The sequence below is a fragment of the Scleropages formosus genome, chromosome 5, assembly GCF_900964775.1.
Source record: "Scleropages formosus chromosome 5, fSclFor1.1, whole genome shotgun sequence".
Taxonomy (NCBI): domain Eukaryota; kingdom Metazoa; phylum Chordata; class Actinopteri; order Osteoglossiformes; family Osteoglossidae; genus Scleropages; species Scleropages formosus.
The window spans coordinates 13,955,052-14,013,479 of NC_041810.1; the positions used below are offsets into that span (position 1 = coordinate 13,955,052).

The window sequence follows — 58,428 nt, forward strand, 5'->3', positions numbered from 1 at the left end:
TGCCACACATCAGGCAGCCCTGCGTTAAGAGTTCGACGAGACCTGCATTCGAGTTCCACCTCTTTCTGAACTGCCCTTGGGCTGCTGGAAGTTGGTTTGGAGAAATTATCACGTAGCTGAATAAATAATAAAATGATGATAATCATAATAATGATTAAGCGGGATGGGAAGATGAAGCCCAAAGAAGAGCGGCTCGCAGGCGGACCTCAGGTTTTCTGCCATGATGCATGTGGTTCAGCGTTTGCCGTCCGCACGGGCGGCCCTCTGGGACCTGTTCCAGTGTGAGTTGCACCGCATCGGGACCCAGAACAGCTGGAGAACAATGTGGGCCTCAAAACGGTGGAATCAGCGGCTAGCCAGCGCTCGGGTGGGAGGTGTCATGGGGTGGGGGGGGTGATGGGAGGGGAGGGCCATGGTGAGTTGTTCCCTGCTGCTTTTGTTCTAGACGGATTTGAGACAAAAATCCTGCAGCAGGTCACCCTTTTCATGTGGGATGTGAGCCCAGAGCTGTGACTCATTGTGAGAAAGAGCTGATGGCACAGAGTTTGGGCCCACGCCACTGTCACGCGCAGCACGGGCAGCTCGAGTGACCGCCGGTGGAGTGCCAGCCTGCTGGGGGTGGAGTGCCAGCCTGCTGGGGATGGAGTGCCAGCCCACTGGGGATCTCGCCCTGATTTTCTCTTGTCTTCTGTGATCACAAGGATGTGACTTCAGATCCCAGATGGACCACTGCTCATTTTAAGCTGAACAAATTCCTTTCGTTTGCTGAACTCATATATAAATAATGTTATGAGTGGGAAAAGCTAAAATAATTTGGTGCTACAAATCAGGAAAAGCAGAGTGTGATTGAAATGTTAAATACAGTCGTGGAAAAAATAGATCCATTACTACATTTATTTATTTATTTAGCTGACACTTCTCGCCTAAGCAACATACAGTGTTTTACCCATTTAGCTAGCAGGGTAGTTTTTATTCTGTCATTTCAGGGTAAGTATCAAGGTCAAGATCAAGGGCGCTACCGCATGAGTGTGGATCTGAACCTGAGGCCACCAAGTCCAGAGGTGATGCTTCTAAGGATCGATAAATCTGGCTTTTAGTACAATATAAGGATTTCTGTACTGTAAAATCAGTTTGTTTGGATGTTGGTCATTATTTTTTTAAAATTGCTATTTACATTAATTTATTTAGCAGACACTTTTCTCCAAAGCAACGTCCAATTAACTCTATGCAGTGTTATGAGCCCACACACCTTATTCACTGCAGTGACTTACACTACATCACTCATCAATACACCAGTGGAACACACTCTCTCTGTTACTCACACACTGTGGGGGAATTTGAACAGCATGTCTTTGGATTGTGGGAGGAAACCAGAGCACCCAGAGGAAACCCACACAAACAGAGGGAGAACATGCAAACTCCACACAGACTGAGCGGGGATTGAACCTATGTCCTCCGACACCACCCAGGTGCTGTGAGACAGCAGCGCTACTTGCTGTGCCACCATGCTGCCCATTATACAAATGAGAAGTAGTGAAGAAGGTATATGACAAAATGAAAGAAAAAACTCAACGCTCAGCGTGAGGAAATAGCAGGCAGACGCTAGAGGACAGTGTGCAGGCTGAGCACAGGGCTTCTCAGAGGGACTTGGCGGTGTCAGTGGGATGGGACCAGCGCCATGCGCTCCGGTGGCCCGAGTCTGTGCTCCCGAAATAACACCTGCAAATTGCTTCGCTTTGAGGGAGAATGTTCCGGAAAACAACACCTTCTCCGTGCCTCCCTCCTCCTTCACCTGTCCTCGCCTCCTGATGGCCTCACGGCAGGTTTGAGCCCTAGGGAGCGTTTCAGATAAAATGTGCTGTGAATTCAAATTCTCACCAAACATGAGTGGAATATATCTATTATATATATATTTATTTTGATGTCCATGGGGGTACCCATGTCAGCCTTGCACCCAGTGATTCTGGGATAGGCTCCAGACTACTACAGCTCTGCTTAGGACAAGTGGCTATTGAAGATGGATGGATGGATGGATGGATGAATAGATGAATGAATGAATGAATGAATGAATGAATGAATGAATGAATGAACGAATAGATAGATGGACGGATGGACGGATATTTATTTAATTCATCCAGAGCTATTTAAATGCCAGCAATCCAGGAACCAGGAAGTGCAACGTAAAGGTAATTAAGGTAGAATTCTGTTTAATAACTGTGTTATTCGCTCTATAATAAACATGCATTTGAAAGTGTAATACTGTTCACTGGGGTGAAGAACTAGTTATGACAGAAATGTCCACATTTTCAGAATAATCACTCTGACACCTCTTACATTTTGCAGTTTAGAGCGTTGATGCGATGAACACCTTGCTAGCGGTCACTGCGCCTTTGGGGATGAGAGCAAGGCTGGTGCCAGGAGCTGAATCCTCACGTGGAGGCAGATTTGCAGGAACGGAGCGGCGTGACCAGGATTCCCCTCTCGTTTCCTGAGCCTGGTGAGTAGAACGTGATGAGCACTTCCGCACCGCACACCTGGGCCAAACACCTTGGTGCTGCAACCACCACACACAACAGCTGAGGGTCCCTATTCAGGCAACAGCTGGGAGGCCACTGGTTTGAGCACAAGGTGCCATGAATGTGTTTTAATTTGCGGTTCATGTTTTCTCAACCATATTGAGAAGAGCTTCTAGTCTGAAGAATAAATTTGCTTTTCAGGGACCGGTCTTGTGTTCATGGCCTGGGGGCGTGCTATAAAATGACCTGCAAAATCAGTTTTCAGGAAGCACACGATTCATTATGCTCCCATCAGTGCTCAGTTCGATTTCTCTGGATCCTCTTAGCCGTTGGTTGGGCACAAGTGCTGAAAAAAATCAGGCTGAATATAATAAATGTGGTGCAGGAGGCAGAGTCCACCAGGAGAGGTAGTTCATACAGTGCAAACACACACGCACACAAACAGACAGAATTTAACAGACTCTCAGCACCTTCGGTACATCAGTGAACTGATCAAATAAGTAGAACATGTGCTCACATCCCAACGTTTCCTTAACAGCTGTGTTTGGATTCGTTTCCTCCCTGTAAGAATGTGCTACCCATAGACACGACCCATGTGCACAGACGCCTTAAACTCACTACAATAGAGTGTCTATATTCACACACACACACACACAGTCTGAAACGCTTGTCGCGAGCGGGGTTGCAGCAAGCCAGAACCTAACCCAGCCACACAGGTCGTAAGGCCGGAGGGGGAGGGGACACACCCAGGACGGGACGCCAGTCCGTCGCAAGGCACCCCAAGCGAGACTCGAACCCCAGACCCACCAGAGAGCAGGACCCGGTCCAACCCACTGCGCCACCGCACCCCCTTGTCTATATTCAATATTTCATAAATAATTAGGTGTGATGTATTTTCATCGCGGAGGGGGTGCGGTTCCCCGTGACCCCGTATGGGACAAGCGGTTCTGAAAATGTGTGTGTGTGTGTGTGTGTGTGTGTGTGTGTGTGTGTGTGTGTGTGTGTGTGTGTGTGTGTTCATCACCCCGTGTTCTGCCAGCTTGACGTGAAAGGGTTAAAAAAGTTAGTGATGGCCAAGCAAACTCCTGAAGATGGGTGATGAGCCCACATATGGCTCCATGTAGTGTTACTAGCATCCTGCACCTTCATGGAGGTCCCTGATTTGGAGGTTCTGAGTGGCCCCTCACCTTTGACCAGTTTGCCAGCGCTGACCCCCACCAGGAGCATGAGGCGCCACGTGACACAGCTCATCGGGATGTGTGGGGCACGCAAGCCCCTTCACGGTGGATGTTGAAAATTATGGTGTAATAATAATTTTGTATTGTATCACCTCTCAGAAGCTTCCATTACACATTAAATCACTTGTACTCTTACAAAATGCATTTAATCATAAAAGTTTGTGATTGCGATGCTGCGTTAACTAACTGAAATGAGTAAGGAGGAAATTTACACGTGACGCATCTCAGGAATCAGTAATTTTTCCACAGATTAAAATGTTAATTCTTATGTACCAATGATTGTCTGTTTACACATTTCAGTGTTTGTTCTCACTTTGTGTTGATAATGTGTTCCAGTTCTGTCATGTTCAGCAAATGTAAGTCCTTATAAAATTTTGATAGTCGCACCTCAAAGGTATTCAGCACCGTCCTCCTCCACCGATATTCACGTGCTGTACATATGTGGAGTAAATACCTCAGAAAGCATGTAAAACCCTGTAGTAACATGTATAAGTGGCTGAAACAGCATAAGCCACATCTGTATTCTTGTCATCATCATCATCATCATTATACTGTGGCCAGAACTACTGCCCCCCTCTGCATCATCATCATCATCATCATCGTTGTTGTCAGCATCATCATCATTGTCATCAATCATCGATCGTCATCACAATCATAAGTCATTGTTATCAATCACCTGTCATCATCATCACCATAATCATCACCATCATCATCATCGTACAGTAACAAGAGTGTCTGTCTCTGGCTGATTAGTATTATCATACAGCAAAAAGAGTCTCTCTCTGGTTTGTCATCATTATCATCATAGAGTAACAAGAGTAACTGACTTTCCTTGGTTGATCGTCAGTGTGATCACCACCACGGTCATCACCGTCACTAATTATGTAGGAATGAATGAAGGTCAGAGAGAGGGGCGGAGAGTCTGAGCCCACCTGTTTAGATAAGCCCCGCCTTCTCTCCCCCCCCCTCCCTCCCTCCCGCCCTTTACTCAGATTAGCGGGATATTTCCGACCGGGCGAAGGGGGTGGCTGTGGGGAGGGAAGGAGGGGAGCGAGGGATGAGCTTTCTGCGTGCGGTGAGCACTCAGTGTGCGCGAGAGGAGCGGGAGCGCGCATCTCCATGATCTTCGCGAGAAGGACCGAATCGGTCTCGAGCGCACGCGGCACATCATCATCCCCATCATCATCATCATCATCCCCATGAGAGAGAGCACCTCGGTCTCCCGCCCGTATCTCTCCTCTGCCAAGGTAAGAGATGCAGGAGCTGCAGCATCACCCGCAGCATCTGCTTCATCACTGTTGTTGTTCACTCACTGTTGTTACTCTTCACCGTCATCGCCGGTGCTCTTCATTCATTCATTCATTCATTCATTCATTGCCACTCAGTTATGTGCGCAAAATGTGCTCGAGTCTTTTCAGTGGAAGGAAGCGCGTTCCTTCTCAAGCGCGCGCGTGCGGCTCACACACACCTGTTTGCTTTTACTGTACATCGCGGGCAGCATCTCATTCTCAGCTGCTCTCCGCACTGCGAGGCTCCTCGTCTTTGCGCTCCACAAGTTTGGCTTCATCATGGAGACGAGAGGGACCCGGGCCGGCGGTACTCTACTGTACAGTACTGTACATGCCATCCATGGCGTGCGCGTGGAACACAGTTTCGTGTATCCTGCCTGGGCTGTGCTGTGCTGTGCTGTGCTGTGCTGTGCTGTGCTGTGCTGTGCACGTCTGAAGCTGCCTTCACTCCAGGGAAAGTACAGCTCATCTCTTTTAATTAAGCCCATCTAAATCTAGTTAAGGACTAAAGGTGCCGGAGAAACGCGGTTTAGACAAATCACAGCTGTCGTCTCAGAAACATTTCTTTGAAAAGAAGAAAAAAAAAAGAAAACCCTCCTAGTATAAATACCTGCAAACTGCCAAGAGTCACTTTCCCTGAGAATTATAACTCCCGTTATTGGGAGAATCATGCAATTCATTTATATTAAATCACATTTGCCTCATTTTGATTTATGTGTCATTTTCCGAACTGCTGGAAAGCTTTCTGTGACTCATCTGCATTTATTTTCTGGGCTAAATAAACAGACCACATTTACACCAATTACAAATTAAAACACAGTGTTTCCCAGTTAAGATGTGAAAATTTTAAATTTCATCTTGCTTTAGATAAAAAGTCTGTTTCTTTTTGTTTTAACTGTCCGCTGTATGTCTCCGTAGTGCAATTATTTTAAAATTCTCTAAAGTGGTGTGTTTTCTGCAGACTGTTGCAGTTTGTTAGTTTCATTTTCCTGTCTGTTCCATAAACATCTAGAGTTATCATGCACAGTTATGATTAATTTCTTCTTGTTAAATAAACAGTGCACATTAGTGCTGAATATTGGATTAATATGTTGTGTCCTCCGTGTTGTCCTCCTTGTATTAACCTTCATACAAATGAAGGCCTTTTATATTTGTTCTGATTTGGTATCGGTCACCATACACTTAGGAAAAAGATTTTTCAGAGACTTTGAACTGTAATTACAGAATTGGAAGTAAAACCGTCTGTGTAAAAACATTAGTGATAGTAAAGAGAATAAAACTCCGACGTGTGTGTGCAGGGGAATTAGTACTGTAACCCTTGGAAAAGATGGGAGGGGTGTAATGATTAGGGAACTGAATGTGAAAACAAGAGGCTGCAATGATAACTGTCACTGCGTGTAACCTGTGGATATTTGGTTTTTCACCGGTGGGTCATTTCTTCATTTTCTTTTCATTTCATTAGTGGAACTGAGAAGTCATTCCTCAATTACAAACAAACACTGCAATTAGAAAAATCTATTCGGTTCTTTTTAACTCTCAATTTACTATCCAATCAAAGTCCACCTACAGCCGGGACTACGGCATCCTTTACCTGCTGTCTGGGTAACACTGTATCTGACCAAAATGCTGAACACACACTGTTTCCCGATACAGCATCCTACCAATTACAACTGGTCTGATTTTGAGCAGATTGTGGCAGACGGTTAGACTTTGTTGCTGGCTCTTTCGTCTGAAGGTCTCACACACACTTCTTCTTTGATGTTTCTCCAGAAGCTATTATGAAGATGCCCTTTGGTGCTGCTGCAGACCCTGGAAGGCACCTGGGATCCTCCAGTCTCATTTAAAAGCGGAAAGCAGCGCGATGCCTCGCGTGCAGTAAACCGATACTGGAAGCTTTTCTGCCTGACGTCTGAAGTGACAACACACGCAGCGATGGGTCTGTGGCTTCCCGACTCCGACACGGCGACGAAGGACCCTTCCCTAGAGATGGGCTGCAAGAAGCGTCGTCATCAGCGCCTCCGGAGGAAGCTGAGACCCACGAGGATCGTGGGCTTCATCCTCAGTCTTTTGGCAATAAGCACGGTCTCCTTCTCTTTCAGTGCCTTGACATGGGTTGCGGGGTTCGAGGCGGAGGCCCCGCCCTCCTCAGATGGCCTGCTGTCAGGACCGGTGCCACGCCGAACTCTGCTGACTGCCACGAACCAGCATGACCACAACATTTCCGCAGAGATTCCAGTTGCCATGAGGTCATCAGCAAATGACAGTGAGGTCCAAGGAGAGTACCCACAGGACCTGTTCACCCTGGAGGAAAGGAGACAGGGTGCCGTGGCACTGCACATGTTTGGCATGCTCTACATGTTCATCGCCTTAGCCATCGTGTGTGATGAGTTCTTCGTCCCTGCCCTGACTGTCATCACTGAGAAGCTCTCCATCTCTGATGATGTGGCTGGCGCCACCTTCATGGCCGCTGGAGGCTCGGCCCCTGAGCTCTTCACCTCCGTGATTGGGGTGTTCATTTCCCACAGCAACGTAGGCATCGGCACCATTGTTGGCTCGGCCGTGTTCAACATCCTGTTCGTCATCGGCATGTGCGCACTCTTCTCCAGAGAGATCCTCAACCTCACCTGGTGGCCACTCTTCCGGGACGTGTCCTTCTACATCGTGGACTTGATCATGCTCATTGTGTTCTTCTTGGATAACTACATCTACTTTTGGGAAAGTCTCACGTTGCTTGGAGGCTACGTATCCTACGTAATATTTATGAAGTACAATGTCAATGTAGAGGTTTTCGTGAAAGGCTTGATTAGCAGGAACCAAGTTGTGGAAGTGGAGGCCCAACCAAAGGTGAGATATTTCTTATTTCTCCTTTTTACTATCCAAGGATGCATTTTTTCCCCATCTTCTTTTTCAGGAATGGTCTCAATTAACCATAAGACACATTAATATGTAGAAGGAATTGGCCAGTGTACTCCAGATATCACTTTATATGGTTGGACAACATCAAAACTGTGTCCGCAGATTGACAGGAGATAGACATCAAGACATGAAAAGACCAGTTACTGATGAAAGTTGCAATTTCCAAGATGTGAGATGACTAATGACCCCCTTGTGGGGTTTGGGGAGTCACAGATTCTAGCTAATGCTGCTGAGAGATATGTGGCAAAGCTGGGCCAGATGGCTGCTGGTGAGGTGGTCATGTGAGCCAGGCAGGCAGATGCTCTTCTTTCCAGCTGCCCAGAAGTTTACACCTCTCAATGGGCACGTGATTCCACAGCCCAGGTTCTTATGATGTTGTAGAGTTTGAGGCCACATGCAGCTCTTGGTCTTCAGGGCCCAGACAAATTCCCCAAAGCGATTTCTGCCACTGGTTGCAGCAGTGACTCAAAGATGCCCCTTTGCTACAGCGATCAAGAGAAAGTCATTAGTGGATATCACCTAGGTCTCCAAGCATTGTTGGGCTTGAACGGTTCTGTCTGTGATCAAACAGAGTGAGGATGTGTGGCAGTCCAGCTATCCCTCATGTTACCGCATTTCACAAAATGACACTGACCATGTTGATTGGATTGACATTGACCTGTGCAGCGCAGCCCAAGCTGCTGTGTTCTCTGCCAGGGGTTCAAAGCAGCAGGTGGTTGTGCTGGGTGGGGAACATGACCTGTGACTAGAGGGTTTCTAGTTCAAGTTCCAAGGGCCACCATCTGCTCTACGACTGTGCTCAGAACTCCACTGCTGCTTTGCTCAGCATATACACTAATGTATTATAGAAGCAAAGTATATATTATAAGAATATGCTTAGTCTAAATGTCTTCATTTTCAAGAGAGAAATTAACACTTTTAGCTGAATATCATAATGCTGGGTGTCTCGGCCACTGGGTTTTCTGCACTATCAGCATGTTAGCGTTTCGGTGTCCAAAATCATTTCTGTCGAGGGATTGAGATTAATCATCAGCCAGTTGGCTTGTTTACTTAGGCTCAAGATACAATCACTTTACGGAAATTATTGAGCTGATGTAGCATGCGGCCCTCGGAGCAGCCATCTGTGTCCAGGCTTCAGGGCCAATAATCCAGATTTTCCCTGCTAACCTGTCATTTTCTTCACCGCCACCGTTATGGAGCACAAATGCTGTACAGTTTTGTGGTGAAAATATTTTGTGTTTATTGAGACCATAAGAAATGTCAATAAGCAAAAAATACACCAACATTCCCGACAACTGGAGGGCCGGCCACACCGACAATATGCTTTGAGCGTCCGAAGCAGAGATGCTCAGTCTTTTGTTATAATTACCTTTGCCTTTAATACTTATCTCATTTCAAAATGAATTAGCCAGAGCTTGTTATGATGATTACTGTTAATCATTCTCAAATGTCAAACAGCTCTAGCTCAGATTACTAACAAGGTAAAAATAATGAATCATGTTTTTCCTCAGATTTAACGTAGACACATTCCTGTTACTCTTACACCTCGCTTTCACGGTTATTTTTACAAAGGATGCCTGGAAGTCAACGTGCAGCAGCCGACGGCCAGAACAAAGCGCAGATTTAAAGCGGACACATAAAAGCATATGTCCTCCGAGTCTAATTGGTTCTGGAACGTCCAGTTTGTACCGCGCACCCACAGTCCTCTGCGATCCCGTATTGAAATTAGTTGCGTGTTCATTGCCGTGTTGCCGAAGCCCCCGTGTTCTTTAGTAGGATTAACGCAACAAAATCAAATATGCATGTCGTTCAAGGTTAAGCTGAGCAAATTGTGCCCCAGTTTGGATGAACGAAATCCCTGGAAATATGAAGATGCCTGCAGCCCTCCACGCGTCTCTCTAGAGCGAAACATGCGTCAAGTTTTGCGAGCTCTTCTGCTGTGTTCTCCTTACGTCTCGTTAATGGCACGTCATATCCCAGAAAACAACGTCACTTTTGTCGTCTGATTCGGTGGAACTAAATGTTATTAACAAAAGGTTGCCAGGCAGTGTGAGAGAATGCCTGTTATAGAGTCATATCCATTATCAAATTAATATGCTCTTTAAAAGACAACCGCTTAGGCAATGAACAGCAAATACAGAATGGAGTATATGGTGTGACACAGTGTTTCTCATGCCAGAGCGGTGACAGGTTGACTGCTGTGCCAGGTGACGGAGAGCGAGACGCTGGCCGGGAACGTGACCTTATCCTCTCAGCGCACTTGAGCGTCTTCACAGGCAGAGCATGTGCCCTGAATCTTGGGAAGGGATCAAACCTGTCTAACCTAGAGCAGCGGCAGCGAGCAGCTTTCTTTTCGTCGTCTTCTTAATTTCAGAACTGAAACCGTGTTGTATGCATTCTTTTAAAACCCTTTGCGTAATATGGGCACCCAAGAAGCACAGTTATGTTTTCATAATGCATAGGTCACTAGCAGCGTGCACATTTACCCGCAGTGCACCTTTAACACTAACGTGAAAAATGATGATCAGCGTAGCCAATCATTACTTCTTATTATTATTATATTATTATTATATTATTACTATGCACAGTCCAGGCTGCTGGCTACTGCACATCAGATTAAATTTAACAAAGTGTTTCCTGCTTTTTACAGGCTTCCAATGGCTTAGTTCAGATTTGACTTTTATAATTGACTTACTAAAAAAAAAATCTGAGATTTTTTTCTGCTTCTGGATTTTCACTCATTTTGTCATCAAGGGGTTTAGCGCTCATTTCCCTTCACATGGAGGATGTGGGAAGTCATTTGATGTTTGATGCTGCATGGCATCTGCTGGACCGGTATTGATCTCCAAACTGTGCAGTTAGGCACTCAGTGACTTTCACACGCTGTACTGTGAAGTATGTTTGACTTGTCTCAATAGGATGAACAGGAGGTATTCCTCCGTGGCATGTTCACACCACCACTTTGAATATGGAGATAAATTGTGTTTCCTTTTCTGAAATCAGACGGAAATGGGCTTTGGCGACATGATAGCGAAGTAGCACCGAAAAGCTTTAACACAATCAGACATCACCCCATGTAATTAGACTTAAATATCAAAAGTTCACTGAAAAATATTAAAATAGCTAATTTTGACTGTGTTTACAGTGCAAAAGTGGCTGTACTTAAAAACTGACAAACATGGTAAGTCCACTCCTAAAAGCACGTTGTGGCTGTCGGTTGGTGTATTTAATGAACACGCTGCAGGTTTCTGGAACGTCCTTCTGATGACATTGCATGTCTGTGCGGCCAGGAATTGCTGGGAGAAAAATAGCGGGAAGAGGCGTGATGCACTGAGCTCGTCGAATCGCCTCCCCTCTAACAACACAAAGGATTGATTTGCTCTTGCTGATGCGCTCGAATATTGCTTCTACAGGGTTAAAGTGCAAAGATCACTGGTGTGCCCTCTTTGGGAGGAATGCACTGCGCTGATTTGTTCGGGGGGAGGTTTGTACAATGTCAAGTTGTGACTGATATACATACATGTGCTCTGGTCGGCCTGCTTGATTTTATGCGTTTCTCCTCTTGTAGTTACACAACCTTCTAAGTGACTCCAGAAATAAGAAGTTCCCGCAAGGATGTATGGAAGCTTACTTGGAATGTTCACTCTCTCAAACCCACAGCCTTTAAAATGGATAGTTAACGATAAATGGCACATCCAAGTATGAATACATAACTATATATACACACACACTATCTGAACCGCTTGTCCCATACGGGGTCGCGGGGAGCCGGAGCCTAACCCGGCAACTCAGGGCATAAGGCTGGAGGGGGAGGGGAACCACCCAGGACGGGACGCCAGTCCGTCGCAAGGCACCCCAAGCGGGACTCGAGCCCCAGACCCACTGGAGAGCAGGACCCGGTCCAACCCACTGCGCCACCGCACCCCCTATAACTATATATAAATTTGTATAATTTCTGAACTAAAGGTAATATGGATTATGCTTTATTTTAGTGGTGTGTGATTCAGGTGGGTCATTGTCAAGGCTATTAGATGACAAATCAGTGGCTGTAGCCCCAGTCTAGCGGTCCTCCTCCTGGTACGCTGCTGTAGCAGTCAGCCCCTCCTTGAAAAGGAGCTGGCTTCCATCTTTGCTCAGATTCGGCCCCCTCCCGCATCAAAAAAGTAATCCGCACGAAAAGCCCTCAATCCAATTAGAGGAATTATACACGGACACGTGTGAAACCTGGGGACGCCACAGGCCATAGTCCCCGGCTCCATTATTAGAGCCGTTGAGTTCAAGGGCTGCTCCATGGGATGAAATAGTGTGCAGGGTTCGAGCCCCCCGCGTTTCCTGTGGAGAATGACTTGGAAACTGAAGGCGAGATGGAGGACGAGCCGATGCACCTGAGGACCCTGCGTCCGCTATGGAGCGCAATCCCTTATTTAAGCGCTTACAGCTGCTGACGAAGCCCTAATACAAAGACTCTTAGGCGTGACGTGACTCTTGCCTAACATATCGCTGATCGTAACCCCTAATCTCACCAGGTGACATCTGACAGGCCCGCATCCGTGGGAAATGAGAAGAGGCCGTCCATTATGTGCATTTAATCCATCGTAGTGGTACGGTGAGCTTATTTTTTGGGTTTTATTCAAAGCGTTGATGTGCAGCAGTGGTACTAGCAAAACACATTCAAGTTAGACACTTTTGGGAAAGGTGTCAACTCTGTTGGGCTCAGCTGCACCGGAGCAGGTGTGCGACACCGGCAGTGAGACACCGGCAGGTCTGCGCGGATGAATGTGCCATTTTGCGGACGCACGTCTTCCTCCGGACTGAGGACGTGTTCCGCTTGCTTTGCTGCTCTTTAAAGTAAAGCATTCCTCTGCGCCGAGTTTCCCAAACGCCACCCGGTGATGTACGGCGAGTTCCTGCATTGAACGCTGAGGATTAAAGTCATAATTGAACATGCTTTTCCACCAGTGCAGCACATGTCAGTTTAGACATAAAAAGTTTGCACATTTTGTTTGGTTTTGGAATATTTTAATGTACTGAAAGAGCTTTGTGGGGGGTGCGGTGGCGCGGTGGCACGGTGGCGCAGTGGGGTGGACCAGATCCTGCTCTCTGGTGGGTCTGGGGTTCGAGTCCTGCTTGGAGTGCCCTGCGATGGACTGGCGTCCCGTCCTCGATGTGTCCCCTCCCACTCCAGCCTTTTGCCCCGCGTTGCCGGGTTAGGCTCCGGCTCACCGCGACCCCATATGGGACAAGCTGTTTCAAATGATGTGTGTGTGTGAAAGACCTTTCAGTCTGTGATATATTTGGCAATAAAAAGCCCATATGGGAGTTTTGAGAAGAGCCCAAGCATTTGCGATCATCCATTGTGACCCATCAGGACTTTGTCTCCGTCCTTTTGCCTCTGGCATTTGTGAGCGCTGCTGCACTTTTTCGCAGAAGAAAATTTCCACATGGGTTGCTATTTTTTCCAACATTTCTCCCCCACATTCTTCAAACGCATTTCTCGGAAATACTAGCAACAAATGTCAAAGTTTTTTTTTACCTTTATCTTTCTGGTGTTTAAAATAAGAAAGCAGTCGTGCTTCATCGCCTTGTTTTTTCAGTGGTATTTCTGTCCTAACCCCGAAAAAACCAAGCAATAGAAACAGGTGTCTTCTCAGCTCTCGTGTGATATAAATAGCACGAAAAAGTGAGTAATTTGTCAATAAAATGTGCTGCGTGGTGGCGGCGGTGGCAGCGGGAGCGGCGGGGTAGGGTGTGGCCTCGTGGCTCGAGGTGGGAATTGTTCTAAATGCGGTTATCTCTTTCAATTAATCCCCTTAGAGTCGGGTAGCTCGGGGAGCTTACGTGGCCCGCGATGACTCCTGCCCTTGCCGGGTCCTGCGAAGGCTTGTCTGCTCATGGACCATCTGTGTTGCGGGTAAACAGAGCAGCAGGGTGATGCTGCAAGCCTGGAGGAAGGGTGGCCTGTCTTGATCAGTATTTTATATATTCATATTATATAACTGAGCGCGGAATGCTGCTTATTCACAAGCTCAGTTTTTGTGGATGTTCCCGTCACTAAGAGGGAATGAAACATCTGTGGCCCCCCGCTTATCGCTTATCGATTGCCTGCTCCTCCTCCGCCGGCCCTGTGCTTGAGCCAACTGCCCCCATCTCGTCACGATGACGTACGCCGCACGTGTTTTGGTTTGAGAATCCAGCAAGCGGGCTGCGTGTACGCGCTCGTCCCAGCCATTAGGGCCCGAGCAGTGATTCGATGGTCTGAGCGGAGATGCTCAGAACGTGACGCGATCCGAGGCTGGGAGGAGCTTTCGGGAGCCTTGACTATTTTCCGCTCCGTCTTAAATAATGAATGGATTATGAATTATAGAAGGATATGTTTCTGCCAGTGAGCCTGTCACTCTTGCGATGAATTATCTATCGCCGAGCTCCCAAACCCGCGTGCTGGACTCGCACTTGGCGTACAAGGTGCACACTTTCATTCAATGATGTCCGCTTCAGAAACCCTTCGAGCAGCTCTTGGAGGTGGATCGCTGTGGATCAATGCCTAAACTGAGGCGTAGATGCCGCTGCCCAACTGACACCCCTGTTCACATTTTACACACATGCAAGATGTTGCGGAGTGGATGAGAACATCCTGGATGGACGTCCATCCTCGCTCATAACCGTTCTCTGCTCCTCTGAGTCTCATTTCTGATCGGTTGCGCGATGAGACTGAGTGAGCCAACGACAGCGCTCACTCAGGACGTGTTCTCTCCTCGATGGGAACGTTCACTTTAATCTCTCCGAGACTCCAAGCTCAAGTCACGCTTTGATTAGTCTTATTATTCGCAGGTTTATAGCGACGTTATTCATCTCAAGGGGTGGCCTTTCAGCTCTATCGCGGTGAGCGCTGGACTCATTTTGCCAATGGCTGTCTTCAGAATTCCCTCCGCTGACCGTTTTCAAAAAACTGCATGTGTGTAATGAAGGAAAAAAAAGCATTTTTCTTCATGGGTAGCAAGTGCTTCTTATACTTCAAGCTTTTCCTTTATTGTTAAAGCCCTTATAAACCACATGCACGCTGTCCAAGTAGTAGCTCTGCATTGTAAAAACTGCTAAATGCTACACACCCAACTGAAATGTTTACCTTTATGCCAATAGTCTGTAGAACATAAAATGGGATTGTTATTTTCACGAAAATACAATGCATTCCAATAGATTACAGCCAGCATCTATATACTCATTGCAGTAACGTGATTCTTTGCGAAAATAAGTGTTTTATGCTTTATTAAATTTTTTCAGAATGATAGAGCGATATTAAAATTCGTAATATTGTCATGTTGCTCTCGAATAAAGAAAGTAGTATTTACCATATTTCGTGAGCACGGAAATGATGGGTCTGCTCAATGAACTCTGCAGTCTGTTTCCTATTAATCCTAGACATCTTCAATTATTTCCTGAAAAGAGCTATTTACATATTTTTACATATTATCACATTTATATTAAAATCCTTCTATTCTTCAGCATTAAAGACAACAGATTTATTCTATCTTCTGTGTTAATCTAACATCGAAATCCAGGTTTTTCATTGTTGAATGTTGTGGTTATCCGATCGTCATCTCCATTTTTATGTTTAAGAGTTATATCTCATCCAATACGTGTTACATAAGAACTTGCTGCGTTATAGAGGTTATGGGAGTCAGGCTGTGCGATCATAGTGTGGGCGCCCTTTTTATTGGACTGTAATACATCCTCAATTCTCTCCCATCTGTCTGTGCTCTGCTGCCATCAGAGCAAATGTGGATGAAACGGGGGGTGTGACCCTTGACACTTGACAGAGCTATAAATACGAGCGCTAAAAACGCAGCTTTTTTCTGATGCATGAGAATGCATCTTGACAGCTAGATGGAGGAGGCAGCGTCGTTCTCAATGTTAACACCGGGCCACATGGCTGTGAATATTTAAATGTGCACGCTTTTAAAAATGCACACGTCGGCAAACCGGAATGAGGTGCGGTCGGAGAGAAGCTACTGGATGACACTGACACTGCGATGAAGCAGCACTTCCTGGCAATCCGGTCAGAGGTGCGGGAACCTGCCGTCGGGCTTGGGAAGAGTCCACACGTGCGTGATTTTTCCAGAGATACTCCTTCTCTGGCTGCAGACCGCTCTTGCTGGTCAGCCTGCGGTTGCGGCATCATCCGAGCGTGTGTGCGCGCGTCTTCAAATATCCTACTTTTGTTTTCCTGCAAGGGTAGCAAATCCTGAAAAATATGTATTGTCGGGCTGTCCTGTGTTGAAGTTTTAATCAACTTTTGAAAAAACTTGAAGTGCAAAAACGTTTTATTATCAGCTTTCATATGTTTTCAGGTTTCACCAGGGTGGATCTTGGAGTAATTTATAACACTAATGTGGGAGACAATGTGAAATCATCACAGGAGAAACTGTGTGTTTGGGGAACCGATGCACCGCATGTTCTCCCCATGCTCATTCTCAGGAGAATCCAACCTCTGTTTGGTGGTTTTAGGAAGGCACCTCTCCAAAGTCCTTAGTTGCAGCCAAGGAGCAGCCCCTGTAGCCATGTGCCTCTCTCTCTCTCTCTCTCTCTCTCTGTCCTACAGCGAGGGTTAGATCCCTGTTAGATCCATGCATATTCCACCTTGTCGGTAAGAGCACTGCAAGAGCGCTGTGCTCCTCTACCCCGACCTCCTGGTGGTCTGACTCACAAAGGGTCCACAATCAAAAGTCTGTCTAGCCTTGATTTTGGCTCTACTTTAGTGGAATGAGCTCCCTCTGTCCTTCAGAGATGCTGAATCCCTGTCAACATCCAAAAAAACTCTCAATGTAACTCTTTCAGACCCTCTTGTCTCCAGTCTGTTCTGCTAAACCCTCCATAAATTTGCATCATGGTAGCTTTTGTATTTTCAATCTAACCCAATTTGTATAAGACATACTGTGGTATTGAACACATTGACTATGCAAACTGACTGTTCACAATCCTGTGTCTATGTGTACTGTATCGTACAGAACTCAAATATCACAGGGAGACTTCGTGCAATTAAAGTATTGAACATCTCAATCATTGCCAGTAGAGATAAAAGTTCAAGAGTCCTTGTGGAAGGGTTCCACAACATCTCATCCTACTGCTGCCTTTTCAAGATGTGACATTTTATAGACACCTGTCAGCCAATTAAATTAAGATGAAATATTAAAGCATATTGATTCCAGCAGACGTCTAAGAGGAAAGCTGCCTGTTCTTTATTGTCTCAGTGTATCATATATTGCTCCTGGTTTTAAGTCTAGTTGTTTTAGGTGTCAGGAGTCTGAAGTAGTAAACGAACTTGCTCCTTTCATGGAGAACATTTGGAGGTATAAGAACAACAATAGGATGATACAAACTTATTACAGCTGCCAGTTCTTGATAAGAAATGAGCCTCACTGGGACACGTTCCCACATGCGGTCACTGTTGAAACATCACATTGTTCTGTTCTCTGGTCTTTGCCTTCTGGCTCTGAGTGTTTGGTCAGCAGGAATGCTGCAGACTCCTTCTAAGATCTTCATCCTAATGGGATTAGAGTGGGACAACTGGTGAGATGTCTCCATGGTCACGTTTTTCAGGAAGCACTGAATGTCACCCAAGTCATTGTCTAGCCTTGTTATGACTCAGGAATCTTGTCATTTTTCTGCGGTCATGCAGTAAGCAGGTTATAAAAAGTCATTGAGGGCTGTTTGAGTCCAGTGACAGCACAGCATCCCATGTTTTGTTTATGCTGTCTAGTGTAGATGCTCCTCTCTTTGTCTTCATCCACAAGCTTGACGACCCAATAGTGGGGTATTATCAGTCTCAAATGATGACATGTGGCAGGCTCTCGGTACACACACTCATTCTAGATGCCTCTTCAGACCCTTGTTCTTTTTCAAGCTGAAATAAGTCCATTTCAGGGTGTCCTACTTGTGTGTAGACCAGAAATATCTTGTCAACCATTGAAACCAGTTTGTTATTATAATAAAATTCTGCTTGGCTGAAATTGATTATGACTGATCATTACAGAAATCTTACAAATGTTTGAGAGTGATAACTGTAAAAATCATGAAGTCAATCTGTCGGAAACTGAGATGCCGCACCAACTGGCAGCACTGTGGCAGAGCGAGTAGCGCTGCTGCTGTCTCACAGAACCTGGGTGATGCAAGAGGATGTGGGTTTGCTCCCCGCTTAGTCTGTGTGGAGTTTGCATGTTCTCCCCGTGTCTGTATGGGTTTCCTCCCACAGTCCAAAGACATACTCTTCAGCTTTACCCATAGTGTGTGAGTGACAGAGAGAGTGTCTTCCACTGATGTATGGATGAGTGATCCATTGTAAGTAGTGTATCTAGCAGTGTAAGTTACCTTGGTGAATAAGGGGGGGTGGGCTGGTAACTCTATATAGAGTTCATTGGAAGTTGCTTTGGATGCAAGTGTCTGCTAAATAAATAAATGTGAATGCAGGAAATCTTAGCACTTCTGAGTACCATTCAGTGTAAACCAGTCACTAAAAGGCCAGGCATTTATTTACTTCACACTTTTGCTCTAAAGAGAATTACAGTGTTTAGGTACTTAAAATTATAAACCCATTTATACATTTGGGTATTTTTTACTGTATAAGTTTGGGGTAAGTACCCTGATAAGGGGTCCTCCAACAGGAGCGGGGATTCAGATCCTGGTCCTTGAATCAAAAGTTAAGTGATTCACCCTGATAACAAAATTCTTCTTAAAGGGAGCACCTCTCTGAGCATGAGAGCTCCGGGTGGGGATCTGTTGTGGCCCTGGAGTGCAGCTGCCAGCATGTCTGTGCTTGCTGGGTGGTTGATGAGTCTCCGGTGGAGATGAAGGCTGGGGGCAGGGTGGTATAGATGTCAGGTCTTCCGCAAGTCATGCACACACGCTGCCATACCACACACATGCATACAAGCACCGTTGAACCTGAAAATGACCTTCAACATTTAGTCTTCGATGGATGTGGTGGTCAAACTTAGCGGTCTAACTTGGCAAACAGAGACAAAGGTGTGATGTTGAAGGTATCCTGCTGCTTCTGAATATCGCATTCTAGGCAGATGTGATTTGGGATGAGACACGTTGCAGCGAACCCTGATGGCCACAGGTGTAGCCGCGCCACTGAATGCATTTATTCAGCTTTCCACCCCACCAGGGCAGAGTCTGCCCACAAGACAGGTCCCTACAGAACGGACAGTTGGACATTACTGGGTTTCATTTAATTACATCAAATAAGAGTAACAGTCTGATTGTGCTGCTTATTTCCATGTTAAGTGACTATTGTGTGTTTTTCTGCCTGTATTGATTTTGCAGAGGGGCCATACATTTACTCGAGAGAACAGAGGGAGAAGCTCCCTGGCCTCTTCAGTGCCATACTCAGCCCTGTCACTGGCCTCACAATGCGGCTTTTATCATTCACATGGCTCTGTGCCACTTCATTATGATATCAAAGGCTGAGCTGCTCCTCCTATGGGGTTTAAGTGAAATTTTGAGTTAAACGCTCTTTAACGATGCTGTTTCATTCATGGATGTTAACCGATTTTATTTATATTCTCAGAATCAGAGTACCAGTGGTGCTCGCGCCCACAGAGGTGACCTGATTGTGATGTTGCTTTAAATGATGTAACTCTGGATTCCGATGCCATTTTTCAATCCACGCCATAGTCAGATTTTTTTGGTGTTGTCAGCACCACGGACAGGGACATCTCACTCATTCGCTCCCTGCAGTGTCCAGAAATCTCTGCTTGGTGGCCTTTTCTATTATCCATGATCCTTTGCTGTAGTCTGTGTTTTACCCCATTCCCTTGTTTTTTCACCTCTACCAATAGTTCCTTTCTTTGTCTTTTTAATTTACCCATGGTCCATTGCTGTGTTTTCTCCCTTTACCCATGATGATTTGCTGTCTTTTTGTCTATTAGCAGTAGCTTCTTGCAGTATTTTTCCACCTTACCCATAGTCCTTTACTATGTTTTTTGTTTTTTTCCCATGGTCCTTTGCTGCATTTTTTACCATTATCCATGAAGATTTTCTATGTTTTTTGTCTTTTACCGATGGTCTATAGCTGTGATTTGTCTTTTGCTCATAGTCCCTGCTGCGTGGTGTTTGTTCTACCCATGGCCCATTGCTGTGGTTACTGCTCTACCTATCAAACCCTTCCTTTGGTCTGTGCCAGGAGTCCACAGTCCGCATTGCTTTGAAAGGAGAATGCTGAGGACCTCTTCCTTTGAAGCTGAACAAGTGAGCTTGCTGGAGTGGCCTGGGATTACGCTTCCTTCCACAAATACAACAGGCAGAAGCTTAAACTGCTCACAATGAATAGAGACCATTTCCACGTGGTGCCATTGTGAGCCCATCGTTAGCCCTTCACTGTGCTGACCGTTTTGCTTTAAAGCCAAAACCAGGCTGTGGAGAAGGGGAGTGCAGGGGCCACAAGACTGTACTTGTCTGGAAACTGGTTCTTACTTTCTTCTCACTTAGGGAACTCCATAGGTCTTACATGTGCCCTGTCAAGGGACGAGATTGTTGCATGCCTTAGCTGTAAACATGCAGAGTTTAATGGTTGCTATAAAGCCAGTCTCTTGTGGCAGATTTGATTACAGTGGCAGAAACTCTGATTTTTGGTGGGTTGGGGTTTGTGGGTATAACTGGTATGAGGGGTGCAGGGGATGCCAGCCTCACATTAATTAAATGGAGTGTCCCCTTGAAGGTCAGTAAGAGCTCCACTTCTCCAGATTTAGTTCCACTCACCCCAGAGGGTGTAAGGCAATCTCGCACACTGGGTAAGGAGGGATGTTATGGAGAGGACCTCAAGGTGAAGGGTTGGTAGCAACACGAAATTCAAGTCACAATCAATCAGGGTCTATTTTAAAGATTTGTTGGTATGAAATGCATGAAGCACCCGGTGTAACATCAAGGACATTGTGCTTCGGCTTGGCAGGCAGGGGGGTTGATATATGGTACCGACAAGCCCTCTTCTTCATCACGGTTTACCAGTCTCAGTGGCTCAATGTGAAAAATGGCTTGTATCATCAGCCACTTGTCTTGTATATCGTTTGACTCCACTTCTTTAACTGCTGCCTGCCACCAACTGTCTGCTATGTGTAACAACTTGAGCTCTGGATATGATCACTTCGAACAAAAGAACGTGATGATCGTGCCTTCCTTTGAGTGAGAAGCTCTTCTTGCTTTGTCCCAGACAGCAACACACTCTACAGATGGATTATTGGATCTGTGTATCTGGATTCACTTTGCTTGCTATAAAATGGTCTCGTAGGCAAATGCAGCTAAGGACTGTAGAGCTGAAAGAGAATACCTTTGTCAGGGATGACAAACGTTTGCTGATGAATAATTTTTTTATGCTGATGAATAATTCTATACCCGTGACACTGGGAGTGATGCCCCGTGCTGATGTCGTGTTTCTGAGGCACACACTTACCCCAGCAGTTTCAAAAGCCATGAGGGAAAAAAATGTTATTCTAATACATTCTCATAAAAAAGCAACAGCACCCAATCTGTTCAGATGTGATTGCAATCAGACCCGTACTCATGAACTCTGAAAGGGCTAATTATGAAAACGTTGGGATTTGCTGGCTCAGTGTACCCTAATCCCAGACAGGCCGCTCATTGCTGGCTTCAGCTCCGTTCTGTGACATTGCAGTCCTAAGGTCACCGCAGTGGAGTCCAGGGTGTGTCCTTCTTATTTAACTGCACCCTCAAAAAATCTTTAACTCCTTCCTCGTGTCCACGTTTTTTTTTTTTTCGGGATGATAAGGTTCATCCTAACACCACATATCTATTACGCCGAAAAAGCAAGGTGGACAGTGAGGAGAGCTGCTGATGAGACGGTATGACAGAATTTTGCTGACATTGTAGTTCCTGCATAAAAAAAGTCATCATTTGCAATCAAACTTGGATCTCAAGGCACAATTTCTATTTATTTTCAATTTATTACATGTATAATATTGCTATTTATAATATACATATTATTACACATTTATTATTTTATATATGTATCTATTTATTTTGATATCTCTCTGTCTCTCTTCTGCACTTTTTTTCCAAGGTGATTTACAGAGATAGGTTACTATTCCTTGTATTTTTAATTCAATTGTAAATAAATTTCCTCTAAAAAGGAGTATCCTTTGTATGCCTTGTACTCCAGACTTTACATTGTGGATTTACATAGCTAATTGCCTTTGTTCAGCTTGACTTACTGCGCCTGCTTTATCCATTTCGACAGATTGATCTTTGCTGAAGCATCTCCAGTTATACACTTTGATCGCAAACGCAGCAGCAGTTGCATCTGCCGAATGTGACCTTGTGACAGTTCTGCACCCTTTTACGTCAACCTCCTCTGACACCATCTGACACCAGACCTGTAAAATTGACCAAAGTCGTCGGTGTTTCGACTCCAGAGCTCAAAGTGTCCGTCACTCTCTGTGCTTCAGGACTCATTCTACATTTCATCCAGATGTTCCGTCACTTCCAGATGAGCGCGGTAGCCTGATGAGTAGTGGCTGGCCTTCGTCTGCGGACCTTGGAGCCATGTCTACTCCATAATGTATCAGTACAAGAGTGCGAAGAGCTCTCTGAAATCCTGGATTTAAAGCAGTCTTGCGGCATCACAGATGTTGCAAAAAATTTCCTTGTACTATGCTATAGTGTAGGGGAGCAGCATTCAATGCTGTGTGTAGAACTGTTGCCTTGCAGTTGGAATATTCCATGTTACAGTCCTTGCTCCTGCTGTAGTGCACTTGATCAGGTTACTTGCCTTGAATTAATACAGTATAAATGACCCTGCTATGTAAATCAGTAAATTGTTGTATGTAGCTGAATGTATGAACTTAACATTGTAAATCCATCCATCGTCAACAACCGCTTGTCCTGAGTAGGGTCGCAGTAAGCCGGCGCTTTACTCAGCAACACAGGGTGCAGGGCTGGAGGAGGAAGGGGACACACCCTGGGTGGGACGCCAGTCTATCACAAGGCACCCCAAGCAGGGTTCGAACCCCAGACCTGCCACTCACCGGGCAGCAGCCACACCACTGCGCACCACATTGTAAATCACCTTAGAGAATTGCACGTACAAGCAATAGTGTTATATGCAGCTGGTATATTAAAAGTGTACACCACAGCGACTTCTCCTCTGTAGTTCAGTGTTTGTGGTGACCCCTGTGTAAGTGTCATGCAGTGAAGTTCATGCTTTATATTTACTGAAGGTCACATCCAACCTGTACTGGACTCTGGGGTGGGGGCACTGTGAGGGGTTGTGGAGGAAAGCATGACTAGAGCACAGCTAGAGACACAAACTTAGGGATGAAAGGACCAACAATATTTTCAGGGCGGAGGCATTGAAAGATGTGATGATTCTACCAGATCATCTACCAGTATGGGGCTGGATTGCTTAAATGGCACTGTAGAAACTATTTTTAGATATTAAAAATGTATGCTCTGTTTAAACATTTACTCAGCCTTTTAGCAGATAATGAATAATAAGATGCCTGGTGAAGAAATCTAACATTGTAAGTGGGCTTGGAGGTAGGCATCGGATAAATGAACGTCCCAGTTGAGTCAGAAGTGTCCCTGAGTGCTGGGACTGGCAGAAAGCACAGGGTCCGGGAGATCTGTGGGCAAGCAGGTGAGCTGGCACGCTACCAAAGATCTGTTCTGTGTCTAAGAGATCTATAAGTGTTTGGTTTCTCAGGATAGACCTGCATCTTCTCAAGAACTGTTGGACTACAAGATCGGTTAAACATCTATAAAAAGACACAGGTGCTGAGTCAAATGAGGACCGATTTAATCTGCAGCTGTTTCGGTCTGATGCTCAGTATTTGCATGCACATAACTGAACAATTGAATAAGTGGATTCTTTAGATAACAGAACCTGGAAGAAGATGTCTTTTGATTGCGGATTACAGAGGCCATGAGCCGTTAAGCTATCAGACAATGCTGGATATTAAATAGGTCCTCAGCATCTCCTTAGGGTGGATTTGACTTTTTGGAAGGAATGCTTGCGGAGATTGCAGATGATGCTTAGCGTTTGCGTTTGCTCACGTACGAGAACAGCTGGAGACTATTTCAAGCCAAGCCAGCACGCTTGTCTCCAGGTGGGTGCCTCTTGGAGATTTCCAGGGGGAAATCAGTGTTTTGGCAGCTCCTGTAATTAGTTCTGCCTCGCTATTAAACGCAGGGGCCCCACTAATTAGCAAGTGGACGACTCGAGTTTGCCTGTCTGCTTGATTCTTTTAAACAAAGGGAAAGTGTCATTATTTCTGGAGGCATACCCGAGGAGCGCACTGACATGCTTGGGCGCATCGCTCATGGGGGTGAAACTGGCGAATGGTACCCACATGTGGGATCAGCATGGATCTGTCATAGCCAGTGCCACGCCTGCTAAGGGAAGCATCCGGAAATGGCGGATAGAAGCACAATGCGATTCCATGAAGATCGGTGCGTTGGCTTTTCGGCTCCGCACTTTCACCTGCCACAGCGAAATCTGTGTTGATGTACCGATGTCAGATTCGATGCCATCGCAGCAAGTGATGGAGTGGGCGGCCTATGAGTCTGAAAATGTCTGCCTGATGTAGATGCAGAGTCTGAAGCAGAACAAGACCAGACCTGTAACTTCACTGAATGTCCAGATGCTTCCCACTGTACCCCCCATGATTTAGTCACAGTGTTCATTTTACCTTTGGGTGCTTATTAGTTTAACTGCGGGAGACCACAGGAAATAACGGTAAATTCATATCTTCAGCTCAGCGATCAAGGCATTGTGAAGGTGTTGGAGAACTGACCAGTGCCATACAGGGACTTGACAAGTCTGATTCAATGGACTGGTGTGAATCACTGGTAAACCAACAAAATCCTATGAGTTTTGCAGGGGAAAAGTCTCATTCAGTGCACAGAAAGTTGAATAAGTAAATGACAGATTTATTATTTTGTTCTATCCTCTTAATAATGGCAGAATGTGACAAGCTGAAGTCTATGACAGTGTTTTTTGCTATTCGTATTCCTTCTGCACTCAATGGGGCCATTCAAGTATTTTCAGGGACGTTACACTAGCAGTACATATTCTGAACAGTTCGGTGCCTATTTTTAACTGAACGGTTCAAACGTTTTTATTTTGTAAAATTTCACCGAAAGATATTCCCAGATATTCACCATGCCAGAGTTTTCTATGTACTTCTGGAAAGGATTCTTTAAATGAATTTTTGGGCAATAAATACCGAGTGCAAGATATGCAAAACACGTCTTAGTTAGCCGACAGTGGGAAATCGCGTTAAAATGGCAGTCGTTTATCTCTACGCTGTCATATTTTCCATTAAATGATGTGTGGATTCGGTTATCTCTTCAATTCCAAGTGCCCGCTTGCCCAGCTCACATCAGATCAATTACAAAATAGCAGCTTTTCCTAATCAGCACAAGGATGTTGAACGAGGGAAGTGTGTAACTGCCTTCGCAACTGCAATTAACGTAAGTACGAGGCAAGTGTGTAATTGTCTTTACGGTTGCCGATAACACATTGGCGAAATCTGCGGACTGGCTTCGGTCGAGCGCTCCCCGGCTCTTGCGGCAAATTTATAAGACCGCAGTGATATAAAAGCGTCACATCTCGCTCTAGGAATCATCTCAGGAACTGGGGAGCTGCTGAAGAGAGCTGACCTTCATGCATCACCCGTTGAGGTGAAAAAAATGACAGGTCTGTTAATGTGCTTGTGTGCAGTACTGGTTTAGGCCAGCAGACAGGGTTACGTTGCCTGGATGTAAATGTAGCGCCAGTCTACCTGCGAACACGACAGTCGCTCCTCCGCTGAAACTGAAAACGGTCTTTTCACCCTGTTCAAAATATGTTTTTGTCTGGTTTGCTTTTTTACTTATTCAAAGCCTCCGTTGGTCCGGACAAACCCTATGAAGCGCTTACAATTAGCTTAGCCGTCGACCATAATAATCTTTTGAATTATTCATGCAGCAGATGCTGAAGCATTAATTACATTAAATAGATTATGGCTCTCTCCTTTGAACAAGGATTTACCCTTCAGCAGGGTGTAATGCATTCAGCTACAAATGGTTGCTATTGTTCATTAAATTTTTTTTTGTACGGCCGAACTGACGCTTCTGCCCGTTTAGAGCGCGACATGATGATGACATAACGGGGATAATTCCAAACTCCAATAACAACAATGGTCATAAACTGTGTTAATGCTGCGGAAGTGCCGAACGGGTCTACAGGTTCCCGAAAATTGCGATAGCGATCAGAGCCAGGTTCGAATTTTGCTGCAGTAGTGCTCACGATCAAGGTACTTAATGCGAAGTATCTTAGTGTACAAACCGAACATTGTAAGTGACCTTATGGAGAAAGGAATCAAGAGTCAACAAATAAGCACGAATAAGCAGACGGTGGTTGCGGCCTGGTTCTACATATTCTCTCCTAAAGCCCGCGTGCTCTTTTTTTGTGGGCCCGTTAAAAAGCAGACCTGCACGTTTGTCCAGCTGCTTGCAGATTCTCTCCAAGCAAACCATTGTGTCAGTCCAAAATACCGATCCAGCAGGTGGACGTTAAGAGAGGTTTTCAAGTGCCAGCATGTATTTAGCTTAATTACTTCAGCAGTCTGTCACGATGTCACATAAGAATTAAGCCAACCTGCCGACAGAATTAAAACCGAGATGATAAGACACAATATGTCAAGCAAATCTGTTGTCAGGCAGCTATTTAAACCACGTGGCTGTCAGCCATCTGCACGCCTGCCTCTTGCCTCTGTTTTTGAGCTCCTAAATCTTATTTTGAAACGATACAGTGTCGGCAAGAGAAAGTAACCGAAGAGAAAAATTAGAAACATTTTTTTTTTTTTTATTGTTTTTTGTTCATTGCACTCTTTATCTGCCTGTAAAGATCAGATATTAGGTTGTTTTTGCTGCAGAGTACACAGGAGATCCCCTTCTCAATATTATGAAAAAAACTGTGTGCGTGTGTATGTAAAAGTGCCCCTTTTCCTCATGAAAGTCCTCTGTTTGATGCGAACATTTTAAAAAAAGCCTGAATGACTAAATGACAGAGATACGGACACCACTGCTGAAATCAGTTGTCTGTGCAGAGTTGGCTCAGTGCCAAAGCGGCCCTGTCGAAACTTCTACTCATGTGGGAAATTCACTTATTGGTGGCAGAGATATTTTTAACAGACCATTCAAATTTCCTCAGCCACGTTTTTCACAGATCATACAATTTGTTTTTCGATGGGAAGAAAGGCAGGGGGTGCGGTGGTGCGGCGGTGCGGCAGGTTTAGCCAGCACCTGCTGTGTGGTGGGTCTGGGGTTCGAGTCCTGCTTGGGGTGCCTTGTGAGAGACTGGCATTCCATCCTGGGTGTGTCCCCTCCCTCCTCATCCTTGCACCCTGCATTGCTGGGCAAGATCCCAGCTCACCCTAGTAGGGGAAGAGGTTGCTGACAGTGGATGGAAGAAAAAGGCATAGCTTATTTTGTTCTGTCAGTTTTCTGACTCTTTATCATATATTTCTATTTCATCTGTGCATTAGTTGTTTATACTGCTGTTCCTGGGAATGAAAACAGTGAGGGTGTGTGCTCTTGAAGGAAGAATGATTAAACACAACACACTCATGGAGGCTGAAGTCCTGGCGCTACCACAAAGTTGAGTTCCACAGATCTTTGCTCATGTAACCTTGGCTCTCACGGTCCCATGATTTACCAACTGACACCAAAATTTACCCACATCTGGCTGGTTCTGGGACTGTGCTCTTGACTGAATAGAGATAGAAGAAGTGTCACTCTTTCTTTGAGGAAGACGATCAAGTTCCGTTCCAGATCTTTAACACCTTTCATCCCTCCCTTGTAACTACGCAGATATTTGGAAAAAATGTTGGCATGTGTACATGGAGACATATTATATGATGGATAATTATTGTATATAGATGTAAAATGGCTGCATTCCACCTCCATGTGACAACTACACAAAGTAAATCTGAAAAAATGCAATGCAATGCATAATGATACAGGTGGGACCCACAGATCCAATCTGCATATGATCACCTCCTCAGCTTTCTATGTCTATTACATGATGCACGTTGTTAGAATACATATATGACACATCATCAGGATAGCAGCCCTGTGTTCATAAACCATGCTGTTAGCAGACTAGTGTCCCAAAGAATTGGACCAAGTTTTTCCTGCTTTAACCTCAGTGTGGGCACTTTACTCCGCTACTGCCGTAGCCAGATGGAGACCCAGAGGCCATAGGGTGTGGATAGGATCTTACAGACATCTAGATATTATACATGTACTAAGAGCTTAACTCCAGCTAGCTGAGCGTTTTTATTTTCTTTTCCATGTCACAGCACTGCTAAAGAAATTGATTCTCTTTCCCAAGCTTAGGGTGAGTTACCGCATACACACAAACGCACACATGCAAGCGGGTGCGCGCACACGATTGCACTAACACAGACATATGCATGATATAACTCCTTCCAGGAAAGCTGGCCAGCAGTTAATCCTGTGGCTGTACACGGCTTCCCACAGCGAGCGAGCCTCCGCTGACCTCCATGGGGTGCTCTCAGAGCCTAGGTGACGCCCCCGCCCTCTTTTAACTCTCCTCTGGCAAGGAGATCATGCTGAGGCAAGGATCTGCTCTATTTTAATCCCTCCCATTTGCTCCCTGTGTCCTCTCTCTCCCACCCCCACCCGGGGGCTGACTAATCTTCAGGGTGCAGACAGAAGTAGGGAGACAGGAGTGAGTCTGTGACCTGAGACACTGAGCTGTAAGACATGGCCGCTGGAACTGGCCGTCCTGTAAGATGGCCCATATATAGCATTAAGAGGGCTCAGTTACTTCTCAGCACCCAGTGCAGCTCTCCCCACAGCGGGGGGTCCTGGAGCATCGCCTACCTTAACGGACCTGCCCTCTTGGGATGTTTCTCAGATGATTCCGCCTCTTTGCCATACCAAGATCGCTGTAACCTTGAGAGCTTAACCTATGCGGATTAAGCGGGGAAAAATGCAAGTAATGTGCAATGTGGCAACTGATTTTATGATTACTTATGAAATGAGGAAAGGCACAAGGAAATTACATTGAACAGTTGATGTGAATCCATTGTGTTTATTGCCCCTCTGTAATCAGACACTGTAAACTTTTCTCAAAGAAGGTTATCCCTTGGTGGGATTCTACAGGCTGAGCCCCCAACATGTTGAAAAGAGGTTCTTGTGCAATATGCCAAGCCATAGTGACTCATACATTTTCTGAGTTGAACTATTCCTCCATAGACCATAATTCCAGGTGGTTTTATTCAATGTTGTAGAGCTTCAAGATCCAAATTCTAAAACTCTTTCAGGTGGAGATCCAGAAATCATGGTGATATCCCAGATGTGCAGTAAGATTCGTAAAAATGGAGCTTGCAAGGGAACATCATATAAACAACTGTCGTGATGACCTCAAGGAAGTTGTCATGTTTACATCAGTTGCTGGAAAGTTCAACACTTATTTTGTGAACCAGATTTGTCCAAATATAGCCAATGGGTACTGTGAAGACACCCAGTCAACTGAGCATGCGCACCATATGTCTAAACCCAGAGAAGCACCATCAGTGTTAATGTCATGACCTCATATGTGCATTAAATGTCATTTAAGTGTGAATGAGGATGGTTGTCCCACTGACAGATGTTTTTAACGTGATTTCGCCTGCATGTCTCGTCTGGTTTCTCTTCATTCTGGGATGTTGTGTGTCACGTCTTCAGCTGTCATTCTGTGACTGTCTGTGATTTGTCCATTGCTGTCTATAGCTGTCTATGGCTGTCTTGTGGAGTGCTTCACATCAGCGTCTCTTGTCTTTCTCTTCCTCTCTGTGAAGGCGAGCCCAGAGCCGGCGGAGGACGGGAACAAACTGTCGGTAGGTCCTGTCTCAAACCCTTTGCCCTCCGTAGTTCTCTGTCCTCTGTCTGATGTCTAAATTATATACCTTGAACTCCCTTTCGTATGCTTTGTGTGTTAGTGATCTGCCAGTCCTTTTCTTCTGCTATTTATGATTTATGATTTCTTGCCATGTGATGGCATTATGTGGTTTATATGATACACAGCGACCGGAATAATAGATGTTTTACTCTGATTTGTCTCTTCTGACTACCTTTGGAGGAGATGCAATAACGGCACACTACCAAGACATGTTTACTATGTTAAAAGGTTCATATGGTGGAAAGAAACAAACTGCACTTAAGAATCATGTGTCTGCATCTAAGTCTCTCTTCCTGCTAATGTAATGCACACGTTGTATTTTATATGAGATGTACGTCGCTTTGGAGAAAAGCATCTGCTTAATGAATAAACGTAAAAGGGGGTGTGGTGAACTGAAGAAGCACTTTGGGGTTTTCACTTTTCCACCTGCTGCGTTAGTGGGAGGTAGCCAGTGTTCTGGCTCCACCCAAAGCAACAACACCCCCCCCCCCCCACTGCTGGCAAACTGTTGCAGTTGCGAAATAGCAGCTTTTTGATGGTGCCTCTAGATTGCATGACAGATCACTGAGGGGCAGCGAGAGGAGGATGTGTCCAGAGCAGCTGCCATCACTGGCAGGTGTCTTAGCCCCAATCCCTTCCTGTCACTGCCACAAGTGAACATGATTGGCTGTCTCTCTACTGCTCCTGGAGCCAACAGAGTCACCTCGGCGAAGGTCAAGCTGTTTGGAGTGGAAATCATAAAGACTCGTTGACCGTGTTTGGTCATCCACTGGTTTTTTGTTATTTTTCCCCCCATTTTGCTTTGATGGATTGAATAGACAAGGCAGTAAACTGAGCTAATGAAAGGTCAAGATGCTCTTAGGAGCAGAAGCCTGTGTGTGTGTGTGTGTGTATATATCCTGCTCTTCCTGTCCTACGATTTTTCAAGTGACTCACCTTGTTAGTGCCATAAAATTTCCACTTTCTCTCATTATGAAAGTTTAGAATTGAAATGATTGTCGTTTTCCTGTTTTCCAAGACCTGCACCAGGTGCTCATGAGAGCATTTGCAATGGCTGACTCAGCACTGAAACACATTGCAGGTGCAGGATGTAAGATCTGACGGGCAGCTGAAGTCAAACGCGGTTCTTTTATACTGTGGGCCTTTGAAGGGGTAGTTATGAGAAATAAAGTGAAAAGGATACATTTTTGAATATACGCGGGAAAGAGTACAGGTAAAGGAAGTGGACGATGACTTCCGCTGAGCCGCTCGAGGGCACAGAACCCTGAAGTAAAAGTGCAGAGCTGAGGTTTGGGGTTGCAGGGGACAAAAGCCTACACTGGGCATCTTGGTGGGCACCATTTGGTATTTCTGGACCCTGACCGCTTGGCACAGAGCTTATTGACACATATCTCCCTTCTCACCCTCCCAGGCCAAGCCCCGCCTCCAGAGAGGGGGAAGCTCTGCCTCCCTGCACAACAGTCTGATGAGGAACAGCATCTTCCAACTGATGATCCACACACTAGACCCCCTCAGTGAAGGTAGGTTGCGGGGTGTGGGTGATCCTGCATCTATGCAGAACACGCACATGCATACACACAGAGACACACACACTCACACAGAGACCTTTTGTTGAGCCAGTTTCCTACAGGCATGTCAGCCCGTGTAACAGAAATGATCAGTGTGTGAGCCACACATCCACTGTAGGTCTCCTAAAGGATTAGACCAAATCAACATGACCTCAACTATGAACGAAACGTTCCCTCTTCCTTTGGAGTTTTTCCCAACACAGATTCAATCCACAGCCCATCAACCACCCTGAGCGCAAAGACAGAGTGAAAAGCTCTTGGAGAGCTGATCCATGGATCCCATTACGCTGTGCATGTAGGAATGACTGCTCTCCCCTGCCTCGCATCTCACATTAAGAGTTATAGCAATATTATATTTGACGACAGCTTGCAGACATGGTGCTCACAATAAACACAACCCATCATACCATATTTTCCCACTCATTTCAAGCACTATTTGCGAGGTGAAAGTTACTTCACAGCTGAAGATGGACTGCCTCGTGAGGTTGATGTCAATTATTTGGAAGAGGCTTTTCCCAAAAGAGATTGACAGCTACCACTTTGTACCATTTTGTACATTTTCACTGACAGGTTGAAGTTCCTCCCTGGGAAAGATACTGTGAGGTACCAGGTTTAGGGGTCCTGCTGATGTGCTCTTAACCCGTGGAGCTTGTACAAAAAGGAGCGTGGACTCAGAAAGTGATGTTTCAGCAATGACATTCCCCAAACAGCTGGCAGGTCCAAAAAAAAAAAACCCCTTCATTTTCATAGTCAAGCAGCTTTTGTAGACTTTAATAACTTTTTAATAATCATAATCTCATTAGAAGTGCATGCAGTTTATTATTTTGGAATGGCGTAGACAATATGCACTTCTCATAATTATACCTAGCATTATCACTATAATTTTGAAAACTGCAATACCTGACATTTTGCAGTTTGTGAGCAGAAGAAAGGTCCGGCAAAACTGAACAGTATGAGATGGAAATTTTCACTGAGACCCCTCATCTTTCGTTCTGTGACCTCTAGCTTGACTCCTCAATCCTGCTTTTGCAGCAAAGCAATTCATTTCACATTTATACCCTGCAAGTTTTAATAGTCAGCCAGCAGGTTGTATTGTTCTCAAGCAAACTTTCTCCAATTTATGGGGAGGCAGTAACATAAGAATTTGTGGTGACCCCATGCAGTTCAGGTGTTAATGATTTCTGACACAGTCTGAGGAAGTGACCTGAGGACGCATCATACTGAAGCTGTTGTCTTCAACATCTGAATTAATCCATAATTAGATTAGAAAAATGCACATTTATTTTGTGTAGTATGCAAGTCTGAAGCAACCTGATGTTTCAGGGAGTTCCTGAACTGCCATTGCTCGATCTCACTGTGATTCTGGACTGCAAACAAACATTTTGGTTCCGTAGGATGTGGAAGGCAAGCTGTTTCTGAGCTTTACACGGTGGCCTTATGTACTGGGCTCAGTTTAATCTCGTTAGCCGCTTTCCAGCCGTGTGCTGCACGGCAGCTTTCATAATTCGCCGTGTTTAAATTTAGTCAACCTCTACCGTGAGCCAGCTTGAACCCTTCTGACACTTGATATCAGTGATTGCTCATATGGACTCTGTCGTTTCACTGACATCCAGATTTTTCAAGATCGTGAAACTATTGAGGATAATGGTGCACTTTTATTGATTTTATTAATAGTGGCAGGTGAATAAAGTCTGTGAACGACTGGCATCCTATCCAGGATGTTTCCTACCTCTGTTCCTGGCATAAGCTGTAGACTGCAGAGACCCCGAATTGGATGAGTGGTTACTGGAAATGGATGGATGGATGGATGGATGGATGGATGGAGGTGCATTAAGCATAAATCCAACATTTATGACTCCTCTGTGGCTCTGCCATAGTTTTGAAAAATGGAATGAATGCACACTGAAATAAGAAAGAGGCAGCTCTTCATAGTTTGGTTTGAACAAACTTTTGATTGAACGTCATGTTGTCGGTTGAACATGATGAATTTCCCTCTTTGTGGTTGAGGATGAAAGTACCTTGTGTGAAAGAGAGCCAGTAGCATTTAATCCTCCTCGAAGGCCCATTAGCAGCTTTCAGACAAACAGGAAGTGACCCAGCTGGTAGTTGGGTCCACTGCGCTCACATGTAGAAACACAGTAAACTACAGGGTAAGAAAGCTCTGCGACTGGAGAAAACTCTGTTGCAGAGAGAGAGCAGGAGAGCCAAATTTAACACATCTCCTGAGGATCTGCAGAATGCTGGTGGTCACAGCTTCAGCGATAAGACCCGACCTGGTCCAAAGCCCAAGGGTTCCTCTATATTAGTTTAACTTGTTCTGTGAGCAGTTTCCTTGAGAGTTCTGCTGGAAACATTTGTGGGACTGCGAGAAAGCTGGTGATTACTTTTAATAGCAGATGAGTGCTTTCACATGACCCTGTGGTTGGTCTGTCAACTCTGACCGTGACTTCAGTGGCAGTTAAAACCAAGAACTTACCTGCCACCCTTCCGCGTTGCTTTTGTCAACAAGCTGCGCGGCTGCATTTGCTTTTTTAGGACCTGCACAGGGGGCCAAAGCTCCAGGGGATGGTCTGGTCCAGGATCTTAAGGCTCAGGACCAGGAGAGCGGCTGCTGCCCTCGAAAGTCTGTCTGGCAGAACCAGACAAAACGTCTCCGGAGGGAGCCTAGCCGGCAGCTGCGCGTACGGAGCGAATCCGTGAGCAGAGCCCATCTGTCATGCTGAGTGGACCCACGGAGCTGCTTGGGAAGCAGGCAGAGCGAGGCGGAAACCTCCATTAGTGATCAGGCACTATCTGGTCCTCAACAATATCTGCTTGATTAACAGCAAGTTAATTTGCATCAAGCGGAAGAGAACCTTCCTCGCACTCAGTGCCATGAGGAGCAGAATGGAGTGTAATATGATCTTAGTAATAGTAACTCCACTGCTGTGCAAATGAAAATTAAATGTTATTTCTGTTTTAATAAGATGAAAATAGCTAGGCTTCAGACTTCCGCATGTGTCGTGCATATGAAACACCACCCAAAAAAGTTGATTACTGATTAACACTTTGCACTTTTCTACATTTTCTTGGTAGTTGGTTACTCTCAATAGCCTCTTGTATGTCTGTGTGAGTGAAGGACTGTGTGTCATTGCCCCGCAATACCCTGCCTCACACCCTGTACTTCCAGAATAGGATCCAGACCACTGCAGCCATCACTGGACAAGAGGTCTCTGGCAATTAATGGTTTTTAATGAAAAAGTGTTGCGTGTTCAAGTCTGTGGTGAAATATATGTTTTGTAAGTCTTTAAAACAAGCCCTCTGATGCATCTTCTTCTGTCTGAGATTGTTTTGACATGTCTGGAACCGAGTGTCAGATGTAATTCTCTCCCTTCAGAGAAAAGTGTGATTATGTCTCCAGTGAAGAAGGTGCTGCAGGTTTTCGGAACAATGGTAGCCCACCTGCTGGAGGTGGAGCACTCTGGCCAGAGCTTATTGCTCATGTACCAGAAAATCTGCTATGTGGTGAAGTGTGTTGGTACAGTAACCTCTTCACTTCAGGTTTCAAACATCCCCAAGAGAATGGATACTGGAGCAAAGACCCCAATCTGCCTCTCTAGGGGAGTGTTGAGTTATCTGTTCGGACTGGCGGTGCTCCTTTAGAACCTGGTCTTCTTCAGTAGAGTACAAAAACCTTCTGCTGGTTGGGTTCTTAGCCCAGTTGCAGGGGAGCATAAGAAGGAAAAGGGGTGGGACTATTTCAACTTTACGCATCAAAGCAGACCCTGTTTTTTTTTGTCATTTTAGCAGGTTGTAACTCTTGTTACTTCCATGTCTGATCATCCATGTGGCAGCTGAATAGAGGGCAGCTTGAGGGCTCATGGATCCATGCAGCTGGTTTGTCTGAAATTTACCTTTACAATAACTGTAAAGCCTAAAAGGGTTCTGCAGATTTTCTAGTCTCCCAAACCCAAGGAAAATTCATTTCTCAAAATGGTTACTCTCACTCAGGTCTGCGGTAGATTTAATGTTGATTTCTTTAGCAATAAATCTAGAAACTATAGGCATGACTGAGATTTCCAGTATTCTAATAGTTAAGTAATAAGCCATACAGCTATATAAGATTTAAAATTAAACCTAAATGGGCTATTGATCTATTTGTGATGTTCTCATCCATTTATTGACCAGATGTTTTCTTCAGTGTTTTTTTAGATATAACCATACTCAGTGAATTTATCTCCATGCCCATGGAGCACACATTAGATACTTGGCAAAGCCATCTCACAACAGAAGATGTTAGACAACTCCTTAAAATAGACACTCCGTCCGAAAGCCAGCAGCAGCTCTTTTCAAGGCAGACACAGTTCATGCATATTTAAAAAAAAAAAAAAAAACATTTGAAAAGTAAGAGGATCAGTTTTTTATAACTTTGCTTTTGTTTATTTGTGTCCAATCCGCGTCACACAGAGGAATCCCATTAACCAACCGCCAGATTTCTGTTCATCTCAGTGGGCTTTCTTTGCGTGTATTTTATATATAATCACTAAAAAACTTTGTGTACACAAAATTACACAATGCAAACATAGAACCAGATACGTAGCTCGCATAATGCTCTCCATGTGATAGAGTGCAGTTTTCCATAATGTTTATGGGATCATTTATGCACACACGCTAATTTTTATGACAATCCCAAACCAACAGGACTGATCTGAACAGTGTGAACCATTTTTTGCCCTGTTTCATAAGTGATATAGTGAGCTGGAGAACTGTGTGCAATCAAAAGTTTTTTTTTTTTTTTTTTTTTTTTTTTTCCCCCCATTTTAAACACCTCCTTCCTTCTCAGTGGTACCTGGAAAAAAAGGATGAAAAAAAACAATATTCCATTTAAGCTCAGAATAGCAGACACCATTTATGCAGCATTTCTGCTTCTCTCCTCCTCCCCTCCGCAAGAGTCCTGAAAACCAATTCGCGGGGCCCAGAGGGTATGACTCATGGCTTTAAACAGTTCATTAACCGTTTTCTTTCAGAGTGACAGCAGCTCTGTGTGGAGGGAAAAAAAGGCCACATGCAGTCAATTGTACTGTCTGGATGGATTTCTGATTGTGTCGCTGCAGGGTCATGTTCTACAGTTAATCCCCAAAGTGAAATTTTGGTAATTCAAGGTAAACAGCAATGATGAAAGACGGTCACATGGTCGTACATTGTGACACCTTCACTGTCACTTTTCTGTCTAGATAACAGCTAAAACTCTTCTATTTTTTTTCTCCAGAGAAGCATGAACTGCATGTGTGGTCAAACCTGCTTCACATTATGTTATCATAGATTTTGTACCTTGTATTTGTTTTGATTTAGTCCTTGAATTTTTCAAACAATGTATGCAGATGCGGAAAGTAGGCGAGCACTAGAAATTCTACCCAGACAGTACTGTCGAATTTTGGCAAAACTGGTGATGGTTTAATACTGAGCACATGAACCTAAATGATATTCAGTATGTTTTTTTACTTACCTCCCATCTACTGTTTCTTTCTCCCTCTCTTTCTATCCACTCCTTTATATTTGCTCTGAAAATCTGTGTTTCCTCAGAATTTGCTGATTCTGGTGAGTTCAATGTATTTATTCTCTTTACATTGTCATTACGGCTTGGAAGTGGCTGCCCTCCCCCCAGACTCGCTCCCCTGGATGACTCCATCTCCCTCTTCATGGTGCCGTACGGAGCTGCACCTGTCGGTTCCGTGTCTCCGGTGTTGTGTTTATAACTCGAACCCATGCACATTGCATCATCTGGCTCTCCTTGTTACGAACCCCCACATGCACACCGTGGTCCTACTTACCTTCACCCTTCAGTTTTTCCTCAAGTAACAAAGTTGTCCAGACCTGTCAAAACAAGTCTGTCTGTTCTACACCGTCTTTTAGCACCATCGTCTGCACGGTTACTGTGCCTGACTGTTCTCGATTTTGCCAGCTGTGATAGAGAGGTGTTGGGAGACCTGACATCAGTGAATTCCTTATTTTATTTGCTGACCCTACAGATAAAGTCCTGCCCAGCTTTGTTTTTCTCTCCTTGGAATCTGAGCAGAAACAAGAAGATGCTGGGTATCGATGGTATGAGTCATCCGAGCGACCTGAGCGGTGCCCTTGGAGACCAGCGTTGCTTTGGATGACAGTGATGAGCAGTGCTGATGAAATATGATTTAGAGAATCCTGAAAACAAAATGGCATTGCTGGAATTTTGTGAAATGCACATTATGAAAATCTTGCTGGATCTCGGCAGCCTTATTTCTACGTAATGGCTGTTGCATTGCTGCAGCTTTTGGCCCATCTGATATTGGGGCAAAATGATAAGGAAAATTACGGAATCCAAACTATTAGCATCATTTATTCTATTAATTGTTCAGATAAATAAAAAAATCCATTTGGAACCCCCTTTAATGTGAATAATGATGCAGGGAGGTATACACCGATCAGCCACAACATTAAAACCAGTGACAGGTGAAGTGAATAACATTGATTATCTCGTTACAATAGCACCTGTCAAAAGGTGGGCTATATTAGGCAGGAAGTGAGCAGTCAGTTCTTGAGTTTGATATGTTGGAAGCAGAAAAATGGGCCAGTGTAAAGATCTGAGCGATTTTGACAAGGGCCAAATTGTGATGGCTAGACGACTGGATCGGAGCATCTCCAAACGACAGGTCTTGTGGGGTGTTCCCGGTATGCAATGGTTAGTACCTACCAAAAGTAGTCAGAGAAAGGACAACCAGGAACAAGGTCATGGACGCCTAAGACTCATTGATGCACATGGGGAGTGAAGGCTAACTCGTCTGATCCAGTCTCACAGAAGAGCTACTGTAGCACAAATTGCTGAAAACCTTAACGCTGGCCATGATTGAAAGGTGTCAGAACACACAGTGCAGTGCAGCTTACTGCGTATGGGGCTGTGTAGCCGCAGTCCAGTCAGAGTGCCCATGCTGACCCCTGTCTACCGCCGAAAATGCTTACAATGGGCACGTGAGCGTCAGAACTGGACCATGGAGCAATGGAAGAAGGTGTCCTGTTCTGATGAATCAGGTTTTCTTTTGCATCATGTGGAAGCCTGGTGCATGTGTGTCGTTTACCTGGGGAAGAGATGGCAGCAGGATGCACTATGGGAAGGAGGCAAGCCGGCAGAGGCAGTGTGATGCTCTGGGCAATGTTCTGCTGGGAAACCTTGGGTCCTGGCATTCATGTAGATGTTACTTTTACATGTACCACCTACCTAAAGATTGTTGCAGATGATGTACACCCCTTCATGGCAACAGTATTCCCTCATAGCAGTGGCCTCTTTCAGCAGGATAATGCGCCCTGCCACACTGCAAAAAATTGTTAAAAAGTTCAAGGTGTTGACTTGGCTTCCAAATTCCCCAGATTTCAATCCGATTGAGCATCTGTGGGATGTGCTAGAAAAACAAGTCCAATCCATGGAGGCCCCACCTCGCAACTTACAGTATTTTAAAAGATCTGCTGCTAATGTCTTGGTGCCAGATACCACAGGGCACCTTCAGAGGTCTTGTGGAGTCCATGGCTTGACAGGTCAGAGCTGTTTTGGCGGCACGAGGGGGATGTACACAATATTAGAAAAGTGGTTTTAAGGTTGTGGCTGATTGGTGTGTGTTACACCCCACACCTCTTATGTCTCTTGGTGGCCCACAGTGACCCTTTCCCCGGAGAAGATGGACAATACCTACAGTTGGACGTTATGACCGTGCTGGTATTGGCAAGACCAGTTGAGGCTAGTCAAGCACACAACACTCGTGGCTGGGAGTGGCAGTCCTTTCAGCAACATGCTGTGGTCTTAAAATAGCCGCCCTCTCTGCACTGGTGTGCTTTTTAGACCTTTCCAGCCCAGTGACTCAAGCAGAGGACGCTCTGTCTCACAGTGTGTGCCTCGGCAGTCTCTCCTTTTTCGCAGTTAATTGGAAAAAGTCCAGTCGATTGCGTTGCCTTGTATAATCAAGCATGTGGTGCAGGTGGCCAGCCACGAGTCCCGATGGGCAGGGTGGCGAATGTCACACGGTCACTCAAAGACGTGTGAAGGTGCTAATACAGGGGCATGGATCGGCTAATGACGGACACAGTGCCCCAGGCGTTGAGCGGGTGACCACAGACCACTGTGCCCTTGGCTGTGACTTTCACTGACTGTCAGTCAAGTAATTGATGTGACCATTCTGACTGAAAGGGGATGGGGGCATGCATGTTTATATAAACAAGGTGGCTGAAATGCAACAAATCGAACCACAGTTAAAGTGGTAGCTACTGAGGAGTGAGCTCTTTGAACGTCTGGACTTCATCCAGCCTTTAGAGAGGGCATAAACTCATTTTCCAGCGGGGACTGTCCATCCATACTGTGACACGTCCCAGTGGCCATACATCTGTCCACTGTCATTAATAGCTTGATGGCTGGATAGAAGGATAGATGAATGGATGGACCCCACTGGGAAAAATAGTTTATTTCCTCTATGAAGGCTCATAATAAACTGCTTTTGCCAATGGGGTCCATCCAGAAGTGTTGACAAGGGCTTTTTTGTTTATTCTGTTTTGATGCTCACCTGTAGTTCTGGTGTGTGCTGGGGATGCTGAAGGAAACCTGGCTCTGTGGGGATGTATATTTAATAAAGCAGTCCTCTGAGAATCTGAATGCTGCCCAGGAGGCCATGATTTTATCATCGCTCTACGTAGCGTTATTTCAATCCTACGTTCCCCTGCCCATCAGAACCAGCCCGGCCATTCCTTGGTGCATTTTACTATGCAACACAAATTCAGCTGATAAATTATTAGTTCTTATCTGCATTATGTAAGACCCCCACTACCCTTGGCTCTGGAGGAGTTGATGATAAAAGCTTTCTGCTGCCATACAAAACTGTCACAGGAATTTTTGAGAAGCAAACTAACGGGTCCGAAAGGTCACGGCCAAGGTCACAGTCCCGTTCTAGCAGAAACACGCAAACATGTGAAGAATCGATTTCTTTTTCCGTTTTATGTGACCATGGAGGGGCTCTGTTGTGCAGTTCGCTGGTTCCCGAGCGCCGATGACGTCACAAAGGGCTGCAGTGGAGCACATCTGTAAGCGCCCACCTCCGGCACCTCCAGATTGCTGGCACTGCATTCATGGCGGAAGGAGAATCATCACTTTCTGAAGTGTTTCATTTTCACTCTGGGTTCTTAAATAGCAGCTTATGAATTAGGAGCCTAAAGAATAATTGCATCCCTAAATCCCCCCCCACACATACACATCCTTCCCCTGCAGCCGGAAAAGCGGTGAAACGGGAGCATCTGAGCATAGCACCCATCGCTGGCTTTTTACAAAATCACACCATATCCTGTTACCGTGTTTTTTTTCTTGACAGACTCTGAATTCTTATCCTAGCTCTAAGATATTTTTGTCCTGCTTTTGCGTCTTGGCGCATTTGCATTGCAGAGAAGTGCGGGCCCCTGACTCATTCTTCATGACGACAGAGCGTTATCGCGAGGCCGGAGCGCACAGAGGATGACAGCGAATAAGGGTGGGAGGGTACGGGGGGTCTCGACAGGGCAAACAAACCACCCGATGCCTCAGTATCATCAACGCCCCGTGTGGGTGTTCCAGTCGCTCAATTCCACCACGACAGACTCCCTCTTCTCTTTCCAGAGCAATGTATCCCACATCCCACATAGAGTGGCTGCCTCTGAGCGGCATATCGACACGGCACTGGAGATGATGCACATGCTGCAAACCAATATCATGTCCCACCAGCATCAGCACCATCGCCAGCCTCATCATCAGCATCATCTACCACCAGATAACATATTATTCCTCCTTCCTCCTCATTTTTCATAAGAAGTTGTTTTTTTTTTTTTTTTTTTTTTTTTTTTTTTTTTTAATTTAAATCTCAACCAATACTGACCTCATTATTTTATCTACTCCTGCAGTGGATTTTTACAGTTCAGGATGTAATATGACACCTTTATCTCCTATTGCTGCTCACTGTGACTGTCTAGACTCATGATTCATGAATATTGCCCTTCCTCCTGGTTCATTAACAAACTGTCGGGAGAACGTTTCCGGGATGGACCCTGGAACACGCAGGAGAAGTGCCAAAACCACTCCTACACACCCGTCTCCATGTGCTGCCAAAGTAGTATTGCGACTAACAATCCATTCCTTCTCTGGACTTATATTCCAAATAACAGCCATAAATATCTTATTTTTTATTTTTCTATTTATTGCCAAAACTCATTCATCAGTTTTCAGTGCTGTAGTGTTTTGCACTTATGTTGGTGGTGTCTCGGTCTGAGAGAATGTTTTCTAGGACACCGTGCGTGATGTTAAGATCTGACCATGTCCTGTTCTGTCATGTTGAGCTGTTCCTCTGTTGTGTCTTTGTTACCTTTACACGTGTCTCCTGCTGTGACTTTGTAGAACTCGGAACGTACGGAAAGCTAAAATATTATCACACAATGACCGAGGAAGGTAAGCGTTTCCCTGTTCTCCTCGTCACCAACACCGCATTGCCAAGCGCCATCTTTTACCTTGCTTTACACCATCTCGCTTCTGTTCCCATCTGTGCCTTAAACACGTTGTTTTGTCTTGAGTTTATTTCTCTCTAAGCAAGATTTCACTGACATAAGTGCAAATCGTTGTCGCTGATGGTTTTTGGTATTTTTTTTTTTTTTGTTGCTGCTGATGAGCTGTGACCAAATTTAGCTATCTTTTTTTGTTATATAGGATCGTAGTAACTTTGATTTTTTTAAAGTGACGTTGCTTTCAGTTGCGTCATTCATCCATGTTGTATTTACATCTTTCCTGTGTGTTGTGGGTTTGCTGTTCGTCTTGCTTTCTCAGTCTCTTGATTTAGAGTAATGAAACAGTGTTTCACTATTGGAGAAAGTGCCAGTCAACCTGTTTCTCACAAAAGTACTTGCAGCTATTTTTGCCAAAGTACCGCCGTGGTTTTTTTCCTCATGTGTCTCCGGCCAGTCGGCGGATCCCGCAAAAAGCAAAAATTCATCCCAGGCTACGCCTTGAAATGTGACAGTTTCACTATGTGCTTCCCAAAGAGAACTTTGGCTTTAAAATTAAAAATTAAAAAAAATAATTAAAAAATACACTATACTGAGAACATAATACTATCAGTTGGATATTGTAGTAATATAAGGAAATTAATTTTAAATTAATCTCTGCAGATGACATACTGCATGCTTTAGGATTTTTTTAAACGCAGTTGTTTTCTATTACCGTACTGAATGTTGTTATATCACTCAGAGTCCAGGGTCAAAGTGCATCATAAGTTGTGCGCAGTTATGACCTTGAGCTCTGGGACCTAGAGGGTGGCATGTTTTACGTAACAGTCTGTCGTGAGATTTGTTAACAGGCGTTTTGTTTCCATGCACGTTTCAAGCCACAGATACACAGCCAGAGATGTTCTAGAGGACAGTATGATATTGTGGTTACTGGTCAACTCTGATCACCTGAAAATCCAAAGAGTTACACGTCCAGATTTTTATAATATGAGGTACACACTTGCTTTGCCTGGCAGACAGTGACGCAGAACCTCACAACTTACAGCTCCCCTCGTTCCGCTGAATTCCGACAAATTCAAGTGCGAGCTTATCGACGGGACGTCAGCGAAACTGAGTGACTCATCCACACAGGAGTTATGTAAGGTGCGGAGAGAGCGAGAGAGAGAGAGAGAGAGAGAGAGAGAGCGGTCAGGAAAATATCATGTGATAATATAAAAGGTGGCTGGCCGCGTTGTCATGGTGAAGACGTGCATTCTGAAATTCAGTTAAAAAATAAGCTGGTCTAATGACACACGACAAAAAAGAGGCTTTCGCACTCTCATTCTTTGAACAGCGGTGCATCCCAGTAACATGTCGCATCACTGTTTGCACTGCATTCAAAGACAGCTGAACTTGGCCTGGAAGATTATATATGTCTGCGTGTGAGTTTTTAGGTTATTTTTAAGCATCTCTTGTTATTTATCTCACACTTTTCTCCAAGGTGACCTGGAATATTAAGTAGATACACTAAGATACTTAGAATATTTTACCAATTTCTACAGCCAGGTACTTTTGTACTGTTTTCATTCAAGGTAAGTACCTTGATCAAGGTTACTATAGCAGGAGTGGGGTTCAAACCTATGTCCTTCCGACTGCAAGGTGACATCTCTAAGCCCTACTCCACCCGCTGCTTTAATGTTTATCGCTGTATAGATGGATCCAAAGATGTACATATATATTTATAAATAGATATAAATAGATAGACACTACAGCAGCATACACTCAACAAATAGTGTCATGAGAGACTGGAATAACACAGGAATAAGTAATACAATAAAAAATAGACACGGTGGTAGTGAATAAGACAAAAAATAGCCACTAGATGCAGATATGTAAAAATACCTATGTCATTTAAGGTGAGGATGCTGTATCATGTGTGGGTGTTGGTTCTCCAGTTGGTAATATACTGTACACAGCACATATTTCTCTGAGGAGAATTTCCTGTTTGGTGTGGCAAGAGGAACAGAAATGAGCATAAAATCAACAAACAGAAGTAAGTCCATGGCATGGAATCTGGGCAGAAATGCAATTAGCAGATTTAACAGAGAGCCGAGGATGGAATTGGCTGTAATAGGTTGTTTCTCCGTCTGTCTGCTCGACCAGCACATGGTCCAGACTAGTTTGAGTTTCCTGCTCTGACTGTTCCTTTGTGGCTTAATGGTTATTGATCGTCTCAGGCAAAGGGGGTCAGCCCCGTGGACGGACAGTAACAGGGCCGTCTGTTCTCGCAGGCCCCCGGGAACCGAGATGTAAAGTGCTTCGGTCTGCTCTGGTTGCAGTAGCTGCACGCCACAGTAGCCTCGGGTCTGGAGCCAAGGTGAACCCAGCGACGCGCAATAGTTCTGATCCATATCTGGTCACTGGAGAGCGTCACACAGGCCCAGCAGTCAATACAGGCTGGGACATATGGTGCTGGCTCTCGGGCGTTCTGTCAGAAGGTCACAGATCTCACGCATGTGTGTCCACTAACAGTCATACTCACACCTGCTTTCTGCTGGTACCGCTAGTACGTATGCAGTGCTCGCTATGAGTGGCAGGTCATTGCGCTAGACGGAGTGTTTGAAGGAAGCGGAGGTGGCAGAACCACTTGGAACCTCCCAGGGCATGACAGCACTTGCCCCATTAGCCAGCTTGCTAGATATACAGCTATGGTTGTCATAATAGAGGAGCTATGGCTAATTTCACATTACGTTCCCTGGACCTAGTTAAGGGTTTTAAACACACACACACTGTCTGAAACCGCTTGTCCCAAGCGGGGTAGCGGTGAACCAGAATCTAATCTGGCAACACAGGGCGCAAGGCTGGAGGGGGAGGGGACACACCCCAGGCAGGACGCCAGTTCGCTGCAAAATACCTCAAGCAGGACTCGAACCCCGGACCCACCAGAGAGCAGGACCCGGCCAAGCCACTGCGCCCCTCCCTCCCCCCGGCTTTCATACAGTATATTATTATTTTTAAAAAGATCCTATAATTCATATATTTAAAAGAGGGATTGCTGGACTGAGAATTTCTCATAACCCTTTTTACTGTGCTGTAGACAGACACTTTTTTAGCTTTTTACATTGTGGGAGGCTGGTTGGCAAAACACACCAGTTTATATTACAGCAAATAGACAAACGACTATGAGACCTGCGCTCGCTTATTTGCCCCGGTTTCGTAGCGCCTAGCAACTGTTGTAAATTCCTTGTTTCTTAGATCTTTGCTCGTATGATCTCAGGTTGGATCAGTGATTTCTTCACAGCTGCTATGATGGTCGGCGACACCCTTTCCCTGCCTCCTTGCCCTGACTTGGTACATCCAGAAGTGTACATTCTAACCATCACATATGGGTTTACCTTTAATCTGCATGTGCTATAGTGTCAGTGTCCTAGTGAGAAAAACACATCGATGTTTTTATGGAATTAAAATAGAGAGGTCTGTGGGGATCTCTCCCTCCACCCACGGTGTGCCAGGTTGGGCCTCTCACTCTCTCTTGGGATGGATGTGTTTGCAGGTAAATTTCGGGAGAAGGCGTCGATCCTTCACAAGATTGCCAAAAAGAAATGCCAAGTGGAGGACAGCGAGAAAGCCAATGGAGCCGCGGGAGGTGCGGGTGAGTGCCCCCCAGGTGTGCCAGTCTTCCACCATCCCCAATGGCACCTTCAGCAATTTTCCTACTCAGATTGCCTAACAGAAAACACAACGTATGCTTCGATAAGATTTTCATCATTTTCCATCAAAATTGAGTTTCTCTTACATATCAGTCTGCAATTTTACTATTACAGCTGCTGCACTATTATTACTCTTCTTCCTTACTATCATCCTTTTCCCACCCAAATCATTTGCTTGGTGTGTGTTGTAATTTCAAAGAATCCTGATGTAGAAGCGAGGAAGTCCTTCCTGTTCAGAGTCATCAAAGGGTGGCATGCCGTCTGACAAATTATGCTAACAGCCTCATTTTACCATATTATCATCTGAAAAGAAAGCCACGACATTAACGGAATCGCTCGCTGCCCACTTTGAAGTGCGTTGCAGCCGATGCTAATTTTATTCATTCAGATTTCACTGCTGATGGGGAAAAAAAACATTTATGGCTAACAAAGATGTGTTATTAGAATTCTTAATTTACTGTTTGTTACTCAGCAGTTTCTGGCATGTAAGGCTTAAAGATTATAGCAGGAAGGGGAGGGGTAAGAGATGCTAATCACTGACTGTCCCAAGAGATACGATGACCCTCCGCAGTGCCCCATACCTGTACAGGAAGTGGAGGCACCAACTCAGAGGTCCCTAAAGCTGTATTTTAGACCATTTCCCAGCCCCTCCCCTACCCCACACTAGACTGACTGGTCAATGCATTTCTAATAATAGCCTATTTACTAAACCAAAACTGCAGACAGTGTAAAGTACCTCATTCCCAGAAAGTCTTGATAGAACAAAGGACAACCAGGCCAACCAGGACAAGAAAGGGCTGATGTTCTTGACTGTTGCTTTCTTCTCACTGTACAGATAAAAGCCTTCCAAACAGCTCCAACGTTGAGGTTGAAGTCACACCTCCCATGAATGGCAGCGTGGGTCAGGAGGGAGAGGCGGTAAGGATATCATCTCTTTTTCACCTTGACGTACGAAGGAATTGAAAACTTTTATATGTCTGTCAATGTACCTTGTAGCCTACCGTGTCACTATTTAAAAAGCCCGAGAGAAGACAGACATTATGAATTGAATTCAGCTCTACTTAAGGTAGTAATAGGGAGTTTAACTGAGGAGTGACATTGAAAGCAGTTACATGACTTTGTTCCTGAAAATTTGTGGAACTGTGCACAAACTATTCCAGAAAAATGACGAGCCCTTATTTGCCTTCAAAGCCTTCCCCATTTGCATGTGGGCATGTGCCAGATTGCCTGGTGGGTGCCAGCTTTGCTCAGCACGGACTCTCGGGGCAAGAGGAAGGGCGTTGGAAGGCCAGTCGCCACAGGGGAGGAGGGTAGAGGCATAGTCTACTGGAAGGACTTGAGCCAAATAGGAGGCATGAAGGACGGCCTGCGACTTGGAGGGTGGCTCCCAGCATGGCTCTGCAGTGCTTATCAACCGTGGGATCCTCGTTGACAGTACATTTGTGCCGAATCCTTGTGACGCAAAACGCCAAAGCAATCTTCACCAGCAGCTGGAGCCCACAGGCACCAACAGAAGGTGCTAATAACAGGGTCACATGGTGTGTGGGTTCCTAGTCCTTTAGCACTTCATTAATTGCAATGATCTGACCCCCATGGAGAATCATAGACGAAAACATCATCTATGCTAATGGTTCTCAAAAGAAGGCAATAACAGATGTCGTACTATGGAATATTTTCAGTTTCTTCAAGTCTTCTGTGGAACCACCCTCACTGCACCTAATTAAAATGAGCAATTTGTGCCTAAAGAGATTTATTGTCAGCAGCACTGACCTGTGTTAAAATAGAGGAATGTCCAGAATAAGACCAGGGAACAAAACTGAATAAGGAAATAAAATGCTCTGTCAAGTTGTATTAAACTAGAATTACTGTTAGCTCGTCTGGTTTCCTAATGACCATTAATACACACCAGGCCTGTCCTCCTACAGTATCATTTTTTTGGAATCTAAAATTAGGTCATGGACAAGGTCATTCAAAACACACTAAGATAGTGGGAATAGAGACTCTGGAGGTGAGCTCATTTATTGGGTTTCTGATTGAGCTGCTTTATCAGAGATATCACATATGAAAACCTTATTGGTTTTTTATATTGATTTATCATTCCTCGTTATTACAGCTTTTATTATTAGGAGTTAATCATTCATAGTGCAGCTGCAGGAGGTAGCATCGTAGTTGGCTTGTAGTCGAAGGACCTGGGTTTGTACCCACGCTCCCATAGTGGTACCTTTCATCAAGGTACTCATCCTGAAAATTACTCTGTTGTATAAATGGGTAAATCATTGCAAGTAGGTTAGCGTACAAACTTCACAGTGTAAGTCGTCTTGGAGAAAAGCGTCCGATTAAACACACACACAGTCTGAAACCGCTTGTTCCAAGTGGGGTCGCGGCGAACTGAGCCTCACCCGGCAACACGGGGCGCAAGGCTGGAGGGGGAGAGGATACACCCAGGATGGGATGCCAGTCTATCACAAGGCACCCCAAGCAGGACTCGAACCCCACACCCATTAGAGAGCAGACCCTGGCCAAACCCACTGCACCACTGTGCCCCCTTCAGAGTAAACAGGGAAACAGTTCAGTGCTATTATACCATTTTACTAAGCCCTCTCCTTTAGAGAACATAAAGTGTATGCTACACCCCCAACCAAGGGCTACCAACTTTAGTGGTCTACTGAGAAAGTATTACCTTGTGTGAGAACCACTTGTCTATTCAAAGACTAGCCATTAGAGGACCACAGTTTGCCCAAGAGCATGTTGAGAGTTGAAAAGGTTTCTCCTTGTCTCTGATGCTGTTGCTGATTCTTTGCAATCAATGACATGTATGAATGATTCATATGACCCATCGGTGGAGAAACTCAGCACATGCTCTGGTTAATTCTGAAGAGAGTTTACCCAATGCCCTTTTTTCTTGTCCATTAAATATTAATGAGAGAGTGTTTAGCTGCCCCCATTGTTGTTTTCTTGAAGGAAATCTGGGGAGGGGATCATAAATGATGAAAAGCACATAAGCTTAATGACTCAGCTGCTAGGGTGGCTTCCATGTGACCATTTCAGGAACTGCATGGCAAAACAAAGGCTAGGACATTTATGTAAGACATCCCCGACAGAAGCACAGACCATGGCCTCCACGTGACATTTCACACTAGTGGTGACAAAGTGCAGATCCACGTCAAGGTTTAGGGAACCATGCCACTCCTCTGCATAGAAAGCAACAATTTCTACAACATAAGACCCACGTAGTTATTGATCATTTTCAAATTTTGTACTTTAAACACAAAGGAATACCAGAAAAAGTATCTGTTACGGATGCATAAGATCCCTCTCCTAAGTATGGAAGAGTACACTTTGGAAGTGAGGGCTTGTGGGCATGTCTCTAACGGACTGTGAAAGACCCAAACATATCTAAAAAACAACTACAGGAACAAAGAAAGCAAATGTTTCCCTTGTTTACTCTCTGTGTTGGGCATCCTCTGTGTTAGGAAGTGGGTGGGAGGCGGAAGCTCAGTGGTAGCTTGGTAAGCCAGACTCCTGCCAGGCTTCATCTCCATGCCCTGGGGATACCAGTCTGGATCCATTCAGGTGGTCAGTTCTGCTTCAGAACCACTGATGATGAATAGTGGGGCTTTTATCACCCTCTTACTCATAGTCCCTACCACTGGCATTTCATTCTCCAGCAGGAAAGGTAGAGATTCAGTTGTACCCTTTGCTTAGCAGGAGCTCGACATGAAATGGATTTTCAAATACTAAAAACTACGTGACCATTAGAACGAGAGTACATAAGATGTTTAATTTGCATAGAGTAAAGTTACTAGTGAATAAGTGAAGAAAGGCTCCAGCGGGAAATGATTCCAGAGCCTGCAGGTATGCCACAATCTAAATATTTAATGAAAATAAATCAGATTGCCTCCACCGTCACCACTGGAGTATGGAAATGTAACAGAATGTTTCTCAATCCTATGGTGTTTAATTGCTACTATGATTCCAGATACAATCAGAAAAATAACACCTAGTAGGGAGATAAACTTGAGAAGGTTGCCGGTTCAAATCCCATCAGTGTACTTCGCTGGAGAGAAAACATCTGAGAGGCAAACAAAAGACAGCATTAGGGCCGACCTATTTCTCAGTGCCTGTTCAACTGTAAGGACAGGAAAGGCACCTTAGGTGCTCGTTTTGTACACCTATGTTTTCCTGTATACATCATCAAGCTTATGGAGACCTGGGGATGATGACACACAACACAGGTACAACGAGTATAGGTTGTAGGACCTCCCTCCCAGCAGAGGAGTGTCTTCTCCTTGTCCTTATCATGCACAGGGTGGTCCCAGTTCTCCCCCAGGTTTGTGAGAAAGCCCTTTTAAATGAAGGAATTGAGGGAGGGAGACAGCTGATTGTTTTTTTTTTTTTTTGCCCCTATTACCTTGCCCCAAGAGAGTAGGGGAAAAAACTCATTACTGGTCAGCTTTCGTTTCCTGTCTGTGCAAAACAGTGCTTTTGTCCACTAAGCGTCTGCTTTACGATTCAATAAATGAGTGCAGAGATGCAGAATGCGATGAAAGGATGCTCTAAGTGCTCTGTTGGCTCTTGTTTGAACATGTTTTTCACTAGTAAAGCTCCCAGGTTCTTGCAGGCTGAAGGCCAACTCAGTTTTCTGCTGCTCGGGGTGCCGACCTTTCCTTACCTGTCCAGTGAAGTGACCTGACATTCAGATTAGAGCCCCAATTAGCCCGGAAAGCCCCACTTCTGGGAGACACCTGTGTGAAGCTGACAAAGCCCACTTGTGGCGATCAGGGTGGCGGCTACCGGCAGGTGAGAGACAGCCCCCTGTATTGCAGATATTAAGCAATAATAAGCAGTCTAAAGACTAAGGGAGTGCTGAGTCTCAGGGTATCCTACATGAGTATGTGCCATTATTCAGCCCTCCCATCTCTGTCTCTCTTGCTGAGGAGCTGGGGGAAGTTTGACCCAGGCTGGAGATAAGCAAAGGAATCAGGGACGTGTCCCAAGTTGCCCTTGTCCAGTGTCGGCAATCAGCTCACATGGCTGCTTGAGTCTTAAGTTGGCGTAACACAGAGTATTTTAAGCCTGTTGCCATGTGTAGTCAAGGCAACATTTCACTGCCCAACGTGGTGGCAAAGGTACCCTAACCAATATGAGGGAAACGTGATTAAAATTTTCTTCACTGGATTCCTCACCTGGTACAGTTTTGACCTTCTCTTCTGCCTGACCCCCGAACTCAATGTCTGTCCCTCTTCTCACAGGGGGAGGAGGAGGAGGATGAGGACCAGCCCCTCAGCCTGGCCTGGCCAGACACCAACCGCAAGCGCTGCACGTACATCTTCATCCTGCCCATTGTCTTCCCACTGTGGCTGACGCTGCCTGATGTGAGGAACCCAGTGAGTGGAAGTCCGCCCGTCATCACCTCCCAGAGACACAGGGTGGTGCTGTGCTCAGTAGATGGAGATCATGGAGATCCTTGTCATATCCTGCACATACTGACCAAACTGATCCAGGTGGCACTGTGAGGTTCATGTTTTTCCATCAACACCCTCAGGGTGTTTTATTTTGGTTTAGATTAACTGCCTGTGAGCCCCTGATCACCAGAAGATTTGTCAGTTTGCTCATGGGAGGTGAAAATTTGCATCATCAGCATCATCAACATGCACACAGTACTTTCCAAGCAGTCTTGCCCTGTTAACATTTCCCGTCCTCCTTGCCATTTGCTTTCAAATGCCATCCTGGGACTTTCTCACCTTTTCTCGATCCATAATTAGAGCGGAACACACTCTAATACACTGCTGCCTTAATGCGTGTCTGCTAGTACTCAATAATATAAAGATTACCCTTTACTTCCCCCTTGGTGTGCACCTTCAGCAATTTACATGAAAGCTTAAATAGCTCAGGTTCAAAATGCCAGGAACCTGAAACCATTTTTATTACTCTGAGATTTATTTTCTTAATAAACACAAAATATTCTGCAATGTTCCAAGGCAAGCGTTATTTTGCATTTTGGGCCATTAGTGCAATGAAAATAAGGATCCAGGGGTATGCAAATAAGATCCTAATTAAGCCTTAAGCCTGTGTGGCCACTGAGCTGTGTTTAAGTACACACGGTGCAGAACATAATCCCAGTATCAGCTGGTTCACTGCAGGCAACTTGATTTCATATTCTTTTGGGGGGATGAAAAAAGTGTGAACATGCAGTGAGCCCAGGGGGAGGCACCATCTCGATTCACAAATCAATACGACTCGTTGGAATGCAGTGCCATACTTTTAGAGGGCTTTTCTGGGACCCAGAACTGATCACTCATCCTTCAATGGAGATTTATTGTCAAGTAACCATACTCACTCTCTGCTCTGGTATCTTCTCTTTCAGACCTCGGTGAAGTTCTTCCCGCTCACCTTTCTTGGCTCCATCTCCTGGATTGCAGTTTTCTCCTACCTGATGGTCTGGTGGGCTCATCAGGTGATTTCTCTCTAGCATCTAACCAAGGGGCAGATGACTGTGGTAACTAATCAAACTGCAAAAAGAGGCAGTTGACTATGGGGTAACTAATCTGGTAGAACATTGAGTATGGGGTATTTGGGAAGTAGAGAGAGAGATGTCTCTTTGCGGCTTCATCTTCATATGTGCTGTCGACACATTTGAAGCAGCATTATTACACAGAACTGTGATTGACTGGAGAGAGAATGTACAGCATGATTGAGTTTTCAAAGGAAACGAGATGAGCTCTTTTTGAATATATAGAACTGTTGAACTGTATTATGTGGCTGCATATTTTAATGAGATGAAATGCTGAGGACTGCCCTTCATCAGCAAAGCACCAGCTCTAACACAGCCTGCTTCCTTAGTCACATGTCAAAAGAACTTGTGTCTTGGTGTCTGATGGGCCCACATGGGGGAGGTCCACTAAGGAACACAGAGCTTTGACCATCTCCAGCTTTTCAAGGTGCATTCTAAGATGTTTGGATTAACGAAGAGCCTTAAAAGATGGGTTAAAGAGATCAGGTCTTTTAAAAGGTACAGGGCAGGACTTCACGTGAACATGCTGATATGGGTGAACAGCACTCGTGTCACAAAGACGCTTCTCCAAAAATATCAACTATTGGCAACTTGGCAACATCTGAAAAATACATACAGTAGCTACACACATCAAACCTTAAGCAAAGTTTTCAAAGAAACAAGAAGAAATTCAAACTTTAAATGACATCTTTTAAAAAAGACAACTGCAGTTATTAAAAAACACTGAGGTCAGAGCCTTTATGAGCTCCTCTTTGCTGCAAAAATTACTTTATTTAGCTGCTTTTGCATTTTTTAAATGTAAACGTTATGGATCACTGTGACCCAGCCTATTTGCTTACTGATTCACTCATTGACAGAAGCCACCGCATTAGTCACCTCTGTATGTTCATCTTCCCGCATTGGAGTGTCAGATTATTGTGAGTCTAAGTTAAGAACAACCTGGCCATGTGATGACTGCAGCATGTCAGTCAAAGATAAGTCTCTTGCAGTAATCCCAGGCTGCAGAGGCTGAGAAGTTGCTGGAGACAGATGAGCAATGCCCACCAAGTGTGTAAACAAGGTTTTAGACACTGACACTTACTTTCTACATTGTTCACTGGAGCTGCAGCCTTTTACGATAAGGTCCAATTGTTCTCATCAAGCTTTCACTTTTACAGGTTGGAGAGACTATTGGGATTACAGAAGAGATTATGGGATTGACCATTTTAGCAGCTGGTACCTCCATCCCTGACCTAATCACAAGTGTCATTGTGGCACGGAAAGGGCTGGGCGACATGGCCGTGTCCAGCTCCGTAGGTTCCAACATCTTTGACATCACAGTGGGGTGAGTTTACGCTGTTATTATATGATGTTGGTAACCTGCTCATATCAACCTTACACCCAGGACCTGTTTTTATGTTAAAACAGTCAGTTAAAACAGGGATGTGACTTCAGGGAGGTAAATTTACCATGAATGGGCTCATCAGGCCCAAGGCCAAATGCTCAGTAGTGATCTGCTCCTGCTGGTTTTCCTGGGTTCTCCTCTGTCAGAAGTGTCTTTAAGCAGCTGAGCCTCTAGCTGTGAGCTCTTCACCCATGTTGACACAGCATGAATTTTGCCACCTGTAGGCACCACAGGAGGAGAAATTAATCACTGTACATCCACAGTATGAAGCTCCCGTAGGTCAACATCCTCAAGGAGCATCTTTGTCATCTTATTCCATTAATTCCATGGGTGCAGGTTCTTACAGGTTAATCAGTATCATCATTTTCATTCTGCTGAAGGAGTCACTGCTGCCATCAGCAGTGTTGAGTCAGTCATGGTTAGAACATACTGAGAAAAGACCTACTTAAATTATCAAGGAAATTATCCATAAGATAAATCAGCTGTTGCATGTAAAACAAAATATTAATAAAGTAGCACAATGGCGGAGGAAGCCTCACTGATGTCCTTTCCACCCCAGCCTTCCATTCCCTTGGCTGCTCTACTCCTTCATGAACGACTTCAAGCCGGTGGCAGTGAGCAGCAACGGTCTCTTTTGCGCCATTGTCCTCCTTTTCCTCATGCTCCTCTTCGTCATTATTTCCATCGCGGCCTGCAAGTGGAGGATGAGCAAGCTGCTGGGCTTCATCATGTTCCTGCTGTACTTTGTTTTCCTGGTGGTCAGCGTTATGCTGGAGGACAAGGTCATCATCTGTCCGGTGTCCATCTGAGTTCCTCCCACCAACCAACCTTTCATTTCCGCCATGGAACAGGGGGAGGGAAGGGGGATTTGGATTCAGCATTTATTCTTTTTTTTTCACACTTTCGGACCCATGTGGCTTAAGTGGACAAGGCTGCTTTGAAGGGACATGAAAGTGGAGGCAGTTGTGCGGTAGGAAACATAGGCTATCTACCGAATGGGCAGCAATGTACCAATACATGTGCATCATGTATTTCATCAGACTGCAAGGTTTTGAGAGACCTTTCAAGGTCTCACTCCTATAGCCTATATGAGGAGAGAATGGCTTTCAGTGCATACAGACATTTGACAAAGTGGCATTTTCCTTGCGTAAGGTCCTCCAAAAGTGTGGTGGTGCTGTAGTGTATGACCACCATGAAAGACAGCCTTGAATATTGAGCATCTATGAGCTGTCCATGTGTGTATGGAGCGCACGTATGTCAGCGTTGCTGCAGAGCCCTCGGTTAAAGTATCCCGGCCTTTTGTCTCCTGAAAAACCAGGCACTGCTGACAAACGCTGATTAGCGTGTTGTGGCTGCATCCAACTGGACTGGACATTCGCCATCCTCTGAGCTTCAGAGGCATGAGCACGAAGTAGTTTTTGGGCCTGATGACAAAGTGTCGAGGGTCGTACCGAGGGTCAACGAGTGTCAAAGCTGCTTCATGGGACGGGGAGGGGGTTCTTACCAGCAGGTTTGCCCTGCACACTGCCAAACCTGGCGTCAGAACCATGCGGCTCCCTTTGGGGGTACGTTCTCCACCGAACCCGTGGAAGTTGGTCGGGTGGATATTTATTCTTCTTATTACTATTGTTATTACTATTATTGCGGCAGTAGTCGTAGTACCAAGTAGTAGTGGTAGTACCTTGGTTCACATGGAGCTCTGTGACGACTTACTCATCCACTCACCTCAAATCCAGACCAACCACGTAGAGATTGCATTACTGTCTGTATGGGTTTGGAAACGTAAACTGTAAGAAGCCAATATTAAAGTAGAATTATAACCGTAAAAAACAACATTAATATAACCTGCTGTGCATATTAATCTGTCTCTGAAGAAGCATGTTTAAACTTGGACAGGATATTCATGAATCATATTTCATTTTCACTATACCACAATAGATTAAAGAGCCGGTACTTCGCATTTGAATAAATGTTCTTGAGCAGTTTGTTTATATTAGCAGAAGTTACAGCATCTAGTGCTCACCGCTTATTATAGTCTCATCTTTTTTCTACTGGACAAAGGAAATAATGGGACATTAATATAAACCAGAAACATTCAAGGTCGTAGTATAGCAGTTATCAAAATCTGGGCCAGAGGGGGTGGGGAGCATGGGGTGTAGTTATACATGTGAAATTATAGCCAACACATCACACTGCTTGTCACAGCTCCCTTTGTCAATCAAAATATTTTCTCTGTCTGTTAGACCGATGAGTCTTCAAATAAGTGCTTAGAATAGGTCCATGAATACTTATGACAAATAATATCTACTGAACTTGTGAATTTGTTTTGAAACGAAGGGTGCTTCTTGTCTACAGTTGTGCACAATATGTATATGTACGTACACAAAGCAGTCACTGTTAGCTCCAAAATCAAGATGCCACATTAGGTACACTCTCATCTGACTGATACTATTTGACGAGTAACACAATGCAGTATTTTTTCTAGCAAATGCAAGGTTTTCAGGCAGTGGTCAAGATCTGACTTCTGACCTCTGACACCCTGTGACATGGGTGGTGACCTCACAACTGTAGCTCCACCCACAACAACATCTCTAATGTGATTGGAGGATTAGCCTGCCACTCCATGCTGAGCTCTCAGTGGCTTTGAATGCCACACCAGCTGATTATTATTGAAAAAAAGCAAAAACAAATTCCTTCGTCTGTCAACACTCATCACTTCCAGCACCGCACACTGATCAATGATGTCTGCGTTCGTATCATAGGTCCCCTTAATCTTGTGAAAATAACTATACATACATACATACATACATATATATATATATATATATATATATACACACACATATATATGTATGTATACACACACACACACATTTTCAGAACCGCTTGTCCCTTACGGGGTCACGGGGAACCGGAGCCTACCCGGCAACACAGGGCGTAAGGCCGGAGGGGGAAGGGGACACACCCAGGACGGGACGCCAGTCATATATATATATATATATATATATATATATATAGAGAGAGAGAGAGCGAGAGAGAGCGAGAGAGAGCGAGAAAGAGAGAGAGAGAGAGAGAGAGAGAGCGATAATAGGACTTTTGATAAATGTACATGTTTGAAGACAATGAATTGGGCTGGATACCCATAAACAGCAAAGAGGACTTAGACCAAATATGTTTATTTAAAATATGTATTTATTCATAATACTCTGTTTTCTTGATTTTGTAAATAGAGGTGTATAAGATTATTCTAAACATTATTGAATGTACCACACCAGGACTAATTGCCCTTCTTCTTCTGTTTGTACTTTGCTTTGCTTTATTTTGTTTTTTCTTTCTTTTTTCTTTTTAATGGAAGGGACACTTTATACTTGGAGGCAGTATTTTAAACAGTGAACAACAAAAGCCAACAAGCATGAAATTTAATTATAGATACAGATTTATTAACACATCTGCTTGACACAGGTCACCCAGCAACACGATTGTTAATTCATATTTAAAATGCTGACAATGAGCTATGACCAGCAGCATCTGTTATAGCATGATTGATATATGGTGTGAATCATTAGGTAAACTGGCAAAGACAACTATGTGGGTTCACTTCAAATACACAACCTTGAACTGTATTTTTTTGATGTTTATGTAATATTTATTTGCAAATATACAAAAACATGTATTCAAAGCATATAATCCCTTGTACACCTAATTCTAAATAAATGGTATTTCTTTATGTAAGAACAAATAAAGTATGTAATACAATATGGAAATAAAGATCATTAAGAAATGTTTCATTGGAATTTGTATGTTTCTGTCATGAAGTCATATAATAATAATAATAATAATAATAATATAAATCTTCTGTACTTGTATGATTGCTGATGCTCTTAGATGCACAATTTAAAATAGTATAGACCCTGGATGATAAAATGTTGGTCCTTGACCACAAGAAGTCATATTTTCACGGCTCCAGTTCATCTACCTCTCCAGGAAGAGGTAAGTGCAGGAGAAGCTCCATGAGAAGCCCCAGCGCTTTGTGAAAAATTCAGACCTAACTGATGCACAACTGCACTCAGGGTTATGCAGAATTCTGATACATGGCACCCTTAATTTTCATGTCTTCCTTTCCTTTCAATAATTGACAGAGCTCTACTGGCACCCAGTATCTGATCATATTGTATATTCATTGTGTCGATCAAAGAAAGAATCTCCAACTTTCCAGCTGGGTAGAAGGTAAAAGGTGCAGGGCTAAAAGTTTGTGCAACCAGCTTCAGAAAATTTATTTTGCATATTTAAGTTGTCCTAGAACAGACTGGCATCCTGTTCAAGCTGTACCCTGGTTCACACTGCATGCTGCCAGGATAGGTTCCGGACCACTGCGACTCTGCATTGGGCAAGCAGTTACTGATAAAGGGGGGATGAATTTATTTTCTTCCATCCAGCTGTGTGGCATTACAATGAAATCCATAGAAAAGACTGACGTTGAAAGGAACTCATCTGTTCACACAGGAAGTCGTGCGGAGGTGAGGGGTCTGATCCAGCAAAGGAAGACGATGGAGAATGGGATTCTGGGAAACATGTGGGTGCAGAATCTGTTGACAAGGTTGCTTTTGTTGCCAGATTTTCCTAATCTCCCGCTGAGCAGAGCCAGTAGTGCTGCGAAGACCCGATAGCGGCCGCAGCGGATCCGAGGAGTCCTGTCAGCCCGTAAGTCATGATTCTAATCTGACAGCTTGACGCACAAGGACTTGATCGCTTTTATTTGTGAAGAAGTTTCCAGCATAACTCAAAAAGCACATACTGGGACAACATGGACAGTCAAAAAATGGCATCTCACTGAAGACTGTAGT

The 58,428-nt window shown here is 44.7% G+C and overlaps 1 protein-coding gene across 4 annotated transcripts; it reads left to right on the top strand.

Annotated features, from left to right (window-relative positions):
* The first annotated feature begins 4,739 nt into the window (after positions 1-4,739).
* On the top strand, positions 4,740-56,379 carry slc24a2 (solute carrier family 24 member 2). 4 transcript variants are annotated; one of them, XM_018759776.2, is made up of 12 exons: positions 4,740-5,001; positions 6,814-7,887; positions 29,817-29,855; positions 31,329-31,437; positions 37,048-37,062; positions 41,897-41,947; positions 45,530-45,628; positions 46,522-46,604; positions 50,939-51,073; positions 52,054-52,143; positions 53,358-53,524; positions 54,144-56,379. In XM_018759776.2, the coding sequence occupies exons 2-12, from the start codon at positions 6,976-6,978 to the stop codon at positions 54,391-54,393; spliced, it is 1,950 nt and encodes a 649-aa protein (XP_018615292.1). In that variant the 5' UTR covers positions 4,740-5,001; positions 6,814-6,975; the 3' UTR covers positions 54,394-56,379. The 4 variants fall into 4 exon arrangements, with proteins under 4 accessions (XP_018615292.1, XP_018615293.1, XP_018615294.1 ...); XM_018759777.2 differs by lacking the exon at positions 37,048-37,062; XM_018759778.2 differs by lacking the exon at positions 29,817-29,855.
* The last annotated feature ends 2,049 nt before the right edge of the window (positions 56,380-58,428 follow it).

Excerpts from the sequence above, each read along its gene's own strand:
- slc24a2 (XM_018759776.2), top strand. The coding sequence starts at position 6,976 with ATGGGTCTGTGGCTTCCCGACTCCGACACGGCGACGAAGGACCCTTCC. Across the intron at positions 46,605-50,938 it reads TGGGTCAGGAGGGAGAGGCG|GGGGAGGAGGAGGAGGATGA; the intron begins GTAAGGATATCA and ends CTCTTCTCACAG. Across the intron at positions 51,074-52,053 it reads TGCCTGATGTGAGGAACCCA|ACCTCGGTGAAGTTCTTCCC; the intron begins GTGAGTGGAAGT and ends CTTCTCTTTCAG.